Raw genomic sequence first — 72,089 nt, 5'->3', positions numbered from 1 at the left:
TCGAGGCCTTCCGGGCCGAGATTTCTGCGGGGAAGTTAGGGGCTCCTCTAGGGCCCGATGTTTATGGATCTCTGGGATCCCTCGGTAGGGTGGATCCCGTTATTAGCCCTTATCATCAGGGATCAGAGGTGGGTTACACACCTTGTCTCCAGGAGGGTTCACTACATGATTGGATCGCTGTGGAGGTTTCGTGAGTCGTACGTGAGGAGTTACCCGACATTACTAAGCGTGTTACTGATAGGGTAGCCGCTAGGTTTCAGGGTCAGACATCGACTGTTCAGACGGTTGATGGGGTAGTCGGAGTAAATCGGGAGCAAGAAATTGGGTTAGATATGCAGTTAGGGAAGAGGAAGCGGACTTCTAGTTAGGATCAACAAGCTGAGCAGTCGGACACTGCCATAGCTGACGCCAGAGACCTGAGTGGTCGTAATGGATGTGAAAGGGGTAATGGGGCACATGAGAATGCTCACAGCAGGTCGCAGTGCGGTAGGTGCGGATGGAAGGGTCACTTCCGCCGAGAATGCACATTGAAGGAAGAATGGTGCCTCCGTTGCCATCAACCTGGTCATTTCAGAACAAATTGCCCCCGTATAGTGGTTAAGGCAATTTAGGTTTCTTCACGGATACTTCGGCAGAGAGAGGGGTTCAAGTTCCAACGCCCATGGTTCCGTAGGAAGTCAAGATCGAGCCGCAATAGATCGTTGGTATGTATCTCCAATTCAGCTTATGTTTATGATTTTATTGTTAAGGTACTACATCGATATTGGTAGGTTTTTCAGAATATTATGTTTCCTGCTTATGATTAAGTTATATGCCATCTGCATACCATGAATGTTAAAGTAGTAGTTCGAAGATGTTTCCCTTTAGAGCGGGATCTCAGGATGCAGTCACCGTAGCAAGTGTGAGTGGAGATCGGGAGGTGTTCTGTCAGTCTTCTAGAGTGGTTCAGATTTAGTATTGGTTAGTTTTGGAGCACCAACAATGGTAAGCATTGGTTGTCAGCAAATCGACCCTTTAGGTGGAGAGAAGGACTGGGAATCCTTTCCAAGCTGGGAGTTATAGGGATCTAGTCAAATCGAAGTGGGGGAGAACCACCTAGTAGTCAGGAACTAAAGTAAGGGCGCAACTTGGATGTGTTCACATCCTTGTTGAGAAAGAAAGCAGCCTGTGTAGCTGTCTGGATAGAGCAGCGTGGAAGTCGGGAGTTTGGAAAACTTCCCAATGCTAGATTCATGTATTCGCAGTAGTTCATGATTGGTTTTGGAAATCAGGTTGGGGTTTCTCCTGGGAGCTCGCAAGTTAGTCAGGATGTTAGACTATGGAACGCATGTTGTTGGATGTTTTCAGGAAGGTAGCCTACAGTTAGACAGTGTGAGAAGGTGTGTAAGACTGCAGTATAGTCGTATCATTCATTAGCAGTTTAGTTAGAGGAGTGTGGGCGGGGGCCCGTATCTCCTAGTTAAGGAGTGTGGGCAAGGCCCGTATCTCCTACTTAGCATGATAGAGATCGAGAAAGGATAGTTCGTTGAGTTTCAGGATGAAGTTGGTCCTGCATAACTCTAGATAGGTGAGACCTATGGGGGAGGCCACTCCGAGATATAGTTTGGGTGAGACTCGTGGGCGAGGACGGTGTGATTATAGCAGTGCAGGAGGGACCTGGTAGAGACCTTAGGGTCAAGATAGGGGATCGAGGATCCCAGGACTTATGGAGCCAAAGTGGAAAGGTAGATAGAGCAGTTCTAGATAGCCGAAGTTTCTTCGGAAGTCGCTGGGAGCGACTAAGAGTTTGACCTTGGGTTTAGTAACCAGTGGGAGTCCGGTAACTCAGATTATGGCTGTCCCACACAGAGACAGAGAAGGTTGTTGATTATGGGAAGTTGCCCTGGGAAGGCCAGTTAACGCGCAGGAAAAGAAGCGGTGAACCCCTAGGATGTTCAGCATGAGTACTCGAGGAGTACCAGAGGGATTGTAGGTTGGATAAGAAGCATGTTCTCAGGATTGTTGGTGATGGAAGTGCTCTCGAGGCTTTTATCTCCAAGGATTTGTTTTGCGGAATAACCAGGCAGAAGACCACCGAAAGCGGTTCTCCGAAGGGTGGACTACCGAGGATTGGACCGGGAGAGCGAAGTGCGTATCGTGTAGGGAAGTTATAAGCGGATTGTAAGGAAGTTATCCATTATGGACTTCGAGGACAAAGTACAGTTTAAGTGGGGGAGAGTTGTAACACCCGAAATCCAGGAGGCCAAGTTGGGGAAGGAAAAACCCTAAGTCAATGAGTCAACTCGTCAAGTCCAAGGAAGAACTCGACGAGTCGGAGCGAGTTCCGTGTCACGAATTAGTTGGCCGACTCGACGAGTCTGGTCTAGGTTGGGAAACCCTAATTTCGGGACTTGGTGCCCTATTTAAGCATCATATTCTCATTCTCTCAGCCTCATCTTCAACCCTCAGACCCCAAACCCTTACCCACAAAACCCTAGTGCACCTTGTGAGTGTTTGAGCCACCTTGGTGTGATTTGTGTGCTCTTGAAGAGGAAGAAGAAGAAGAAGGAAGTTGGAGGTTCAAGAAGGAGGAAGTAGATCCAGAAGATACACTCCATTTGCTGCATTTCTTGGTAGTCAAGTCTTCATCTTGGCTTTTGGTTTATTAGATCTCCTTATAGTCCCTTTTTGGAAGGTTTTTGGTCCAAGAATGGTTGTCTTTGGGTTTTGGACGTCCCCCAAGCATGATCCTTTCAGATCTGGAAGTATTTGGGGTGGTTAAGGCATAAAGGTGCGAGCTTTATGCCATTAGGAAGTCCCATGCAAGCTTAAAGAGATTATTATGTCCTCTTGGAGCCCTAAAGGCCATGCAAGGAAGTAAAGTCCAAGACTTTACGTGGCTATTGGATGTCTAGAGTCTAGATCATGATTTCCATGTCTTGGTTTGGTGTAATAAGGGTTTTTGGACCATGGAGTTATGTCTTAATGAGTTGGGGTTTTGTCTAAACCCATTAGGAAGGACTTAGGATGGGTAAAGCTGGAAACTTTACCCTTAATAAGTCATTTCTAGAGTGTTTATGAAGTTTGGAGTTCAGATCTGAAGTATGGGAGCTTAATCCTTTAAGATAGTCCAATAGACTGAGGAACTCGGCGAGTCCAGGGAGGGACTCGATGAGTTTAAGTGAGTTGTCCCTTTTTCCGGTTTTGGGTGAACTCGACGAGTTGACTCGATTTGTCACGAGTATGGTTAGCCCGGGAACTCGGGGAGTCAGAGGTCGACTCGACGAGTTGGTTCACGATTTCAATGTTCAGAGTTTTAGCACTTGACGAGTTGATGGAGCAACTCGGCGATTTGAGTCAACTCGGAGCGTTGAGTTTGATCGATGACCGTTGACTTTGACTTTGACCAGGGTTTAGTTTGACTTTTGGAGGGTATTTTGGTCTAAGCGTTATTTTGATACTGGTAGCTCGGTAAGCCGAAGGATTAGCAGTTCGGGGAATTTCCAGATAGCAACCAGATGGGTATCAGCAGGACTCCAACAGTGCAAGGTGAGTTTTCCTTCAGTAGGAACGGGTCTAAGGCACCAATGCCGACCCGTTTATGTAGTCATAGCATGCCGGACTCCGGTCTGATGTCGGGGTTAGCCCGATGCAGCTTATGTGTTCCGGACTTCGGTCCGATGTCGGGGCGGTCCCGAGAAGTAGTTACGTATGATGTCTTTGCGATTCATGCATGTTGTATGTTGTATGTTATATGTTATGTGTTATGTGTACAAGGCTTCAACCCGATATCGGGGCAAACCTGATGTATGTTAATTTATATGCCATGAGTTATGTGTTCCGGAGCAAGTCCGATGTATGTTAGTTTATATGCTATGGGTTATGTGTTCCGGGGCAAGCCCGATGTATGTTAGTTTATATGCTATGAGTTATGTGTGCTGGGGCAAGCCCGATGTATGCTAGTTTGAATGTTATATGTTATATGTTTCGGACTTCGGTTCGATGTCGGGGTAAGCCCGATGCAGATTATGTGATTATGTTATGTGTTTATGATATATGTTATGGTGTGTATGTGTCGGGGTAAGCCCGATGCCCGATGCGGTTGGATGCAGGGGTGAGCCCGATGCCAGGAGTCCGATGTCGGGTAAGCCGATTTCGGGATTCGTACCAATGGAGTTGGGAGTAGTCCCAGAGTATTGTTAATTGTGATATGTTATGTGTATAGTATGTGGAAGATTGAGGGAGCTCACTAAACTTCGTGCTTACAGTTTCAGTTTTGGTTTCAGGTACTTCAGTTAGCAAAGAGAAGGGCTCAGAATAATAGCATGACACACACCACAACTTTCTAGCCTGGAAGATTTACTCTGATATTTGATAGGAGATTTTGATATGTGACATATATTACTTTATGTTAAAATACATGGTTTATGATTTTTATATGATGATGATATTCATGGTTTTATTAATGGTTTAAAAACGAAATTTTTGGACCGTGTTTTTGGGATGTCTCACGAATTTTTTGACTGATTCGTCCGAGATCGATTCCATTTACTACTTGGCAAGATGGGCTTTTGAGATCTTCACGCTTTTGATAGAAGATTTTGATATGTGACATATATTACTTTATGTTAAAATACATGGTTTATGATTTTTATATGATGATGATATTCATGGTTTAAAAACGAAATTTTTGGACCGTGTTTTTGGGATGTTTCACGAATTTTTTGACTGATTCGTCCGAGATCGATTCCATATACTACTTGGCAAGATGGGCTTTTGAGATCTTCATGCTCCGTCTCTAAGGCGAATGAAGAAATTAATAAAAATATTATTTTTTATGTTTACCCTTATTTAGTTTCTAGTTTTTGATAGGACTTTATCTAGTTCGTTCCGTTGAAACCAATTCTCATTTTCTTTATAGATTGGGTAAAGAAAAAAACCGTATTAGACCTTTGTTATAGAAATAAGTCATTAACCTTGTAATTTCTCACCAAAACCATATTTTTAAAACGGCAATAACAAAGAAATGAAGAATCATGGGAGAGGGCTAAATATGGGAAATATTACTTCTAAATCAATCAGTCCGTCATATAGCTTTTACAAAGTTTACTATCCAATTGAAGGACTTTCTCTCAAGTCTCCGAATTTTTGACTAAAAAAATGTTTTTAAAAAAACTTATTTCCACAATGAGTATAGTTTTCAAATTATTTACCAAATAAAGTGATTTTTTCCATTTAATAAAAAAAAATAAACGCGCCCTAAACGACGGAAGCTGCAAGCGGGAAGAAATTACCAACTACGCACGATGCCATCTCTCATTCGTCTCTCCGGCTGCACCTCCATCGCCGGCCACAGCTCCAGCCGACCACCATTCAACTTTCGGTCATACAAGACTCCACCTTCGAATTTTGGTGTAGAAGTTTTCTTAGATTAGATTGCTTATGTTAGATTTTCTGAGAATTCTGATTTTTGAATTGTGTTTACTAATTTTTGAGAATCAAATGAAATTAGGATTGATTTCTTATTGCATTGAATACAGCAGAGGTGTCGATTAAATTTAAGAAAACATGAAATTTGTATTAGTTTATATGTACATAGCTATATCAACATTGTAATTTCTCTCTAGCTAATACCAAATTGATGTTTGGGATGGCTGTTGTCACTCAAGATTACGGAAGACTTGCTCTAAGAAGATTAGGACTTGTGAGCATGTCAATCATCATCACAATTCACTAATGTTTGCAATTAGTGTTGTTTGACTATTGATTCAATAAATGGTCAACTGTTTTGGTTCATTGAGTGGTGTTGTTCTCGCTTTACGTATTGCACGCCATCTCACAGTTTCATAGACGTTTTTGCCCTTGGCTCTACCTCTTGTTTTGCTGTTGCAAGGAAATATATTCCTTTATATTTGTGATTACTTTGTTAACTATCATTAACAAACATCTAGCCAACAAATGTTGTGTTAAAGAAAGTTATTGGTTGTTTGATTTACACTTTTTTTTTTTACATCAGTAGATTGTGTCAGCATTTATGGTGGTTTCCTGATGCTTATATGGTATTTATGCTCACCGTGGCCTTTTTTTGAACAACAATCATAAAGAAAATTTTATGTAATTTAGTAAATAAGTAAATTTATATAAAGCCTTTAATTAGCAAAAAAAAAGTGTGAAAGTAAACATTGTATCAAGTATGTAATGGTGCTTTTTGTTTTCTGTATTATGTTTTCAAGTCTTCTTCCGGTTTGTTGGACTTTTTTGCCCTTGTTTCTACTTTGGTTGGCTGCAACTTTTGATTATTAGTTGATGCTCATTTTGGAGTTTGTTTTGCTTCTTTCATCTATAATTTTGCTTCTTTTGGATGTGTGATGCTCCTATTAGGATATAGATCAACATTCTTTTACCGGTTATAACTATGTATTTAATATGATTGCTTAAAAAGCAAAGGTAAAATTGCAATGTTGTTTTCTTTTCTTTCCCTTTTCTTTTAACTCGGGAACATATTTTTTTTTAAAGTTTCCTTCCATTTCCTTCTAACTTAGGAACACGAAAAAAGTTATTTATTTCATTCCACTCTCTTTCTTTTCTCTCCATATTTTCTTTCCCTTTCTTTTCTTGCCTTTACTTAAACTCGGGTAAAGGCTTGTTGAAAGTTTAGTATGTGTTCCTTTTATGACTTATTATCAAAACAAAAGCCCCTCTCGGGTTTGTTGGCTTAGACTTCCATGTATCAATTTTATTTTGGGTTTGTGTTCCTTTTTTAACGAAATAATTTTCTTGTATAAATATTGAGGAGGTATTGGAAGGTATTATTGCAGGGAAATATTAGTTGTTTTCTAAGTTATTGTATATTTTGGTGCCAAAAAATCCATCACAAATTGTTGATCAAATTGTAAAAAAATTGATAAACATTTATAGCAAAAACTAACAAAAAAAACCAAAAAATTTATACTAAAAATAAAACAAACAATAACTACGATTTTTGTATGTTATAAATATTGGCTTTTTTTTGGTTGAAAGAAATAAAAGAAACATGGAACCTTTTAAAAAAAGTGTTAAATAACCCCATTTTGGTAAATAAGTTTAAAAGTATACCTATTAGGTAAATAAGTTTTTTTAAAACACCTATTTGGTTAAAAACTCCTCATTTGCCATATTATGATTATGGGCATTTCCGTAATTTCACCTCATATTCGAAACACAAACAACCTTATTCCTAACTAGCTAGTAAAATTCATTGTTTGACACCATCATTATGAATTTATGATTTTTCAATATATTATACACTTTAACATTAGATTTAGAATTGAAAATAGTTTGTCTGATATTTGACATTTATGTCCATCATCTATTTTACAATTCCCGTTTTATTATCTAATTAATGAAAATATATATTTTTATAGTGTTGATTAGCATGTTGTACAAAAAATTCAAATAATGGATATTTACATACATGCGTATAAGCATATCTTTATGATCATATATCTACATGAACTTATCCTCGGTTATAATTCACTGTTAATATCCATTATTAGTTAAATCCTCCAAAATTCAAATAATCAAACACTTATCAGATATTATAATATTTAATTAAGGCTAAACGGTATCATAAAAAATATTTCACCGGAGGTATGTTGATATAGATGGTTTACCGCCGGTAAACACCGGGCCGCAACATCTCTTTTACCGCCGGTATAATACCGGCGGTAGGTTTCTATAGGGGTGAAATGTTTGAAAATATGACCGTTGGAAGGAAATGAACGTTGGCAATGGATAGTTTTGCATGTTTTTTAAAACAAATTTACTATTATATATCTACATACCATTCTTTCAACACATTATCAATTTACACATTTTTTAATTAAAATGTTTTCCAACAATCCAAACTCTTCCAATCAAAATGCTCCAAACCAAAATGTTTTTAACCCGTTCGCACTTTTCAGTTACGATCCGATATCACCAACACCTTACCAACCACAAATGGATGATATTCCTAGCTATTATTCACAATTTCAAATGTCATAACAATTCTAATTCAAATCTCAACCGCAAACCCAACCATCCCAAACCCAATTCCAATTTCAATCACAATCGTCTTTCACACCTTCAACCAAAATTCTTTCCGATTCTGAACACTAAGAAAAAGTGAAAAACAACCTCAATAAAAAAAAGGGAAAACCGATCCGAGAAGATGGACACAAAAAGAAGAAACCGAGTTAGCAAATGCATGGGTCGACATATCCGAAGACGGCGACACAAGAAAGGGTCAATCGTGTGATCAATTTTGGTTATGTATTACAGAGCGGTTTTGTAAGAGAATGGGTCAAGATCCAGATTACCGGACGTCCGACCAATGTAACTCAAAATTGAATCTTGTTAACAAACTCATGACACATTGGAACGGAAGTTACACAAACTTTGAAAAGCAATGGGCTAGCGGAGAAAATGAGGCGAGTTTGTTGAAAAAATGCACGCTACATTCCAAGATGACATGCTAAAGTCTTTTAAGTTTATTCATATGTGGGAAGTTGTCAAAAAAAAAAGTGTTAGGTGGAAGGAACTTGCAACACATGAAGAAATTGCTAATCTGCCAAAAAAAAAGTTGAACATCTTCATATTCGAGCTCACAACAAGTTTCGTCGAATGGTCACGTAGGCGTTACTCTTAATGATGATAATGACAACATCGAAGAAATAGACCCGCCTCCTCGTCCCATGGGAATGGACAAAACAAAAACTCGAGAAAAAGAAAAAAGGAAAACGACATGTTCAAATTCGTCGGTTTGAACCGAGTGGTCAGTTAAATCGGCGGAAATGACGGCACAAATGGCACAATTGAATACAACTTTAGAGAAGTGTATGGCTGAAAGTGTCCGACTCACAAAATATTCATTGTTGATGCAAGATGTGAGGCACCTCAACGCCGAAGATTTGGAGATGGCTAAAGTGGTAAAGGTTTCGATTCGTGAAAAATATAAGCTCAAACGCAAGTGAAATTTGGATGATATGTTTTTCTTGTTTTTTAAATTTCACTTCATGTTTTTATTTATTTTTTTATTTTTTAGGTTTTTATTGTAATTTTTAATTTCATGTTATTTTTTATTTTTAGGATTTCTAAAATGTAATTTTTATTTTTACATTATTTTAAATTTTAGTATGTTTTTTATTAAAAAAATGAAAATAAAAAAAAGTTCATAGATAAAACCATTACCATACCCTAAATGGTAGGTAAATTTTATAAAAAATATAAAAACAGATGTGATGCCTAGATGACATCTTTTTACCATTGACAAAAATACATCACACATTTTGGATTTAATAGGCGAAAACAAAACTGATTTAACTATTTAACTAGTTTTTAAGACTACTAGGTGTGGGCAACATGTTATCACATGTTACCACACCCAAAAGGTGTCATGTCAGCATCCTACTCATACGTGGTGTTATAACACCCACTGTGGAAATGGGCAACATCTAATAATATGTGATAACACCAATTATTTTCTATTTTATTTTTTATTTTTTTTTATGTTTTTTTTCTATATTTCGAATTTTTTTTTATTTAACGCGTTATATTTGAAACGTAAAAATAAAATTTTAATAAATCTTAAATTAAAAACAACATAACAAAATTACAACAAAACACAAACACATTTAAAAACCTAAAAAAACAAAAAAAACAAAAAAAAAAATGATAAAACCTATATTTTTTGCCCTAAAACTATTCATCTTCATCTTCATGACCAACATAGATGTAATCCGCCAAGTCTTCACGAAGTTGCTTGTGTTTTCGCTGATCTTGAATATCAACCACTCTATGTAAATATTCTGATGTCCCTGGTTGAAATTGCACATGTCTTGGTTCCGTAGGTGAATACGTTGCAATATTGCGTCCTTTATCTTCGACAACCATGTTATGCATTATGATACATGCATACATGATATATCATAGAGTATCTAACTCATAAGGTCTCGCTGCATGTTCAACTATGTGTCATTTTGATTTCAAAACCCCAAAAGCACGTTCAACGTCCTTACGTGCTCCTTCTTGTCGTCTCTTGAAATATTTGTCTCTTGGATATATTGGGTGTCGAAACGCCTTCACAAACGTGGAATATTGTGGATATATTCCGTCTGTAAGATAATACTCAAACTTATATTCATTTCCATTCACTATGAAAGGAGCATCCGGTGCTTTTCCTGACAAAAGGTCGTCAAATATTGATGATTGATCGAGAACGTTGACGTCGTTGTTAGAACCCACAACCCCGAAAAAAGCATGTCAAATCCATAAATCTTGTGAAGCAACGGCCTCTAATACCAACGAAGGCGCTCCATGATGACCGCTCGAATACTGGCCTTTCCACGCCACGGGGCAATTTCTCCATTTCCAGTGTGTGCAGTCAATGCTCCCAAGCATACCCGGAAAACCATGTCTTTCTTCATGCGCCGCATATAGTTGTTGCATATCATACAACGAAGGTTTGCGCAAGTATTGATCACCGAAGGTTTCGACAACATCTCTTGCCAATAAATAAAAACTTTCTCGTGTGGTCCTCTCAGACATTCTCATATAATCATCAACAGAATCGGGCGACTCCCCCATTGCCATAAGTTTAATTACAGCTACATATTTTTGCAACCCTATGAAGCCTCGTTTGCCTCTAGCATCATATCTCATTTGGAAAAATTCATACCTAATTAAATATTAAACATGCAAAATTTTTATTTATTTTATCTAAAAGTGACATTTTTTAAATTATAAAAGCTGAGTCAAATGATACCTTGACATTTTCTCGTGCGGTCCTCTCAGACATTCTCATATAATCGTCAACAGAATCGGGCGACTCCCCCATTGCCATAAGTTTAATTGCAGCTACACATTTTTGCAACCCTGTGAAGCCTCGTTTGCCTCTAGCATCATATCTCATTTGGAAAAATTCATACCTAATTAAATATTAAACATGCAAAAGTTTTATTTATTTTATCTAAAAGTGACATTTTGTAAATTATAAAAGCTGAGTCAAATGATACCTTGCTTCCATAGCGTTGGCTATCATTTGGAAAACATTTTTTTGCAAACGAAATCTTCTTTTGAAATCGCTTGGCTGGTAGACACAATTTTCCGCAAAGTAATCGTTAACTAGACGTCTATGCCCTTCCTCACGATCTCTATTTAACGCCGCACGTCGCGTGAGTAGTGGAGCTGGATCTGACTGTAGTACGTTATCCATATAATACTGGTACATCATAGTCACGTACAAATCGTCATCGTCGTTATCATCATTGAACGGATGAGCCGGATCAAGACGATTCATATTTTCGGTTTTGAAATATTGAAAGAATTATGTAGTTGAGAGAGATTTATGTTTTTTGTAGTTAAAAATGATATAAGTTGTATATATTTTATAGTGTAATTTTTTTTTTTAATATTACCGTTTGAAAAACGGTCGAAAATTCAACCGTTTGATTTATTCAACGCGTTATAGCCCGTGATCATGATAACGTATGGTAACATAACACGTAATAACGGCTACTCGGGGCGGTGTTCCCCTATTATGGCGTCGTTATGGCGCTGCCACATCAGATAACGCCTGAATGGCGTTGCCCACACCCAAGAGACTAAAAGAAATATTTTATTTTAAGGAACTGGAAAAGTAAATGTTAACAAGCTAGGAACATTTTGATTTTCTGTAAATACTAGCTAGACATCATGTTATTAAACAAAAAAATATGTAATATCGGGTTGATTAAATTGTATTTTATTAATAATAAATTAAATACAGTTGTATTTGAAAAGGAAGCGGATTACAGTTTGTTTACATGATAATAAATTAATGTTTTTAAAAGATAAAATTTTATTTAATAATATTTTAATTGTGTATTGTAAAACTGTCCACCAAAATAGGAAAAAGATAGAATTTGGAAAGAAGAATTCGAAGTTCGAAAGAAGTCTATCTCCTGAATCCTACAACAGAAGCGATTCTTCTATTTAATCTCTTAATCTCTCTCTAATCATCACAAACAACCAATCATGAAAAACAAACAACCAATCATGAAAACAAGAAAGCTTTCACTTCGTGATGAAGATTTTCCTGATGAATCTGAATCCATGGCGTCAAGAACTCGTCCCCGCCTTGAAATAGAGCCAATACAGATCGGCATTCAAATGGCATCGCCACCTCCGCCGTCACCACCACCGCCGCTCACCGAAGATCAAGACCTGAATATCCACACCGACCTTCGACTGTGTTTCTACTTCGAACCATCAACTCTGGCACCGGAACAACCTCAACAACCACAACAACCACCGTTGTTCCCACCACCACCGCCGCTTAACGAAAACCAAGATTTCAATATCCAGAAAGACCTTAGAATGTGCGTCTACTTCCCACAATCTACACCGGAGCCGGAGCAACCACCACCACCACAACCAGATGATAACCGTCACGAACTCCCCTCAACCCACGTCCCACAACCGCAATCAGTAGTGGTCGCACCACCTGCCACACGTCGCCAACGTAGAAACCCTACACATGCACCACGACAAGGTAAACCTCCAACCATCCAACCACCTTTCCCATGGGCAACCGACCGCCGTGCTCAAGTACACAGCCGGAACTACCTAACTGAAATCGGCATCACCACCATCTCCGGCGACGTACATTGCAAGCGTTGTGATGAAAGCTACCAAATCGAATACAATCTCGTTCAAAAGTTCTCGGAAGTCTCCCATTACGTGGCGGAGAACAAGTACCGTTTCCGTGAACGAGCTCCGGCGACATGGATGAATCCAACGTTGCCCACATGCAAGTTATGTCATCAAGACAACTGCGTGAAGCCGAAGATGGCTGAGAAGAAGAAGTCTGTGAACTGGTTGTTCTTGCTTTTGGGACAGATGCTTGGATGCTGTACTTTGGATCAATTGAAGTATTTCTGTAAACACACTGGACACCATCGAACTGGTGCGAAAGATAGGGTTCTGTTCTTGACGTATTTAGGGTTATGCAAACAAGTTGATCCAGATGGACCTTTCGATCGTGGCGAATCAGGGAATGGTTATTATTCGTAAGTTTCAGTAATTATAATTAGTTTTCTTTTTGGATCTTTAATGGAGATATATACAAAGAATGATTGTTTATCATTCTTTTAGTTTTCCTACAAATTGTTGATTACTTGTTTATTATCATTATCTGATTATCTGATGATCTGATTTCTGAACTTGTGATCAGCCATTTTACGAAAATTTAGCTAATTTCAAATTCAAATGGTCGTAAATAACTCTTATTTGTTGGGTTTGGGTTGATTTGAAAAAAAGGCGGGAACTTGGTCTTTTAATCTTGTTGACTGTTAAATAATTAGATTTTTTGTTGCCAATAAAATAAAATAAATATTTTTAGAAGCAAATTATTATCTTTATTAATCATAATTAACAAGCAATTAATTTGATCGTGATACACTTTAAGGTCGGTCCTTAACCTAAATTCGGGCCTAAATTATAATTACACTCCGACCCAATAATATTAGTCATGTGTATGGGCCCAAGTGTTTTGTCTCTAAATAAAATCTATATAATAAGGTATCTCATAGTATCATATAATTTTACCAAATACAATATTATTAGTAAAAACATAAGATATGTTAGACTCTATTTTTTTTCTCAAATTTATCGTGAAACCTAATGAGTAATGAGATTTTTTATATAATAGTGTTTAATTGAAAGAAGATTTAATAAGGTCGCGTACTTTTAACTATATATTTGAAATAAAATGAATTAAATACTTAGTGAGGGTCTTGAAATTAAAGGATTGTTTCTTTTTTATTTAATGAGCTAACTTGAAGAGTTAAATACACAAGTACTTGTTTCTTTTATTAATTTTATTATTATTATTAATAGGAGTATAATGACTTAATATATTAACCTAACCGAGCAATTTGCAATTTGAAAAAATTTGAGGTTTTTCGGTTTGGGTTCGGTTTTTTCAATTCTGATAACAAGCTTAAGAACAACTTCATATGGGTAACGTGAAGTGTATGCAGCCATTGAGACCAACTCACTACAATAATAAATCTAAAAGCAAAAATGATGTAAAACAATGCCAATTCTAGCTACTACACAAACAACTGCTTATAAAGATGAATAAAATATAGCGAATAACCGGTGATTGTTGAAAAATAACATGTCATTGTGGTTATCATACTTACTATTTTGTAATGATTTTAATGTGTTGGGAATAATAGTATTATATGTAAATTTGGACGTTTGTTAATAAATTAAGTCATTACTGGGATATGACTGTTTTTGTGCAATGAATATTTCAAATTTTTATCTCGAAAAAAAACTACCATGAAGGATTATTAGTTAAAACTGAAAGAAGTTTTAGTCTTTTAAAGCATTTTCGTCCTAAAAATTAAATGTATTCTAGAAATTAAGATCCAAGCATTCATATATTATTAAAATTATTACCATAAAAATTTTTCAAGTAAAAGTTATAAAAGATACACGGATGTGTTTAAAACTTCTAGCCGTATTCAACATCTTAAAGTTCTCTTATAAAAGTTAAAAGTTTATCATAATAGTTATTTTTAGTAAAGTTATAATGTTTTCTAAATGTTACACAATTAAACAATATAAAAGATTAACATCAATAATAATATAAAAGATAAACATCGATGTGATCTCTTCCAACAAATTGTTGGTTTAATCAATTTGGCAAAACAAATGATTTGAACATCAAAACCAATTATATGATGACATTGAAAATGTTTTTCAAGGTAGAGGGCTATAATAGGAAAATGTAAGTCTCTAATATGCCCGTGTATCAGTCAGATCCGTTTGATGGTGCGGAATCTCAATCAAACGGATGATGTCAGATAAAGAAAGAAGAGAATGAGAAGAAGAATATTATAAATCTCTGTATGTATTGATATAAATTAAAGCTCCAGATACAAAAGATTCACACACATACGCTCCTTATTCTCTCTGGCCGTAAACTCTCTTCGTGTTCATCTATCTCTACTCCTCACCCTAACACCTCTATTTATACTTGAATATGGGCCGGACACACATGGGTCATAAATGAGTTTACGGCCGTAAGGTGTTTACGGCCGTAAACTAGACCATAAATTCATAAAATATTACACAAAAATATAAGTGCCCAGAAAAGTAAAGTATAAACCATATTTTTGACCCAACAATCTCCCCCTTGGTTTATAGCTTTCTTTTCTTAATGACCCAACAAGCTCCTCCTAAAAAGTAGCTGGCTTTCTTGATAATCTTCATTGGGAACTTGACTTCAGCATTAATCTTCAAATTCTTCACGACTTCAAGATGAACTTGATGAATCTTCAATGAATGACTTCATCTTGAGCAGTTGGGCTTTTCTTCAGAATTTGGCATTGAACGCACGTTGGGTGAGGAGGCTTGATGTACTGATTCTTGAAAGATAGCGCTTTCAACTTGAGAATCTTCAGAGAGAACATCAGAGAGAACAAATCTTCTGGATCACTTCAACAGGTACAAAGATAGCAGCAGACTGATTGAGGAGGCTTCAATGCAATCCGTCACATAATCTTCAATTGCAGCTTCACCTTGCTTCTGGGGTTGAAGGATTGAATGTTGAAAGAATGATCTTCATTTCTTGCTCCTTCGAATGCGAATTCTTCGATGCTCACGGACGAAGCCTTTGGCTCAGAAATCTTCAACACAAACTCCATGAGTCTTATCTATACCTGAAATCACTATTCAAGACAAAAACAAAACTAAAAGAAAACTTAGCACACAAATTAAAATAGAAACAAAAATATTTTTGGATTTTTGATTTTTCTGAACAAGAAATAAAACAGAAATAACACTATTTTTGGATTTTTAATTTTTTTTTTGTTTGATTTTAAATTATTAATTCTCCCCTAATATTTTAAATTAGAAGAAACAATGACAAATTTAACAAAATTAAAATTGATATCTAACTTTAAGAGTGATTTGGGATCAAAGTTTTTAGACAACCTTTATCCACTTGTCGGTACCTTTCATATTCACATCTTTGTCTGGTCGATCGTCGGTATTGTTGTCCACTTAAACACGAAAAATTATGACAAATTTAGGATATTCTATTTGTTACAAGACAAGATGAACTTAAAAACCTAAAATTTATATCTGATCCTAATTTCTTAGATACTATATCTTTAGGTCCATTCATCTGACGACGACCAGAGATATTGTTGTCCACCTAAATTGAGCAGTGAGATCTACAGACAATCTGTATGAGTTCAATTTTAAGTGTACTGGAACGTGTTTCCCGCTTCCTGATATGCCCCAGCCATCAAGAACTTCCAGAGTACTCCTTACACCGGGTGAGCAGACAACCATTCAGAGAGAGAAGAGATTCAGAATTCTATTACTTATCACTTCAGAGGGGTTGAGAAGAAGAAGGTTGCATATGTTGTGTACCAGGTCGGATTAGAAGTCGCGCAAAGGAGACAGCATATGGCTAACAGATAAGAAGTATTTCACACATTTATATATAGCCTGCAGAGAAATAGAGTTGCATATGTTATGTACCAGGTCGGATTGGAAGTCACGCAAAGGAGACAACATATGACTAACAGACGGAAAGAAAGAAAATGATATTCTACAGACCTAATTTATCGGAATTTACCAATCGCCCCATCCAACCGGAATTAAGGACAGAATCCGCACATCGAGGAAAAGTTAAACCACGGTTCCAAGTACGGGTTCATTTAATGTGACGAGTAGATTCCCATATATATCTCCCTGCTCAACCTATCCGAGCGTCGTATTGTTAGGCTGAACGTATCTAACTAGTTCAAGATTTGTCAAGTCTATAAATTTCCTAAGTTCAACTCTCCCTAGTCAAGTCCATTTAAAATTTTTCGTGCCTACCGACGCATCAAACCAGAGCATAGACCCTTCAACTTCGGGTACGTTACGCAGACTTAGGTTGCCTGGTATCACTTGATAATATCACTTCCCAAAACATCTCCCTCAAACACATTTCATAACCAATATATTTTTTATATTCTGATTTTCTGATGTTTTTGGATTTTTGAAAATTTTCTAATTTTTGTTTTGTTTTTATTTCTCCCCCTAAATTTGTGCATAGGAGAGACACGAAAGTAAATGCGTAAATTTAAACTATCCTAAAACAAAAATTAGTCTTTAAAGCGAATCAGGTTAAGAAAAACTTGGGAGTATACAGAAGAAAACGCAAACCGTAATTCACCGATTGAATCTGCATCCAGAAGGTCTGAGAACAGCACGCATAATCTCAGAACAAATTCGAAAATTCTTCATATCATTAAGCACTAACCCCATGTGATCCATTCTTTTCTTCCTTTCCCGCAAAAGGACACATGCTCTCAAACAATGTTCTGAGTGTTGTACAGTTGAGAGATGTCCCCAATCATATGCCAGGAGCAGCCACTACCAACAAACCGAAGTCTGATGATATGCCTCCATAGCTGCTCCAGCACAGAGCGGGATCAGTTGGTCTTTGGAACCCAGTCCATTTTGAAATTGGGTCGACCTTTGTCATCCTTGCACGGTACCTTCTCCCATGACATATCCTGTTTATCACAAACAGAAGATGAAGAAATATTAGAGTCATTAGTTGATTTGGGAGATTGAGCCTTTGGTACCCATTGGTAGTTGGGTTTAACCCATTTCTTTTTCGATCCGATGGGTGGCTCGGTACTTGATTTGGAACTTGAAGTCGTCTGCCTAAATGACTTTGACCTAACCGGTCTTGGCTTCACAGGAGCATGTCTTGAACTAGACTTCTGGGCCGACATTTCCGTCTTTCCCTTGGGATTCAGATTCTTTGCCTTGTGGGTTTGATTCTTGGCCTTCTGCGCGTTCCAGTCACCATTGTCTGAACGTGACCTGGAAGGGTTTCTTTTGAAGTATCTCCCACTTGGCGCGTTTTGCCATTCTTGTGCGCAGTATGGAACGTATGCGCGATTAGGACAGTTTCGGGCAATGTGTCCAGGTGTTCCACAGTGAAAGCAAGTCTTTTTCTTCACTGTGAAGTTATCTCTTCCTGCCCCTGGTGGCGTATCTTTGCCTTGTCTCTTATTGTTCCCAGATGCACGCTTGCAATAGGCACTCTGTTGCGTTGGAATTGGTGGCCTGTATTTACCAACGGCAGGTTGATTAGAAGCAACATATTTACAGTTCAAGGGGTCGTTTGTTTGTTCAGAAGAACTCCCCTTGTTCTCATCCTCTACTACTTTACCTGTACATGTAACAGAAGCATCAGTATTTTCAACATTAATAACTCCTCCTGACACAAATCCAACTCGTTTGCCATATCGAAGATGTGGCTCCCTGTCAATTTCTTCTTGTTTCATAGGGATGGATGTGTAGTTATGATTGTAAGGAGGAGGTACACTATCATACCCTAGACCCTTGTTTTGATTTCTTTTAAACTGCATGCTTTGGTCTATCATATTTGCAACCACCTCACTTGAGAAATCATATTTTCTAACATCAAGTTTGGCGGTTTCAAACTTTCCTTTCAAAGATTCAACTTTAGCCACTAGCTCAGCATTTTGTTTGACTACATAATCATAGTTTTCACATTTGTTACTGTAGTCTTCCTGAAGTTTCCTAAAGTCCCTGGTTTTTGCTTCTAACTCAGCCTTCAGGGGTTTCTGTCCTTTCCTGAGTTGATATCCTTCATATCTCAGGTCCTCAACTTCTCTTTTAAATAAATCAATTTGATTCCGAAGAAATTTAATCGTATCTTCACATGATTGAGAACATGAAACTTCACATGAATGAGAACACGACACTTCATTGACCGGAAGGTTTGCTGAACTCATTGTTTCTTGACAATTCAAAGCGTTAAGTTCTTCAATTATATCAGCCAGACTAAGACGATTGAGATCTTTTGTCTTCTTGATGTCAGCCACATTCATATCCCACGATTTTGGAAGTGAATTCAATAGCTTTTTGTTGATCTCGGACTTAGTCAAGAAGATCTCAGCTATATTCATCTCAGTAGTGAGTGTAGAAAATCGCTGCAACTGAGTTTCAAGGGTTTCTCCAGGGATAAAATCGAAAAAGTTGAAATTTTGTCTTAACATATCCTGACGACTCTCTTTCATGTTTTCAACTCCCTCGTAGACCTTAAAATTAATTAAAAAACACAACTAGAAGCTAAGATAAAAATTAAACGTCAAATTTAAAATGCCCCTTTTTTTTAAAGTCAACCTTAAAAGTCAAATTTAAAAAATCAAACTCAAAAGTCAAACTTGAAAAGTCAAACCGAAAAGCTAAATTTGAAATTTTAAAAGTTAAACGAGAAAGTCAAAGTTCTTAAAGTCAAAGGTCAAATTTTCAAAGTCAAAGTCAAAAATTTAAGTAAAAAGTCAAAATTAAAAGTCAAATTTTAAAAACTAAAATTTTTGGGTTGAAAAAGGATTTTAAAAATAAAATTTTGAACTTTTGGGCTGATTTTGTCAAATTGCGAAAATGGGAACCGAGAAAGACAGGTTTTGAACTAAATTTCGAAGGGAAGTAACGTGAGGGAAGTCAGCTCAGTTGGTAAGTCGCTGGTCCTGGGTTCGATTCCTGTCCGTTGCAAAGTCGCTCCCTCTTTTTGATTTGAAGCTGCGATGCGAGTTGCTGCTTAGCCGGCCACTGAGCCGAGCCTTCAAGCCGCAAACGGAGCCGCAATCCGAGCCGAGAACTATTTCCGATTGGCTGTAAGCTCCGGTGCACCCTAGCCGTAAACGTGAACCCCGCCGCCGGCCGTAAACTCCGGCCGTGAACCCTTCAACGATTACTTGAAAAACAACGATTTTTCGACTTTGAAGCTCCAAAACTCGATCAAAAACCATTTTTTATGAAAAGCACGAAGAATAAACCCCCCTTATTTTTGCGAGATCTATCCAAAAACGCAAAAATATTTTGAAAATAAGATCAAATAATGCCCCAAAATAGGGTTTACGGCCCAAGAAATCGGTGTTTACGGCCGTAAGCTTGGACTGGAAACACCAATTATTCAGATTCCAGACGAAACAATAAATCCTTTTGACTGATACAACCAGACTCTGATACCAATTGTAAGTCCCTAATCTGCCCGTGTATCAGTCAGATCCGTTTGATTGTGCGGAATCCCAATCAAACGAATGATGTCAGATCAAGAAAGAAGAGAAGGAAAAGAAGAATATTATGAATCTCTGTATGTATTGATATGAATTAAAGCTCCAGATACAAAAGATTCACACACATACGCTCCTTATTCTCTCTGGCCGTAAACTCTCTTTGTGTTCATCTATCTCTACTCCTCACCCTAACACCTCTATTTATACTTGAATATGGGCCGGACACACATGGGTCGTAAATGAGTTTACGGCCGTAAGGTATTTACGGCCGTAAACTCAGCCGTAAACTAGACCATAAATTCATAAAATATTACACAAAAATATAATTGCCCAGAAAAGTAAAGTATAAACCATATTTTTGACCCAACATAAAATACTTAAAGTGGAATGCTAAAACATATTAAATGTGATCACGCTTACTAATATTGTAGCTAATACATCAAATTGTATATATATGGGTAAATGCAAGAAATAACAATCTACTTTTATTTAATGGTAAATCATCAACCCATGATTTTTTTTAGATAATTAAATACATCTACCAAGAAAATCATATTTCAATTAGCCAATTTTAAGATAATAATCATAGAAAAACTTACATAATTGATATTATGTTTTCTAGTTTTATGTTCAAGTTTTTGTCGCTCTATCCAAAAGTTTTATACTCAGGAGATTGAAGGGGAAGGTCTTGATACAAAGCTTCTTCATCTTTCTTGTGCATATATGCATCAAAAGCAACATAAGTACATATCCTTACATGTAATATAAACATAAAGAAATTTCTATATTAAGAGTTAAGTATTATAGTGGACGATTATTATGCATCCCATGCCTCATGTCTACTACTCACCTTTCAGCACTGAAACCATCCATAAATTGTTTCACCAGGATTGCTAAATCTGAAATGTTGCTTGTTTTGAACTGCATCTTTGTCGATCTGTTTCCCTAAAACCAAACACATATCTGAACAATGTTTTAGATCTGCAACACAAAACATGAATCTGAGTACACCATTTAAAGGTTTAGACACATAGTTAGAGAAAGGGTTTAGAGAGAGACACTTATGGTGGTGAATGTGGGAAGAATAGGAATATACGGTGGTGATGACGATTGAGACGGAGGTGTGTGGTGAATAACCTCGTAACAGAGCTACATTAGAAGGAGAAAAGTGAAGGCAAAAAGGTAATGCAACCACAGAAAACAACAAAATCTAACCGATGAAATTTAAAAAAAAAATGATGAAACATCAAATTCAAACCAAAAACCTTACCTTCTCGCCGGAGGTGTGGTTCTAGAGAAAGAGAAGAGTGGTGGTGATGCATTGAAATACGGTGTTGGAATACCTTCATGTATCACACAACATATTAATTACATGTCGTGTTCGTGTTTGATACTGATGACACATAACCTGGCTTTCATATTGTTTGCGATGCTGACAACAACGTCTACCTTCTCCCAAAAGCTAGGACCAAATGGGGCTATGTATCCATAACCCACATCAATCAGCAAAAGATTGGTGTGAAGGTTAGGGTGTATCAGTGAAGCCGCACAAGCAACAATTTTTGACTTGGGTATGCCCAATTTTCCATTATCTATCAAGAAATTGTTTGTTTAGGTGACAACCACATTTTCATTTACGAATGCTAACTGTCCTTTCGTTCAATATGACACTTCTATAATAGTATAATTAATGGACACTTGGCCATTTCACACCCTAAGACATATCCTATAAAAAAAATGTAACATCATGTTTCCTGCCATTTTTGAGCCATGGATTGGAAGTTGATTGTGAGAGGTTTTGGGCCTTAAGGAGACAAAGTTTAGTCCTAGTGGAAGGAGGTAATGATAGTTAAGAGATTTTACCTTTAAATTGTGTTCTAGGCCGAAGGGTAGAAAAGGAAAAGTCATAGGTCGGGTTCTTGCATGAAATATGAATTTTTGTTCGAGAAGTTTTTACTCCAAGATATTTAGATTATATTGTAGAGCTCTTCAATATCTTTCTGTGGATATAAAGAATGTCAAAAAAGGAGTTGGAACGAAAAAGTTATGGTCGTTTGAAGTCAGGACAATTTTTGGGCCAGCCGCGTACGCTGGGCATACCGAGTATGTGTGAGTACGCTGGGTGTAAATTGATTACGTTGGGCATACACAATCAGTGCCCAAACCCTATTTTCGTGGTTTGAGTCATATTTAATAGGGGTGAGCGCGGTGCGGTTCGGTGCGGTTATTGGCCAAACCTCACCATTAACTGTAAATGCGGTTAATCCATTTTCAAAACCGTTTGGTGCGGGTTTTTTTTGTTTCGGTTATTAATCACGTGGATTTGGTATGGTTATTTTGTGTGGTTTTTAATAGCAGTTTAGAGTTCAAACAGTTTTAAGAGTTCAAACATATTACTTGTAATAATAAAAAAAGAATAAGGTATAAGACAATTAACTTAAATCACAAATAACTAATATCTTAAAAACGTAAAATCACTAGTAATTAACAATAAATATCTTAAAACTATGAAATTTCACCATTTTCCGAAGTTAAACATAACAAAAAATTAACACTTTCGTCTTTTAGAATTTTGTCCTTCTTTCATCAATGAAACTTATCTTATTTTTAATATTTAATATATTAATAATTAATATATATATATATATATATATATATATATATATATATATAATAAATGTGGTGCAATCCTTTTTTGCATGGTTTTTGAAAACTAATAACCGCACCGCACCGCAAATTTGCGGTTTTTGAAAAACCGAAAACCTCACAATCGGTTTTGATTGCAGTTGCGGTTTATGTTGTTTTTGCGGTTAATTTTAGTTGTAGTGTTGTTTTTGCTCACCCCTACTATTTAAGCTACTTAACTGCCCCCAACCAATTCCATTCTCAGCCTCCACCTCTCCAACACCTTCCCTTGAAACCCTAACCCTAGATTGAGCCTTGTGAGAAAAAAAAAGTGTTTTTAAGTGCTTTGGAGTGTTCTTGGTGCACCTTGGAGAAGTGTAACGACCCAATTTTTACCAAGAAATTTTTCATTTTTAACTAATCAAACAATTCCTGTAATCCATAGATTTCCAAACCATTTGTTTCCCAATTCACAATTATTACAATTTCATTGTAATTTTTGAAAACATCAGAGAGTCCCAACACACAAAAAGAGAGGTAGAGTGCACGCCACGTCATCACGCCTTGCCTTTGCCCTTAGGCTCTGAAGTACCTGAAACAATCAACAACCTGTAAGCGAATTGCTTAGTGAGTTTCCCAGAGCATACCACACACACACAAACCACATATCATATATCATGTTAGCTATAAAAGCTACACACATGTCATGTAAGCCATGCATACATGAAACCTGTGAGACTATCATGGGCTACCCCACATGGTCTTTACCTAGGACTGCCATGGGGTCCCCCACATGGCCTTACATCCAATGCCATGGGCTACCCCACATGGTCTTCACCTAGGACTGCCATGGGCTACCCCACATGGTCTTACATCCAATGCCACGGGCTTCCCCCGGGGTCTTCGTACAAAACATGCAATCACATAACAAAACACAAAACGTCTAACATATATATCATAATCACATAATGGGACAGCCTTGGTGTCTTAGACCCATAGGTATGGTGAGAAGACTCACCTGTCACGAATGCTGAACTGATACTTTGCGACCAAATATACCCTACGAGCTGCTCCACGCAACTGCCTAAAAAGTGTCATACAATATCAAGTCATTTCCCCAAAGTCCATCCTGGTCAACTATAGCCAAGATTAAGTCAATAGTCCATGTTGACCCTAACTCGCCGAGTACAACTAGTGACTCGCCGAGTTTCCCGGGATAACATCTACTCGTCGAGTCATTGAGGTGACTCATCGAGTTCATACGGTCTTGATTGATAATCTAAGGTCCTTCGCCGAGTTTCCTTGCTTGCCACTCGACACGTCTACGAACATCCAACAATTAAGGGAATCTTACTCGACTCGCCGAGTTGTTCCTTCAACTCGTCGAGTTCTAGGTAATCTTCATCCGGCTCGCCGAGTTGTTCATCCAACTCGTCGAGTTCATAGCAATATTCATCGGGCTCGCCGAGTTGTTCGTCCAACTCGTCGAGTCCATGCCTGCCTTCATATGACTCGTCGAGTCTCCCCCTGCGACTCGCCGAGTCCTAACAGATCTCAAGCCATACAGACTCTTTTGAGCCATGCAATGCTTCCAAACTACAGATCTAGGCTCCTGAGGCATGCTTTCCACGTAAAGTTGCAAGCTTTACGTGCATGCAAGGCTTTAAGGCCCTAAAATAGCAAATCTAAGCTTGGAATGGAGTCATACACTTGAGGGAAGGCACATGCTAAGCCCAACTGATAACTTTATGCATCTTATGGCCAAAAGGAGTTCAGATCTGAAGTTACAACTCTAGATCTTGGCTTAAACACAAAAGCCCTTTCTTAGAATCCATGCACAAGAGGGTTTTGGGTGGAAATGAGCCAAGAGACAGCTTAATACCTTCAGAAAGTGCTACACAGAAGTAGATCTTGAATCCCTACGAGTCCTTTGCTTCTTCTAGCTTGATTCCTCAATTTCCTTCACCAAATCCATCCTTCAAGCTTTAAATCACCAAGAAACACACTCACACTCAAAACATGGTTTTTGGGAGGTAAAGAGCTGTAAAGGGGAGGCCAAGGGAGGCTAATGACCCTTTAAATAGGGTGCAAGGCCCCAAAATCTAGGGTTTCATCTGCCAGAATCTACTCGTCGAGTACCATAATGGACTCGGTGAGTAGATCATTAAACTTCGCGAACAGACCCGCTACTACTCGACGAGTAGGGAGGCCAACTCGCCGAGTAGGTTCTCAAAAACCAAACCAAAATATCATTATTAATACCTGAGGATCAGGGTGTTACAAATCTCCCCCGCTTGAATTAGGCTTCATCCTCGAAGCCTGCTGGTCCAAACAACTCCAGATAGAAACCTCGCATTTCATCTTCCGCTTCCCAGGTCCATTCGGAACCCTTTCGGTGCTGCCATTGTACCTTTACCAACTTCACTTCTTTATTACAGAGCTTCTTCGTCTTCCTGTCCAGGATCGCAACTGGTTTCTCGACATAATTCAGACTCCCATCCAACTGAATGTCGTCCAAGGATATGACTGAAGATTCGTCGGCAACACACTTCTGGAGCTGAGACACATGGAAGGTGTTGTGAATCCGACTAAGCTCCTCTGGGAGCTCTAAACGATATGCCACCTTGCCCACCCGGGCTATGATCCTGAACGGACCTATGAACCAAGGTCCCAATTTGCCCCTCTTGCGGAACCGGATAATCCCTTTCCAATGTGACACCTTCAGTAAGACAAAGTCTCCTTCCTGAAATTCGAGATCTGACCGCCGTCGGTCCGCATAACTCTTCTGGCGACTCTGTGCGACTCGCAATCAATCACACACCTGCTGAATCAGTCCGGTGGTCTCAAGTACCACCTCCGTGCTCTCCAACACTCGATGTCCAACCTCATCCCAGCACACTGGGGTCCTGCACCTCCGTCCATATAACATCTCAAATGGTGCTCGGTCGATACTGGCATGATAACTGTTATTGTACGAAAACTCTGCCAGTGGGAGGTACGTATCCCAACTCCCTTCGAAATCCAGCACACATGCCCGCAGCATATCCTCCAGTGTCTGGATCGTCCTCTCACTTTGGCCGTCGGTCTGGGGGTGATATGCCGTACTAAAATGCAGCTGAGTACCCAGTTCCTCGTGGAACTTCTTCCAAAACCTGGATGTAAACCAAACATCCCTATCTGAAACCACTGATACCGGCACTCCGTGCCTAGCCACCACCTCTCGAACATAAATGTTTGCCAGCTTCTCTGCAGATATACTCTCGTAGATCGGAATGAAGTGAGCACTCTTCGTCAGTCTATCCACGATCACCCATATGGCATCTACTCCCCTCGCTGTCAGCGGTAGCTTCATGATGAATTCCATAGTGATCTCTTCCCACTTCCACATGGGAATGGGTAGTGGTTGAACCTTACCATGAGGTCACTGGTGCTCGGCCTTGACCTTCCTGCAGGTCAAGCATCGCTCCACATACCCGGCGATCTCCCGCTTCATGCAGGGCCACCAATAACTCAGCCTCAAATCCCTATACATTTTTGTTGCACCTGGGTGTATAGAAAATTTGGAGTTATGCGCCTCCTCTAACAATCTCTGCCTCACTCCCCCTGTCATCGGCACCCATACCCGGCCGCACTGCGTCAACAAGCCACGACTATCCTTAACAAATAGAGGATATTGCCCCCGAATTCTTTCCGATTTCCAGTTCTCTTTCTTCACCCCCTCGACCTGAGCCTCTCGAATCATGTCTATCAAGGGTGGACTTACCGTCACCCTCATACAAATACCCCTGATTGGCGACCCCGTCGCTTTGCGACTCAATGCATCGGCCACTACATTGGCCTTCCCTGGATGGTATAGGATCTCGCAGTCATAGTCCTTTAGCACGTCCAACCATCTCCTCTGTCGCATATTTAGGTTCTGCTGGTCCATCAAATACTTCAGACTCTTGTGATCGGTATACACAACGAATTTCACCCCATATAAATAGTGCCTCCAAATCTTGAGGGCAAACACCACTGCCCCCAACTCCAAGTCATGTGTGGGGTAATTTGCCTCGTAAGGCTTCAACTGCCTCGAGGCATATGTGATCACGCGTCCCCTCTGCATCAGTACCGCACGCAGTCCTAAAATCAGTGCATCACAATATACCACGAAATCGTCCAATCCCTCGAGCAATATTAGGATCGGAGCCTCACATAACCTCTGCCTCAGGGTCTCAAAAGCCCTCTTCTGATCCTCACTCCATCGAAAAGCCACATTCTTCTTGGTCAAACGGGTCAATGGCACCGCAGTATTGGAGAAATCTTGAATAAATCTCCGATAATAACCCGCTAATCCCAAGAAACTACGAATCTCCTAGGCATTCCTCGGTACTTCCCATCGCATCACAGCTTCCACCTTCGCTGGATCAACCGAAATACCCTCTTGATTGATGACATGACCCAAAAACTGTACTTCCTGCAACCAAAAGTCACACTTGGAGAACTTCGCATACAACTTCTCCGTCCTCAAGGTCTCCAGCACCTCTCTCAAATGTTGCTCATGTTGTTCCCTGGTCTTGGAGTAGACCAGGATATCATCAATAAAAACGATCACCGACTGATCCAACATCGGCCTGCACACCCGGTTCATGAGATCCATGAACGCGGTCGGAGCATTGGTGATCCCGAATGGCATCACCACGAACTCGTAATGCTCATAACGAGTCCTGAAAGTTATCTTCGGTATATCCTCATCCCGAATCCTCATCTGATGATACCCTGACCGAAGATCAATCTTAAAGAACCACGATGCTCCCTGAAGCTGATCAAACAGGTCGTCAATCCTAGGCAAAGGATAACGGTTCTTCACCGTCAGCTTATTCATTTCTCTGTAATCGATGTACATCCTGTGCGACCCGTCCTTCTTTTTCACGAAAAGGATCGGAGCTCCCCACAAAGAACTGCTCGGACGAATGAACCCTCGGTCTAGTAGCTCTTGAAGCTGTGCAGATAATTCCTGCATCTCGGGTGGCGCCAACCGATATGGTGTCTTTGCTATCGGGGCGGCACCTGGTACCAGGTCAATACGAAACTCCACCTGCCTCTCCGGAGGCACTCCGGGTAATTCTTCGGGAAAAACGTCCCTAAAATCCAGCATTACTGGTACACTATCGGTATCCATCACTGCCTCCACTCGCATATCTGAAACATAGGCCAAAAATCCCATACAGCCCTGTTGAAGAAAACTCCTTGCCCTCGCAGCTGAACAGAGGGTCGGGCCCTGCGTGGTCCTCTTTCCGTGGATAACCAATTCTCCCCCCTTGGGGTTCGAACTCGGACTAGCTGCCGCTCACAATCGATCATGGCCTCATTGGCCCCCAGCCAGTCCATCCCAATAATCACTTTCAATCCTCGCCATGGTATGGGAACCAAATCAACGCGAAACTTTTCGCCGTGCACATTCAGGACGCAGTCCTGACACACCCTCGCAGCACTCACAGTGCGATCATCTGCAATATCCACCTTGACGTTTAACATAAATCATAATAAGCATACATACAGACATTTAACATAAAAGAGACAGAGGATAACGAACACATACCAGCCAGGACGTCTGGCGCGGCTCGAGCCTCCTCGGTAGTCAGCTGGAATGCGCGGCTCTTCACCGCTGGAGCTTTCGCCTTAGGGCGGCATCAGTAATCCTCATAGTGGCGGGCGCGGGCGCTGCCACAGATCCTCCTCCTCCTCCTCCTTGCAACCTCGGACAATCGACATTTTTATGGCCTGTCTGGTTGCAGTAAAAGCATATCAAGCCCTTCTAGGGGCAATCCTTACTCAAGTGGCCCTGTTGGCCACATGAGTAGCATCCCGACATCCCGACTGTCCGACAAGCCCCGCCATGAAATCTCCCACACTTGGCACACCGGCCCCGGCCTTGCTGGCCCTTACTTAAAGAATCGGAGGTCTTAGGCTTCTTAGCCTGGGCCCCTGCTGCCTGAACCTGCTCAGTCTTCCGCTTTGTGCGGGACTCCAACTCCATCTCCCTTTCACGGGCCTTATCAACCATCTCATTCAGGGTTTTGCACCCTGTAAAGCTCACAAATTCCCGAATGTCCTCTCTCGGCATAGAGTGATATTGGGTCCTCCTCATGTCCTCATCTGTCGCATACTGAGGGATCAACAAAGCTCGCTCTCGAAACTTGGCGATGATCTCCGCCACAGTCTCAGCAGTCTGCTGTAAATCATGAAACTCCCTCACCATCCGTTGCACCTTAATAGGTGGTGCAAACTCCTGATCGAATCGTTGAACAAACTTGGCCCACGACATGTCAGCCACACCGGCTGCTCCCACCTGACTAGTAATCTCACCCCACCAATATCGGGCCCTGTCCCTCAGCATACAGGAAGCAAATCCAACCTTTGCCTCCTCCGGGCAAGAACTCGTGCGCTGGGCATTCTCAATGTCCGCCACCCAGTGTCTGCTCACAATGGGATCCCTGACCCCAGAAAAATCCGGAGCTCCGCATGCCTTGAACTCCCTAAACGATGGGGTTCGAGCTCCACCCTGGCCCGCAGAAATATCGGCCCGGAATGCTCTAAGTCTCTCCTCCATGATCTCCATCATACCCTCCTTGATCGTCCCAAAGATGACTGGGGTAGCGTCAAGGATGCCCCTCGTAACCTCGGCCGCAATCAGCTCACGCATCCTCTCATCAATACCATCAGTAGGGCCGCCCGACTCAGCCCCGGATCCCGATCCCGATCCCGATCCTGATCCCGGTCCTGATCCCAATCGCGTAACCACCATGTTGGACTGTCGTTTCACAAAACATAATGATCAGGATACTCATAATGAAGTTACTTCCATACCGTTTTCCTTTGGAATTCCCAGGTAGAACATGGGTTTGGGTACGAGTCCTGTGCTTCCAGTAGTACGGGCCCAATACTACCTTCCGCACCTACTCGCACCTTACCTCGTTGCTTTACCTGGTACCTCCAAATCTATCCACACAAATCATGACTCACAACTCCCGCATGAGTCAAACCTGGACATCCTATGGTTGTCCTACTCATAACAGTCAAACCAATCACTACAGGTTGCTTTTAGGCATGCAAATTATACACAGAAAGGATCAAATAGGCTAAATCAATCATTCTGAGGCTATCAGCTCCTAATCGTATATAATTTTAAAAACATACACTTAGTAATTCCATATAATCGACAAAGCTCACTATCATATAACATGGCCCGAGGTTTAACCGCGAGGTTTACGTTAGTCAGAATGACCGGGTGGAAGACCAGCGAAGGTAGGCAGCTGGTGTTGGGATAATTGGTGGGTATTGAAGGCGGATCGCAGGAAGTGGGCCATGGCAAACTTCGAGGACGAAGCTTAATTTAAGTGGGGGAGAGTTGTAACACCCGAAGTTTTGAAGACCAAGAAAGGAAAGAAAACACTAAGTTTAGGGGTCGACTCGGCGAGTCCACGGAGGGACTCGGCGAGTCCGAGCGGGATCCAGGCAGAGGAGTAAGCGACCGACTCCGCGAGTAGGCCAAGGTGACGCGGCGAGTCTGGTCTGTGCGTGGAAAACCCTAAATTCGGGACTTAGAGCCTATATAAACGTCTTAATCTTCTTCCTAGGGTTCCCTTACTGCCTCTTCAGCCCTGGATACCAAACCCTAGCCGTCATAACCTTTGATTGAGCCATTTGTTGCCTTGGAAGGTGCATTAAAGCTTGGAGAAGGAAGAAGGAACTTGGAGGAGCAAGAAGGGACTATAGATCCGGAGTTTGTGGAGCCTTTCTGAGATATTGAAGGTAATAAGTCGTCCCTCTCTCCTTTAGGTCTTCCATGGTTGTGAGATTTGGGGCTTTTAAGCCATGGTTGACACCCATTCGAGTTAGAAGCCGGATCTGGAGTTGCTACTTCAGATCCAAGTGTGTTATGGACTAGAGAAGCATAAAGTATCAGCCTTTGAGTCAATGTTGAAGCCCCTTGGCCTTAAACCCTAGTTTATGGTGTATTTTGCTTAGATCTCTTTCTCTACACGTAAAGTTTGCAACTTTACGTGAGGAATAGGCTTGGGAAGGGTAGATCTACAGATTTGAGTCCCTGCATGACTCAAAAGTCCTCTGCATGTATGAAGGACCTGATGGACTCGGCGAGTCCTTTGAGTGGACTCGGCGAGTAGCTTGAAGATGAGGAGGAACTCGACGAGTGGGATGAACAACTCGTCGAGTCGGATGAAGTTGGGCATGAAATCGGCGAGTTGGATAAAGATTGTCTTGGACTCGGCGAGTCAAGTCGCGAAACCCCAAACCCTTCGAGCTTAGACTCGAATCAGTGAGTCGATTAGAGACTCGGTGAGTTGGACAGGTCAGGACTCGGAAATCGGTAGACTCGGCGAGTCATGGACTGACTCGGCGAGTAGAGTCGCGAGTGGAAGGACTCTGGACTTATGAACTCGGCGAGTCAGTAGGGTGACTTGACGAGTAGGGTTGACCTGGAAGGTTGAATTTGACCAGGACTTTGACTTTGACCTGAGTTGACTTGGTTGTCTTTCGGGGGTCAGTTAGACTCAGTGTTGCTTTGATATTGGTAGCTCGGGGAGCTAGTGGAGCAGGAGTTCAGAGAGTTGTCGGTCAGCAACCAGAGGATTATCAGCAGAGTTCAGCAGTGCGAGGTGAGTCTCCTCACTGTTTGTATGGGTCTAGGGCACCAATGCCGGCCCATTTAGAATATGCATGAAAGACCAGGGGGCGGCTCCTGGCACACAGTATGTTATTATGTATGGTAGGAAGACCCGGGGGTTAGCCCTAGGCAATATGCATGAAAGACCAGGGGGCGGCCCCTGACACACAGTATGTTATTATGTATGGTAGGAAGACCCGGGGGTTAGCCCTAGGCAATATGCATGAAAGACCAGGGGGCGGCTCCTGGCATACAGTATGTTATTATGGATGATAGGAAGACCCGGGGGTCAGCCCTAGGCAATATGTATGAAAGACCGGGAGGTGGCTCCTGGCGCATTGTATGCTATATATATGAAAGACCAGGAGGTGGCTTCTGGCACACTGTATGCTGTTTAGCTAAGTAGAGTAGTATGTACGGTTGTCTTTGTGATACTTGCATAGAAGACCAGGGGGTGGCCCTTGGCACACGTCTGTAAAACCAGGGGGTGGCCCTTGGCACTTGTCTGTAAGACCCAGGGAGCGGCCCAGGCTTGACCAGGAAGACCACGTGCGGCCCGTGGCATAATGGCAAGACTATGTTTGGCACATAGCACCTTACTTGATTATGGATAAGTCGGTTATGTATGGTTCTTGGCTATGAATGGTTTGTATAGTATGTGGTATCTGTGGAACTCACTAAGCTTCGTGCTTACAGCTTTCAGTTTTGGTTTCAGGTACTTCCGGTAGGGGATGATGGAGCTCGGGATGATCGCATGACACACACCATAGATTAGTCAGCATGGGAATGTTTTACTCTGATAATGAACATGTGTTTTGAAAACTAATACTCTGTTTATGTTTTGAAATGATGAGTTTACTTTAAGTGATACTTTATTAAAAGAAATTTTTAGTCTTGAATTTTGGGATGTTACAGACTTAATGGATTAAGTTGAAAAGATGCGCTTTTGGGTCCTTTTGAGTCTTAAAGACTAGATCTTGTTTGTTGGGACCATTGTAACAGATAAAGTTGGAAACTTTATCCATTATGGAGCTATTATGAACCATAAAAATATAACCTTGAGTGTTGTATGTAACCCATGCATGTGTTAGATGGTCTTATTGGGTTAAGAACATAGGCTTATGGACATTAAGCATTTAATAGCCATGCAAAGTCATAAAGTTGGAAACTTTATGACTTAGGACATCATTTTGGGCTTGGATCTAAGTTTTAGACTGAAGGGCTTAATGGAATAAGCTCTTAATAGAGTTTTGGAACTGGGCTGAAGGTATGTTGCGCTTACGCGGTCAGTGCCCCACTTTTTTGTCAACATCAGAGTACGCTAGGCGTACTCTCTTGGTATACAGGGCGTACTCCGCTAGGAAGGGATATTGACTTTTGAGACCTTAACTGTTGACTTTGACTTTGACCAGGGTTGACTAAGTTTGACCTATGGGTATTTTGGGTATTTTGGATTGTGTTTGAGAATTGGTCATTTGGATGGATAGGTAACGTTTAGAGCTGAGACTCGGAGTTGGGACCTCATTAGCTTTTGTTCAGATTGAGATATGAGTTTTCCTCACTGTACTTACGGGTCGAAGGCACCAGGCCCGGTCCATTGGATTGATATCTTGGTTTACTGTATGTTGCTATGATGTAGTGATCTTTTAGATCTTTATCCTGGTATATAGGATGTTGTTATGATGTAGTGATATGTTAGATTTATATCGTGGTATATAGGATGTTAGCATGCAGTAGTGATCTGTAGATCTGCATGTTTGTTTGTTGATTGGTTATATGTTTATCTATTATGTATATGTCGACATGTTATAGTTGGTTAGGTTGAGGTGGTCTTGCTTTGTGCTTAAGGCCAAGATACTCGGGGCGGTCCGGATAGGTTGTAGGCCCTGCAAGGCGGTCCAGTCAGGCAGAAGGCCCAATGAGAGATCCAGATAGGTTGTAGGCCCAACGAGGCGGTCCATACATGTCGAAGGCTTGGGAGCAGTCCAGATAGGTCGTAGGCCTTGCGAGGCAGTCCAGTCATGCTAAAGGCTCATTTATGCATGTTGTTGTTTGTTATGTTTATGTGGTGGTACTTTGGGGGAAACTCACTAAGCGTTGGCTTACAGTTTTTGGGTTATGGTTTCAGGTACTTCCGAGGATCATGGGAAGGCGAAGACGTGACCATACACATCCTGATTTTATGTGGTTGATCTTAGGAAACTCTGATTTTAAATAATATTTTGGAAACAATGGTTTTGTAAACACTTTTAATAGTAATTGGGTTGTTTTGAAAAGTTTAAATTAGTTGTGATTTTTGAGGCATTACAAAAGAAAGCCAAAATATATCTTAAACGCTCCTGAAAGTTAGCTTTAAGAACCGTAACTCACCCTTGGAAATCGACACCCGATCAAATTAAAGGAGAAGAGTTGAAAGCATTTTTATATAAGTTGTTAGGTTGAATAAAAATCTGAAGCTTAAAGAGGAATGTTATGAATAACTCGATTAATTGGATAAAGCATTTTAGAGCTTGCTTGTACCATATTTTGAGCCAAGATCCCCCAAACATGCTAGCCATTGGACTAACGAGGGCATCACGACACGAGCCCCACTAACAAAATTTCACTGGAGCTTTTATGTTTCCAATTCCACATATTTAGCCCTCGAGATCAAGCATCTTGTTGTATTAGCTTGTTCCACTTCTCACATATTTAGCCCTCGAGATCAGCTAGCTTGTACCAAAGTCTCGTTCAACTCTTTTGCGATATTAACAAACCTCATTTCATCATTTTTTTAATACGCCACATGTCCGCACCTCATATAACCCATCAATCTATCGAATGCCTTATAATGTAAGCCAAGTACATAAAAGATGGTTATCAAACTTAGAGTTATGATCACTAATTATATGAAATACTTTAGGATGTGTAAGGTTCTCTCTTAAAGTCCAAAAATGACACGAAGTCCGCTTATTCACCTACGTAATGAGACTGCCTTCCATATATTGTTGGTAGTTGGAGGTGTCTTCACTAATTGAGAAAGATTTGCACATTTTGTTTAACAATATTTCTAGGCATCTCATCTTGAATTTCATTCTGCCCGTGGATATTACTATATTGGCCCGCAGCACCATCTTAGAACTTGAGGATCTCATCATCAATACATTGTACAAATGTAGGCCCGAAATTTATGATATTGTTGATCATGCCGCCATATGGATAAACAAGATTAATTAATAGCATGAAGTCGAAGATGGTTGAGGAGAAGAATTTTGTGAAGTGGTTGTTCTTGCTTTTAGGAAAGATGCTTGGATTGTAACATCCCCCTAGACTTGGCAATGGGGCGGGTTTGGAGTGAGTCAACCTTGATCCAAACCCTTTTAACAAATTCAAAAACCCGATCCAAACCCGCTCCATAACCCGCAGGATTTTGAATAATCAAACTCATAACCTTATCCACCGAATCAGCAGATATCCAAACCCGTCCCGTAACCTGTAGGTTTTTTGAATAATCAAACACATTTTACTTAAATCGTAAAATCATATTTGTTAAATAAAACAAATGCTTATTTAGAAAACACATTATGTACTCGAAAACTTTCGATTGGAATTAAAATCATTATTATAGTTACTTCCAATTGGTTTTGACCCTCGATTGCATTGATAGAGAATAACAATTACAAACTTTCTTCTAGTTGATAAATGAATTTATTGATTTATAAATGAAATTGGTGATTACAAGATGTAATATAAATGAAATGACATCATGATTCTTGGGAGAAGACTGAAAGTCTAGAATTTGAGTCCCCGAGTCCTATGTATAAATAGTTTAGTCTTTGGCCTTTTCTCTTTGGACTTTCGATTGGAATTTAAAGTAAATTTTAGGCAATATAAAATATAAATGTATAATTCTAAAATTTATATGAGGGTTATAAATGGAGCGGATCGGTGATGATCCATACTCGGCCCTTTTAATAAAAGGGTTAGCGGGTACGGGTCGTTAACGGGTAAATGAATCAAAAACTATGCTCCAAACCCGTATAATTGTTAAGGGTTTGGATCATATCAGGGTCAAAACCCGCTCCATTGCCAGGCCTACATCCCCCTCTAGCACGTATCAGAATATTATCCGCTTTGGGCTCCCGACACGAAAACTTCCCAGGGGATCACCCATCCCTAGATTGCTCTCGCCCAGGCATGTTTAATTGCAGAGTTCTTATGGGATCTGCTGCCCTCATGACTTTAACACGCATTGTGATAGAGAAGGTATCCACACCCTTTTAAGGAATGTTTCGTTCTCCTTCTCATAATATATGATAATTTATCAATTTTTGGTAATTAACTTTTAACCTATAACATACCGAAACATTCACAGTTGAAACACATTTCTAGTCGATTTTCCATTACTGGGCAAAACTTTACTCACCACCTTCTAGAACTTATATCCTTGTTAACCAGTTTGACCATTTTTTCAGGAAAATTTAGGTTTATAATATAGAGAAGAATAATAGCAACACATAAGAATTCACCTTTTAGAAATTGATGGTTTACCTTAGCATTGTTGCTCCAGTACTAATGGAAAGATGCAACTCTTCCTTTAATAGCTTTTTGGTTGGAGTAATGTAGTTAAGTAATTAAACATTAAAAAGGAAACATATCAGTGAGCTTCAAAATCCCTAAATGATACCAACTATCTAACTAGGCAACATATGTCAAACATTCTCATAGATCAAAAAGGTAACATACATTTGTTAGATCAAATACATTAATTGACTGTAATCTCCTATTCTAATTGAAATGATTTTCCTCATTGGCTACTCCTATAATGTATAGTTTTTTCTCATATTCAACATACAAATATATGTTTTTTCAAAAATACTTTTGCAATTGGAATACAAATGATTTCTAAATGCTACCTTAGAAAAGAAAGTGTCAAAATCACTCTATACTAGCTAGATACACTTACTTTTTACTTTTTATTGAAGGATGAGGTAACCTATCACCATGAAACAATCCCGACATTCAAGAAACTTTAGGTTGAAAGCCCAAATGAGAGATGAAGTTTTTCTTCGTTACGGATGACACTTTCAGCCATGTCCATAAATGCCTTATCAGAGGGGTACAAAACACCAGATTCATTAATATCATAAGATGAATATTCAAAGCATACAAAATACAACATGATGACCTTCAAACTTATTTATAAAAAAAAAAAAAAAAAAAAAAAAAAAAAAAAAAAGAACAACATCAAGGATAAAAAAAAGTCTTACAACGCAATTTTCTAATCACAGAAATAATTACATCATTACAAGTCATATGAAGTCAACTAAGAACATTAAAACGTCTGTAAATAAACTATGGGGTGTGGGAACTTTACTTTAAATCAGAACGCGCAAGACACAAGTTTACCTTAATCGAAAAATGGTAAACAAATGTTTATCACTTCAATTGAATTTCCGAAATCGGCGATGATAAAGACACCACTTCGATTTTTTGAAAGTCACCTTGGTGTAAAAGAACACGCACAAACACCATTTTTTTTCGGTGGTGCCAATACCACTTTTTGTCTAACAGCAAAGGCCACAACCAAAGAGCAAAGTGAGAAGGTCAATTTTTCTTCATCTGTGATGATTGAGGAACTTGGGGATGGAAATCAGGAAACCGTCGGGCAAAAGGCGTTGACGGTGGTCGATGATGGTGGAGTGTAACAATCAATGTATGTGAAGTTATTAAAGATGGAAAGATGAATGGTGAAATCGATCTACATTCATTTGAAGTAGCTGGAATAGGCAAGAGAAATATGTGTGATGAAGTCGATGACTAGGCAAGCTTACTGTACCATAAACAATTGTGGCCAAACTCTTAAGTGCAAAAAAAGAAATATATATATATATATATATATATATATATATATATATATATATATATATATATATATATATATAAAGAAATCTAATTATTTCTATCACTAGGTTGAATATAATAATACTTTTTTTAAGACGTCCAAACCATTAAACTAATAATACAAGTAACCACTAATAAAATAGTATTATAATTTATATCGTCCAAATGATAATACAGTAATTACAAACATCCACTGCAATGCATATATCTTATTTTATTGTGCCGGCGTCTCGTATCTTTTCTCATATTTCAGTATTATCTAATTTAGCTGAAAGACTTTCAAATTCCTTGAATTTTATGTAAAACAAATTTTTCAAATTTGAAAACTCATTGAAATCCGGAAAGAAACCACAAATATTAATGTGTTCTCTCCCCTTTTCTAGAAACCCTGATCTCAACAGCCGCCTTAACCACCATCGCACATCCATCTTCGTCTCTTCATCACCACCGTTTACCATCACCATATCTCTCCTTAATTGTTCAGTAGGTTGTTCTTCTGGAAACCTTGAAGGAGTATGTGGAACCGGTAAGCAAAAACGTTCTCTTTTCCGTCACTCCTACAACCAATGCCAATGCACCATCATCTGACCACTAGCTCACCTCCAGTAACCCTATCTGTCATAACCATCGCACCTCCATAAACCATAACTACCAACCACGAAACTTATTTCCACCCTACTTATTTCTTTAAAACCCCTAAATCCTCTCTCTCATGCTTGCCGACCTCCGCCCGTGATTCTCTCTACTGCAATTGAAGTAGCCAAACAGAACTTCAGTGACGTGGATCTAAAACTGATTATGCGTGTTCTTCATAAAATATAAAAAAGTATGTAAATGTACGTAGAGATGGTGGAGCTAGACCTGGCAAAACATGACACGACACGAAATTAGCAGGTTAGGGGTAGAGATTTTGACACATTCATGTAAACGGGTTGACACAACACTATAATTAAACGAGTAGGGTTAGGGTTAAGACTTTCAACTCGAAGATGACTCGAATATGATCCGTTTAATTATATATTATTTATAATAAATTTCATATTTTTATAAGTATACTATATGTTATAGACTTGTAGTGGGCCAAACTCAAGAATTAGAAGTAATATTCAAATTTTCAAAGTTACTTAATTTTAGTCATCCTCGCCACCTATCCTTTTTGCTCCCCAACTTTAACTCTTTTCATTTTTCCTTTTAAACTTACTATAAATTTTGTCATTCCATCTCATAACTCCAGTGTTTCACTTTTTTCTTTTTGCCTCCATAACTCCTACTTTCCAACCACTAAAATACTTCAACCCGATATGTTACAACATATTTACAAGGTCTAAACCTTAACCCGAAACCCGACACGAAAATAAACCGATTGACACGACACGACACGATAATTAAACGGGTCGGGTTAGGGTCAAATCCTTTCAACCCGTTTAATGTATTGACACGACACGAACCCGAGACGACACGACATGACACGTCTAGGTGGAGCAACCTTCACACACCCACTACCATGGGTGTCGCCATCAAAAAACGATGGTGGTGCTAGCTTTTATCTACTTAAGAAAACATTTACCAGGTTATGATTTTGATAATGTGTATCACATTTTTATTACTCAACTAGTGATAAATTCGATTTTTTATTAGTTATAACACATACTATGTTCATGAATTCGATTTTGTACTACTCAACACTAATACTGGAAAAATGATGGCGTAAATAAGGTACATGCTATTTTGAAAATACAAATTACTCTAATTTCATGTTTGTTGCATAAATATATTGATGCTCACGACTAGATGCCACGAATGGTTTTTCCAGATTCCAGTTTAATGGCATACAATTCTTAAAAAAAAATGGCAATTACTATGTTGTTGCTAGAGATGCAAACGGGGGCGGATTTTGACGGATACTATAAAACCCATCCCCACACCCGAACTCTGATACTCAAATTCGTACCCGCCTCCAATCTGCCTAATCCCCAATGGGTTCGGGTAGAAAAATCTCCATCGGATTCGGGGAACCCAATGGATATCCATTCGATAAAAAAATCTATTTTTCTTAAATCTGAAAAATATTAAAAAAAAAAAAAAAAAAAAAACATAATAATCACGATAAATAAAACGTTTAGCCTTTCGTACTTCATTTTCTTACGTAAAATATTAAAAAACAAAGATAATGAAACGTTGAATAAGAGCTCAAGACACGTATTAAAATGATCGATCAAATACAAAATTTAAAAACACTAAGAAAAAAATATAATAAAAACTCAAAGAAAATTGTGACTAATATGGCAACGAAGGAAAATTACGGCTAAGAAGGGGAAAAAAACATTACAGCCAAAAAAATCATTTACAAAAGAAAATGTATAATATTTACAATTAAAAAAGCTTAAAGAAACGAGGCTACCATTTCTTGATTATTGAAACGTCATCTTTATTGTGAATAAGATTTTCGTTAAACATTTTATATATATATATATATATAAACATTTTAGACAACTATAAATAATGTGTCTGATTCAGACAACCGGAAAGTATGTTTGAGTCATCTACCATAGTAAGATTTACTCTGACAACACTTGATTATCCTAGACGGTCTTGTGAATTTCGTTGCTAATGTAGATTTATAACCTAGAGACGTAGATAAAATAGAATACCATATTTATCAAATACTTTGAACATTGGTTGCCTTTAAATGACTTACACTGGCCAATGAATCCCCTAGTTGTGTAGTCAAACAGTTACTTAAAAGATTCATCAGGTTAGGTGACTCTTCTATATAATCGTTGAAATAAGATTTATGAGAATCGTTTATATGAGTATGTTTGGGTAGAGTGTCTTATAGATATTTACGTTGGATTTATGTATATCTATATTGTTTGGTAATGTTTATTTTTGAAGGATTATTAATATGATTTAATATCATTAAATTATTATAGGCTTGAAAACCCTATGTATCTCACCATCAGATTTTCACAAACCTGACCCACTCAATTTATATGCATAACAGGTATCGAAACTAAGGCTGTTAGAAATTAAATAGGATGTCGAGTGAAATAAGATATGAGCTTGTAATAGTTTTCAAGACCTTTAAGTATTTATGTTGTAATCTATGTTGAATATTAATTATGACATCATTGGTATTTTAATATTATGAAACAATATTTGTTATCTCAAAATGTTTTATTAAACTTGTATTTTCCGCAACAAAGACAACTCATTATTTTAAAGTGTAAAGAAAAGTTTCCATCGGTTTTAAAAAATGAGGGCACGACACTTATCTATAATTATATTTTGTGTTATGAATTTTAAAATTAAAACTCAGCTTTCGCATTTCGATTATGTTTGTGATACATTGGTTTTATGAGTGTTATGGGTTGAACCCTTATTTTAGATGACATGATTGATTTTCAAAAAAAAGAACAAAAGAAAGAAAGAAAAATGTACTTTAGGATGTTAAACGTATACACATAGTATCCAAGCAATATATAGTTATAGTATTGCACATGGAAGAAAATACAAGTCAAAGTACATCCTATAGCAGGGACAAGTGTTCCAAGGTAAGAAATATTCCCCTTAATATTGCAAGAAGTTTTTACTTTAACTCCCAACAAATATAAAACTTAATCTTCACCTATACAAGTTTAATTAGGCATAAGTATTCCTCTTTTACCCTACTTAATAAGTAAATTATGATTCCCAAACTTCCTAAGCTACAAATACTCTAATACATTCACTACTTAACATTATAATACTAACGGAGGTGATTGAAAGAAAAACTTAACCCAAAAGACAAAGATAAAAGGATAAAAGTAAAATCCTCTCAGACAGCCCATGTGAATTAACAAAATAATTCCACATGAACTGTGTATCTATTGAAAGTTAATGAAAGTGCATACTTTTTCCTATAAGGGCAATATACTTTACTAAGGGTCTACTTGTTGTATGAATGGTTTCAATGAACTCTTCAACACTTAATAATGATTAAGAAACACCCAATACAAATATCGACATGGTAAACAGGATGATTTAAATCCCTAAAGTGGAGATTAGGTTACTAGAAACTCTAAAAGCTCAATAGAAGTAACAATGGAGAGATAGTCGCAACATTGACATTTTTCACTGCATAGACTCTACTAGATTGATTCATATAACCTGAAAACATATATGTTATTCTCTTTTTTCAATTAAGACATTATATTACTTTTAATCATATATGAATGATTCCAATACCAATTATGGAGTTATGAGGCTCCAATTCATATATTACATATGTGAGATCAAATAAATCCTTTAATCACTTTTAAACCTTTACATACTTCATGTTTTAAAACTGATATGTGCATATTTAGTGTGTATTTAGTATAGTTTTTTATTCATATATTAGCTAAATTATCGCATATTATGGACAAAAGGTACTTAAAAGTGTTAAATTATGTTTTTCAGTCCAAATATGAAGCTCGGAAGCAAAAGGAAGCAAGAGAAGCAGTTAGGAGCTAGAGAGTGGAATGAAGAAGGAAAAACACTAAAAAAAGCTTCTACTCGTCGAGTCAGATAGCTACTCGACGAGTCCGGTCGAGGAATCAAAAGGATAATGACTCGGGATCCCAGATAGTTATCGCAATACGGGGAATGTGAGAGGGACTCGACGAGTCATTACTTGACTCGACGAGTCGGATCGCTTTTTTAAAGATAACTCCACAGATCGATGAGGGGGAGTTCTGGGACGATTCAGAAGTATCTTGCTACGATTGAGAAGCCTGAAAAACCCTAGAAGACAACGAAGGAAGCTAGAATTCGATTCCCGAGAGTAATTAAGGCAAAATTTCATCATTTCATTTATTCTTTTGTTTATTCATCATGACTAAGCAATTTGACTTTGATTGTTTGTTGTTATTTACTTTAATTATGAGCTAAAACCTTTAGACTTCTGTTTGGGGATACAAAGTTGACAATATGGTTTGATTGATTGGTAGGATTAATTTTAAGTTGGTGAATTTTTGTTATTTTAGCTTGCTAAAGAACCTTGTGTGTGAATTATAATTAATTTTCTGTTAATAGGAAGATAATTGATTAGCATGAACATCTATTGATTATTGTCCTCATATGATATATTGTGACCACGTAGTTATATGTCTAGGATTAATGAATATGAAACTAGAATTAATAAGAAAATTGAGTAAATTCATGTGCAAGCTTGTAAGATGACTATCAAACAAGAGGTTAATTAAAAAGACTAAATTAGTTAACTATTGCAAGTCTAACTTAACCCGAATAATTAATCTAGTAAATATAATTAAATTAAGCAATTGGCCACTGTTTGAGTTAGTTTATTTGCTAAGGATTAGGGTAGTGAACATGAACCTAATCACTTGAATCGGTAACCAACGAAAGAATTAATCCGTTGCACTATTACCTTAAAAATCAACCATAGAGTTAACCAAGTTGAACTAAACAGAAGTTCCTTTCCAATTATTGAATCTAGTGAAATTGTTATTTTCTAGCTTTAAATTAGTAATAATTAGTAAGTTTCTAGTCTTGTAAAACTAGAGAACAACCCCTGCTTTTTAATTAACTTAGATTAAATTAGTTTTTAGTTTAATTTGTCGTTCCCTGTGTTCGATATCCTACTTATTTAGCTATACCACAATTGATAGGTTCACTGCCTTTTGTGTGTTATTTTATAATTAAAAGTAGGTTTAAAACTAGTGGGTTTTACACACATCAAGTTTTTGGCGCCGTTGACGGGGAACGGTTCTAAAATTAATAATAAAGTCTAGTTTAATCGATCCTTTGTGTGGGATTTATCTTACACAAAGTTATTTACAAAGCAAATCCAGTAAGTAGACTTAGTTTTATTACAATTCTGTTTTTTTTACTAGAAAATTTTCTTTTCTGTTTTTTTTCTTGCACTCGCCGAGTGCACTCGTGTCGACTCGGCGAGTCCATCGCTGTTTTAGTCTTTATTTTATTTTATTTTTTATTCCGTTTTTGTTCCTTTTACGCGTTTCGTTTCTTTTGTTTCGTTTTTTTTAGCTGTTTCATGACCCGAGGATCGGACACACCTCTAGTACCACCTTTGGAAGACCCAGAATCCGCACTAAAGAGAAGCAAAGGAAAAGTCGTAGGAGAAACCGCAACTTCAAAGAACTCACCACTCAAGAACTTGAAATCTGTTTTCAGCAAGAAGAAAGGCAGCAAATCAGGAGCATCCAGTGCCTCGTTAACAATTGAAGAACCAATTCACGAAGATATCGAGTACGAGAACGAGGAAAAAGAAGAGCATATTTCCGAGCACGAAACCGATTCCGAGTTAGCTATCACTATGGCTAACATCGATGAAGTCCCCATGGGGGAGTGGAAGAAGAGGATGCGTGATGACACCGGCCCGGGACTTGTGCAACCCGCAATTCCTGCAACCGCTACGTTTGAGCTAAAGGGCCATATTCTCGCTCAACTCAAGGAGATCCCTTTTTACGGGAGAGATCATGAAGACGCTTATAAGCACTTGGATGAAGTGAATGATGTGGTCGATTACTTCAACGTGCCTAATGTTCCACGCGAGACCCAGCTTCTTCGAATGCTTCCTGTCACGTTTAAAGGCGCTGCAAAAGATTGGTTGAAGTCACTCCCTCCCGGATCGGTCACCACATGGGCCAAGATGAAAGAAGAGTTCATTGACCATTTCTGCCCACCTTCCAAGATAGCCAAGCTAAAGAAAGTCATTACCAACTTCGAGCAACAACCCGGAGAATCTCTTTATGAAGCTTGGGAAAGGTACAAGAGCCTACTTAGAAATTGCCCACACCATGATCTTAATAGCCAACAAGAGGTCTCCATCTTTTATGATGGAGTTAATGTCACCACAAGGCAACTACTCGATTCACAAGGCCCGCTCACCCGAAAGCCACCTCCGGAAATAAAGGAATTAATTGAAGAATTCTCTAAGCATTCTAGAGAATACCACAATCTGAGGAATGAGGTGAGTCGTGGAGCAGTAAACTCGGTGAACGATGGCATGGCGGCGGTAATAGCTAAACTCGATAGCCTAGACCGAAGAATGACGAAAATGGATCAAGCGATCCATGCTATTAGGGTAGGATGCGAAAATTGTGGCGGCCCCCATCTTACCAAGGATTGTGATCGAGACGAGAATGGAAATAAAAAGGCTCAAGTATTTTATTCCAGTGGCGATAGATACGATGAAGACTGGAGGAAACCGAAGAAGGAATGGCTCCCATACGAAGAATATAAAAAGGCTAAGGAGGAAATACAAACAGAGGGAGAGGGGATTCTATCAAAAGGAAGAGTCGGTGACGGAAAAGAAGGCAAATTTAGAAGAAATACTCACAAGGTTCATAACCGCGTCCGAGAAAAGACATAATGATCACGATATAGCAATGCAAGAAACCAGAAACATGTTGAGAAATCAGCAAGCTTCCATTCTCAACATTGAGAAACAGCTGGGACAGCTTGCACATCAAGTTTCCTTCTTCATTCCACTCTCTAGCTCCTAACCGCTTCTCTTGCTTCCTTTTGCTTCCGAGCTTCATATTTGGACTGAAAAACATAATTTAACACTTTTAAGTACCTTTTGTCCATAATATGCATAATTTAGCTAATATATGAATAAAAAACTATACTAAATACACACTAAATATGCACATATCAAAATACCTCACACTTGTCTTTTGCTTGCTCTCAAGCAAAACTGAATTTTAACACATTAGAATTATGTATAACAACTCCAATCTAACCCAGCCATTATTCCAAGACCGCAACGCATGCATTTGTGTCTAAAATTTTTCCTAAAGAACCCCCCATATTCCAAATACTCACAATCCTCATAAACATTCGCCCACTCACCCCGAACTATGCTCATTTTATGCAACCCTCCGAATCCATCCTCAGAAAACCTCTTTACCCTCAAGGTATTTTTAATTGAGCAACCCAAGCATACATATTCTAGAAAATTACAATTTTTTCGATACCACTATGAAATTCTTTGAATTCTTCACTTTCTTGATAATTTGATCTTTGATCTCTTTGAATTCACCAACTTGTATTGACCTTTGGTATCTTCAACTTTTTTGGATTTTTTGGAATTTTGATCTTTTGATCTTCACTTTATTTGCTCCAAAATTCTTACAACTTTTTCTTGTAATTCTCTCTTTTTTTTTTACATGTATACCTCACTCTTTTTTTTTCACTCAAAACCCTACATGCTTAAGCAGGGGCGCTCAATCTCAACCTTTATTGGCTAATGATAAAAATTTTCCTGGATACATTTCAGGTTTAGGCTGCTAAGCATATTGCATCCCTCGGGCTGAGCAATGCCGTATTTTTGTCTCATGAATTCACTAGAATAAGGAAACCACAAATGCACTACTCGTCGAGTCTTATAAGTGAGCAAGTGGAACAAGTAGCAGCATCAAATCAGCAGTCCGTCGGTATAAAAAGTGAACGACTCGTCGAGTCTTATGGTGGACTCGTCGAGTACCAGCGCGCCTTCTCAGAATATGTAGAAATACAAGGCGACTCGTCGAGTCAGCTTAGTGCACTCGTCTAGTAGGCCACTGAACGAAAAAACTTGGTATTTTGCAATTGTTTTAGCCTCCAAAAACGTCTCTAACTCTTCCCCAAGTTTAGACTCAATTGCTCATACCCCTAAGGACCGGACTCGACACTTTGATGTTAAAGTTCCGCTTCCTTGACTCGCTTTCACTCGTGATAACATCCATGCTATAACTCTAAACCATCCTAAGCAAGCAATCCTAATCCAATCCTGAAAAATAACTAAAGCATACAATCATTAAACGCAATAAAATCTCAAACAAGTCATACACACCAAATAAGAATATAAAAACAAAACAAAATTTGTTTAATTAAAACACAAAAATCAATCCTCGTCCTCCTCATCATCATTGGCGGCTCCACTTCCTCCGGCTCCACTTCGTCTCGCACCAATCACCTCATCCCAAGATGGAATAAAGGGGTAATTTCCACCATCAATATGTGGGATATGGAAGTGGTCAAAAAGTCGTATATGAGATTGGTTGCTAAAGTTAAGCGCCCTCGCCATTTGATCCTGCATCCGCCTCATCTCCACATTGTACCAATCCATTGGTACGTCTTCATTCTCGACCGAAATCACTGGCGGCTCGTCCTCCACATCCCGCTCTCTTCTTGATCTTACCCTCCTTCCCGGTGCTTCGGGACCAACAACGGGGTCATCATTTGGGATGGCATAATGGCCACCACCATAGTCTTCAATAATCCGTGCTCTTCGGAAAAGAATGGGATTGAATGGAGGTGTCGGGATCAATGTCATGAAGTTCCATGCACCGCGGTTCATCAACCCGAATGAGTTAGCCAATCGGGGGACAAACATCCCACCATTAATACGGGAGGTTTTGCGATCCTTGACCGCACCCTCCGAAAGGTATGAAGCTATACACCAAGGGATGTTGCAAAAGACACCGGGTGTAATTATACTCCATAAATAGAAGACGTCAAGGTTGGAAACCTTGTCATCATCTTTTCTTTGATTGATGGTGGAGGAAATAAGGCGGTGAGTTGGGGATCGGATGCTCCCTTCCTGTGCAGACTTCGGGATGTAAACTTTATTTCCAATGGTATTCCACCAACCCGTGCTTGTAACTCCATCGGGAAATGCCATATGTGCTTGTGCTAAAAAGGCCCGAAAGATGTTTGTTGAAACCAAGGGCTGATCGTAGATCCCTAGTCGGCAGGCAAGATCCACTACCGAGCATTGACGAAATTCTCCCCCGAGGCAGAAACTGAAGCTTGTTGGGTGAAAGACATCCACTCCCCCGGTGAAAGACACCGTGGAGAAAAACTCCAAACAAAGCTCTAAATAGACCGACTCTTGTATGCGGAAGACCCGGCTCCACCCGTCGCAGATCATTGTTTGGCCTTCATGTTGGAACTCCTTTAAAAGGTAAGGAGCTAATTCCTCCTCATATCGAACACTTTGCAGCCACTCCCAATCAATCCTGTTTGGCACATAAACCTCCTTCTTCTTAATATCAGATAGCTTCTTCTTCCATTTTCGCATTGTTGAAGCGGACTCAATTTGCGGGAAGTTTAGCCATGGAAACTCCCCTTGGTTGCCACTTGAAGTTTGTCCCCTTCTGAACATGATGTCTGCAAAATAAACACACAAAACCCAGAAAACACAGAATATAATTAAAAAAAATGTCTCCTGTCTGTAACTCGACTGGACTCGTCGAGTCCAGGCCCGACTCGGCGAGTCGCGCAACCTGCACGAGTCGGTCGACGGGTCACTACAAATTGGACCATAAAACCTGTAAAATCTTTCAAGGGTGTTGTCTCAACACTTAGTATTGATGTATTAAGGCCAAAATAGACACTCAAAACAACTTAATTCATGAAAAATCAAAAACCTAGAAATTTAATACTTCTCAAAAAACGGGGTTTTTTTTTCATGCAATTACTACTATGGATGGCCTTATAATCATGCTCTTAACAAAAAGTAGGAAGAAATTTGTTACCTTTTTGGATTGGGCTTGAGAAATTTGAAAGAACTTGAAGAAGGATGATGAATGCTTGAGAGAGAATGAAAATAGCGGCACCCGACGAGTGTGGTTTGTGAAAACTGATTCTTAGGGTTAAAACCCTACTTACCCAATGTAAAAGTAATTTCGAAAAATTATTTTTTTTTCATTTTTTTTTTTGTAAAAAAAAAAAAATACCGACTCGTCGAGTCGTGGTCAGACTTAATCTTCCAAATCATCGGGCATGTCTGCTTGAGAGTCGTGGGAAGGAGTCTAGCTAATGACTCCTCAAAAAGAAGCGCTTGGCGGGAGGCAACCCGTTATATAGAGTTTGCTTTCTTTTTAGTTTTCTTTTTATTTATTTATTTTCCCTTCGTTTTTAAATCTTAATCTTCCAAATCATCGGGCATGTCTGCTTGAGAGTGTGCATAAGCTAAGTGTGGGGTGAAATGATTTACAATACATAACAAAATTTTGAAAACTATGCATTTTTTTAAGCGACTCGCCGAGTCTGACCACGACTCGACGAGTCCACATGGATTTCAGAATAGAATTGACTTCGCGACCAGACTTGGCGAGTCTGACCACGACTCGACGAGTCGGTATTTTTTTTTTTTACAAAAAAAAAGAAAAAATAATAATTTTTCGAAATTACTTTTACATTGGGTAAGTAGGGTTTTAACCCTAAGAATCAGTTTTCACAAACCACACTCGTCGGGTGCCGCTATTTTCATTCTCTCTCAAGCATTCATCATCCTTCTTCAAGTTCTTTCAAATTTCTCAAGCCCAATCCAAAAAGGTAACAAATTTCTTCCTACTTTCTGTTAAGAGCATGATTATAAGGCCATCCATAGTAGTAATTGCATGAAAAAAAAAACCCGTTTTTTGAGAAGTATTAAATTTCTAGGTTTTTGATTTTTCATGAATTAAGTTGTTTTGAGTGTCTATTTTGGCCTTAATACATCAATACTAAGTGTTGAGACAACACCCTTGAAAGAATTTACAGGTTTTATGGTCCAATTTGTAGTGACTCGTTGACCGACTCGTGCAGGTTGCGCGACTCGCCGAGTCGGGTCTGGACTCGACGAGTCCAGTCGAGTTACAGACAGGAGACATTTTTTTTAATTATATTCTGTGTTTTCTGGGTTTTGTGTGTTTATTTTGCAGACATCATGTTCAGAAGGGGACAAACTTCAAGTGGCAACCAAGGGGAGTTTCCATGGCTAAACTTCCCGCAAATTGAGTCCGCTTCAACAATGCGGAAATGGAAGAAGAAGCTATCTGATATTAAGAAGAAGGAGGTTTATGTGCCAAACAGGATTGATTAGGAGTGGCTGCAAAGTGTTCGACATGAGGAGGAATTAGCTCCTTACCTTTTAAAGGAGTTCCAACATGAAGGCCAAACAATGATCTGCGACGGGTGGAGCCGGGTCTTCCGCATACAAGAGCCGGTCTATTTAGAGCTTTGTTTGGAGTTTTTCTCCACGGTGTCTTTCACCGGGGGAGTGGATGTCTTTCATCCAACAAGCTTCAGTTTCTGCCTCGGGGAGAATTTCGTCAATGCTCGGTAGTGGATCTTGCCTGCCGACTAGGGATCTACGATCAGCCCTTGGTTTCAACAAACATCTTTCGGGCCTTTTTAGCACAAGCACATATGGCATTTCCCGATGGAGTTACAAGCACGGGTTGGTGGAATACCATTGGAAATAAAGTTTACATCCCGAAGTCTGCACAGGAAGGGAGCATCCGATCCCCAACTCACCGCCTTATTTCCTCCACCATCAATCAAAGAAAAGATGATGACAAGGTTTCCAACCTTGACGTCTTCTATTTATGGAGTATAATTACACCCGGCGTCTTTTGCAACATCCCTTGGTGTATAGCTTCATACCTTTCGGAGGGTGCGGTCAAGGATCGCAAAACCTCCCGTATTAATGGTGGGATGTTTGTCACCCGATTGGCTAACTCATTCGGGTTGATGAACCGCGGTGCATGGAACTTCATGACATTGATCCCGACACCTCCATTCAATCCCATTCTTTTCCGAAGAGCACAGATTATTGAAGACTATGGTGGTGGCCATTATGCCATCCCAAATGATGACCCCGTTGTTGGTCCCGAAGCACCGGGAAGGAGGGTAAGATCAAGAAGAGAGCGGGATGTGGAGGACGAGCCGCCAGTGATTCCGGTCGAGAATGAAGACGTACCAATGGATTGGTACAATGTGGAGATGAGGCGGATGCAGGATCAAATGGCGAGGGCGCTTAACTTTAGCAACCAATCTCATATACGACTTTTTGACCACTTCCATATCCCACATATTGATGGTGGAAATTACCCCTTTATTCCATCTTGGGATGAGGTGATTGGTGCGAGACGAAGTGGAGCCGGAGGAAGTGGAGCCGCCAATGATGATGAGGAGGACGAGGATTGATTTTTGTGTTTTAATTAAACAAATTTTGTTTTGTTTTTATTCTTATTTGGTGTGTATGACTTGTTTGAGATTTTATTGCGTTTAATGATTGTATGCTTTAGTTATTTTTCAGGATTGGATTAGGATTGCTTGCTTAGGATGGTTTAGAGTTATAGCATGGATGTTATCACGAGTGAAAGCGAGTCAAGGAAGCGGAACTTTAACATCAAAGTGTCGAGTCCGGTCCTTAGGGGTATGAGCAATTGAGTCTAAACATGGGGAAGAGTTAGAGACGTTTTTGGAGGCTAAAACAATTGCAAAATACCAAGTTTTTTCGTTCAGTGGCCTACTAGACGAGTGCACTAAGCTGACTCGACGAGTCGCCTTGTATTTCTACATATTCTGAGAAGGCGCGCTGGTACTCGACGAGTCCACCATAAGACTCGACGAGTCGTTCACTTTTTATACCGACGGACTGCTGATTTGATGCTGCTACTTGTTCCACTTGCTCACTTATTCTTCCATTTCCATTCTTGAAGATCTTACACTGATTTCCGCGTATGTGGAGCAACCCACACGAGACGAGACACCCAAGGCATGGATGAGATGTTACCATGTCTAAAGTTGATTGAAGATGGAGCTAAATTGAAGATGATCAGCCTCACCACTGCTATCCCAGGGGAGTTTGTTCCAATTCCCTCTTTACTTTAGTATTTTTCTTTATCATGCATAACATGCAATGGGGACATTGCATAAATTAAGTGTGGGGTAGGGGGTTGGTCATATTAGTTGAATTAGAATCTTAGGGGGTTGGTTATATTAGTTGAACTAGAATCCTATTTTAGGTATAATTTTAAATTTTTGCATACCAAAAATGTTGCTTAGGACTTAATTTAGAACATTTTGGTAAAAGTAATTAGGATTCCATGCTAGTATTTTGTTGATGATTGCATGAAAACCCAAATGTTTAGTTGAGCCTATATACGTTGTAGTGCATTTGTGGCTACCTTATTCTAGTGAAATCATGAGACAAAAACACGGCCTTGCTCAGCCCGAGGGATGCAATATGTTTAGCAGCCTAAACCTGAAATGTATCCAGGAAAATTTTTATCATTAGCCAATAAAGGTTGAGATTGAGCGCCCCTACTTAAGCATGTAGGGTTTTGAGTGAAAAAAAAAAAAAAGTAAGGTATACATGTAAAAAAAAAAAAAAAAAAAAAAGAGAGAGAGAGAGAGAATTACAAGAAAAAGTTGTAAGAATTTTGGAGCAAATAAAGTGAAGATCAAAAGATCAAAATTCCAAGAAATCCAAAAAAGTTGAAGATACCAAAGGTCAATACAAGTTGGTGAATTCAAAGAGATCAAAGATCAAATTATCAAGAAAGTGAAGAATTCAAAAAATTTCATAGTGGTATCGAAAAAATTGTAATTTTCTAGAATATGTATGCTTGGGTTGCTCAATTAAAAATACCTTGAGGGTAAAGAGGTTTTCTGATGATGGATTCGGAGGGTTGCATAAAATGAGCATAGTTCGGGATGAGTGGGCGAATGTTTATGAGGATTGTGAGTATTTGGAATATGGGGGGTTCTTTAGGAAAAATTTTAGACACAAATGCATGCGTTGCGGTCTTGGAATAATGGCTGGGTTAGATTGGAGTTGTTATACATAATTCTAATGTGTTAAAATTCAGTTTTGCTTGAAAGCAAGCAAAAGACAAGTGTGGGGTATTTTGATATGTGCATATTTAGTGTGTATTTAGTATAGTTTTTTATTCATATATTAGCTAAATTATCGCATATTATGGACAAAAGGTACTTAAAAGTGTTAAATTATGTTTTTCAGTCCAAATATGAAGCTCGGAAGCAAAAGGAAGCAAGAGAAGCGATTAGGAGCTAGAGAGTGGAATGAAGAAGGAAAAACACTAGAAAAAGCTTCTACTCGTCGAGTCAGATAGCTACTCGACGAGTCCGGTCGAGGAATCAGAAGGATAATGACTCGGGATCCCAGATAGTTATCGCAATACGGGGAATGTGAGAGGGACTCGACGAGTCACTACTTGACTCGACGAGTCGGATCGCTTTTTTAAAGATAACTCCACAGATCGATGAGGGGGAGTTCTGGGACGATTCAGAAGTATCTTGCTACGATTGAGAAGCCTGAAAAACCCTAGAAGACGACGAAGGAAGCTAGAATTCGATTCCGGAGAGTAATTAAGGCAAAATTTCATCATTCCATTTATTCTTTTGTTTATTCATCATGACTAAGCAATTTGACTTTGATTGTTTGCTGTTATTTACTTTAATTATGAGCTAAAACCTTTAGACTTCTGTTTGGGGATACAAAGTTGACAATATGGTTTGATTGATTGGTAGGATTAATTTTAAGTTGGTGAATTTTTGTTATTTTAGCTTGCTAAAGAACCTTGTGTGTGAATTATAATTAATTTTCTGTTAATAGGAAGATAATTGATTAGCATGAACTTCTATTGATTATTGTCCTCATATGATATATTGTGACCACATAGTTATATGTCTAGGATTAATGAATATGAAACTAGAATTAATAAGAAAATTGAGTAAATTCATGTGCGAGCTTGTAAGATGACTATCAAACAAGAGGTTAATTAAAAAGACTAAATTAGTTAACTATTGCAAGTCTAACTTAACCCGAATAATTAATCTAGTAAATATAATTAAATTAAGCAATTGGCCACTGTTTGAGTTAGTTTATTTGCTAAGGATTAGGGTAGTGAACATGAACCTAATCACTTGAATCGGTAACCAACGAAAGAATTAATCCATTGCACTATTACCTTAAAAATCAACCATAAAGTTAACCAAGTTGAACTAAACAGAAGTTCCTTTCCAATTATTGAATCTAGTGAAATTGTTATTTTCTAGCTTTAAATTAGTAATAATTAGTAAGTTTCTAGTCTTGTAAAACTAGAGAACAACCCCTGCTTTTTAATTAACTTAGATTAAATTAGTTTTTAGTTTAATTTGTCGTTCCCTATGTTCGATACCCTGCTTATTTAGCTATACCACAATTGATAGGTTCACTGCCTTTTGTGTGTTATTTGATAATTAAAAGTAGGTTTAAAACTAGTGGGTTTTACACACATCAAAAACCATTAAACCCTTTCAAGTGATTATAAAAATTTCAAACCGAGGACACCAAATCCAAGAAACCAACGAACCCATCCCACCCTATCATAGAAGAAGCAAATATTAAGAGCCGACAACTAGAACAGATTGTGGCCAAGAATTTATCGAGAGAGAAAGAGGGACGTGAAATTTAAGAGATTTTAGGAGAGATAATTAGATGTTACAGAGCTGATCAAATTATCACTTTTTCCACACCCAATTTACCCTTGATATATAGTTTTCTAAAAAGCCCCAAAGACGCAACAGAAATTGATTAATAGATAAAAAAAAAAAAAAAAAAAAAAAAAAAAAAAAAAAAAAACATTTTATCTATTTATCAATTTGGTTTATCAGTTTTCAAATCAATTCAAACTACATTGAAATTTGGTTTTCAGTTCCAACTAGAGGGGTTTGAATTTTGTTCAGTTTGGTTTTCGATTGACAAAAAAAATTTCAAAACGAAGAAACTAATTCGAAAAAATCGACGAACTCATAAACTTAACCAATTCCCACCCTATCCAAGAAAAGGCAAACATTGAGAGCCAACAAATAGAACAGATTGTGGCTGAGAATTTATCGAGAGAAAAAGAGATAAATTAAATTTAGCGAGATTTTAGGGAGATAATAAGATCAAATTAATCACTTTTTCCATACCTAATTTTACCATTGAAATATTGTTTTCTACAAAGCAACTCATTAGGTTCATTTTATTTTAATGTTTCTTAAAAGTATTAATAAAATCTACACACAATAAAAATAAAAAGACCGGTAATCTTACAAAGACAAATGATGCAAGAAAATAATGTAAAATCATCGTATTTTTGCAAAAATACGACATAAACATTATTGTCATCTAAATTTGAATATTGAATGGCAGTATCTTCTTAAAAATCTAAAATAGAAAATACATGTGGTTCTTTAACTAGGTGAAGCCAATAAAAATAAAAAAGTCAAAAATATTCATGGTGGTCTAAATCACGCCAAGCCAATAAAAACGACCGGTTTCATACCTCATGGAGTAAATAGTGTAGAAACTTCAATGCTAAAAGTTCCACACCCACGCTTTATCAACGTCATCTAAATTTGAATATTCAATGGCACTAATATGGGCGTGCTAAAAGTTCCACACCAACGCTTTATCAACGTCGTGGAGTAAATAGTGTAGGAACGTCAACGCTCGTTTTTGCCTTATCGGACGATGGTTGTAGCTAGCAACTGTTGGCGGGATGTCAACCTTATAAATCAATATCGTCGATCTATACCCAACATTCCATGTTTCATACGGATTAACGGTTATAACACAGAGGACATTGACTACGATATACAGTCTTAATTTGGTTATAAACATAGCCCATGCAGCTTAGGAAATGATCCTAACTCATGTGGATTTCAGACACAAACATATCTCATATACAAAACACGTGTGTGTTGGATCCTAACGATGTGTCTACGCATCCTAATCATAAACTTTTAGTTATAAGGTTTTGAATACTTATAATTTTATTATTATTTAGGAACAATATTTGATTGGAGTATTTAAGTATTTGAGATTCGTAAGACTTAAAGGATTTCCACATTCTATTGTCTGTCATGACAAAATTTGGACAACATAACAACTGCTTTTGTAACATTTTCCAGGTTTCAACCAATGTGAAACTAACAATTTCCATAGAAATCGATAAGTTACATAATTGATACGATACATAATTTCTTTAGGTAACGATTCTTAAAATCCGAAAATCAATTCTGTTATTATATGCGACAAATTTCGCAATTTTAGTAAAAATGATTTATATGCATCCTCCCCCAAATCATCAAAACTTCATTAAACCCGCATGTATTCTCCTCAAATATTAAAACTATAAAAGAAAGGTCATAGAAACTCACTTTCGATGTCTGATCTTGATCTAGGTTCGTTTTTGTGAAGCTTTACATGTGAAACCACCAAATAACCATTCTTGAACTTTGAAACATTTTTGGGACTATATTTGTAATGATTTTAATCAAAAGGGCTGCTTTAAATCTTATATAATGATTGGAAGGGTTGTTTTGGTCAATAACTACCAAATGGAGGGTTGTTTTGATCATGTTAATACAATAAGGGGTTGATTTGTAAGAACTTAAACCAATGGGGGCTGATGTTGATTAATTAATAAAAGTGAGGGGTTATTTTTGGGGAAATCAATACCAACAAAGGGGTGGGGTCTTCGTCGTCAAAATATCAAGAAAGAAAAAAAAACACGAATGGAAAGCAGTAATGGGAAACTCCGGTAGTGGATTCAACTGGAAAAGGAAAAAGAAGGTTGGTCTCAAGATGGCTAGGCAATGATGGTGGAGCTTGGTCCGATGATGGCAGATCATCAAGGGAGGAGAAGCCATCGAGACCGATGATCCTCTTGGTCTCATTGATCTCGTCGCCGGCAGAAAACGTGAAGGGATGGGCAAGGCATATAGCGGAGGTTGTCGGCTTGCATTTTTTTCTCAACAGGAAGCTCCTAGTAAAGCTGTTTTTGACGCCTGAACAAAAAAAAAGTCTGGTATGGCTTGCTTGTCGATAAGGAGAGGGGGTGGTGGCTGGAACGGAGGCAGCAACATCCTCCCTTTGGTTTCGTTTTTCCGACAAGGATAAAGAGATGAGAGAAAGACGAGAGGATAGAGGAACGAAGAGAAACCAATAAAATAAAAATAAAAGTGTCCTCTTAGCTTTCATTTGAAGCCATTTCCTACATTATTGAAGTCAATGTTAACCTTATGGTGGATATTATAGGTTCTAACATGTATAATATATTTTGTGATATAAATTCCGTTTTTCGAATCTCGTGTTATAAAATCACGATACGTAATTTTTTTTCTGAAAGAGCTTGCTTACTGTCTTAGGTATACTCGATGCAGAAATTTATTTTTAACGTCACAAATAGAATTAAATTTTGGTGATTTTCGATTTGATCCTCAACGATAGACGGTTTGTAGAGCTGTTTGAGACGTTCTAAAAGTAATGATGAGTATAATATCTTTAATATACAGTATAAACATAAAATTACACACAATTGATCTTTAATACATATCGGTTCGCGATGGTTTGACCGTCAAATTTTAACTAATTTTTACACAAACTAAACCGACAACCATTATTGTACCGGTGTTGGCACCTCCTGGATTATCCCTCCGGTATAAGAATATTCTTCAAACCGCCTCCATGTACATATTCTTCTACATGCACATACATATTCTTTTAGGTTTGATATAAGGCATTGGCTTCTAAGGGTTTCTTCACTAGCATCTCTTCGAATTCTACTTTTGCGAAGCAACAGTCAATGCTCTTGACATGGGTATCTTATACCTATGTAACATGTCGTTCGAGGTGTGGTAGTTATCAATGGCTTGGGGTTTTACCACTCTGATGTCACACATATTACCCTATTTGCCACATTGTAGCATTGGTTTGTTGAAAACCATGCATTTTGTTTTTATCAACACAGAGCATTGCCTCCTTGTCAACAGAGTTGACAATGACATCTAACTTACCCTGCCAAAAGCTACGACTAAACGGATATTGGTACACAAAATCCACATCAAATAGAAGATGTTTGTCAGGGATGTCGCAGAAGCAACAATTTTTGATTTTAACTGCCCAATGTTACACCCACGATACAATAACTGTTTGCTTAGTTGCTTGTTGACAACTACATTTGGATATGCAACTATCAACATCCTTTCTCGACCACATGATACCCTCATTAATGCTAGGCTCTTTGCGAACTTGCACCTCAAGGAACCACACCCTGTAAGAAGAATCTTGGAATTGAGTTCCAAACATTACAATTTGTCCCTCATAACGACTATTGATAGGCTTAATGCATGTCATCGGGTACCAAGGGAACCCCAGGAAGAGACATGGTCGAGTGAAAGTAAAAGAGCTGAAAACATTATTATATTAAGTGTCAGATTGAATAAAAACATAACTATGATGCTCTGAAACAGAAAGATAAAAAAAGGAATGTGATGAATTAACCTAGTGAATGAGGCAAAACATTGTAGACAATGTCATTTCCACATCTTGAGTAATGATTCCACCAAAAATGATACATGAGCCCCACAGGCAAAACCACACAGTTGCTTATACTTAAATTTGACACTTGAGATCAAGGCTCTTGTGATATCGCCGCGTACCAAATCTACTGAACTATCATCCAATTCCACTTCTTGAGCACTCTTGTTTAGTTCTTTCAGAATATGAACAAACCTATGTCCACTATCTTCTAATGAAGCCATTGGAAAGCATCCCATATATCTGTATGACAGAAGCGTAAATGGATTCATGGTGATTGAAGTTGGGGTCGCTAAAACCAAATAATTTTGAATGTCTATGGTTCTCTCTTAAAGTCCTAAAATGATACATCGCTGACTTCTTGACCCCTTCCTACATATGGCTCATAGTTCTTGGCGTTTTATTTAATATAGAATGACTTGTTATTAGGTTGACAACTTTTCTTCTCGAAGATCTCTCATCCGAAGATTTCTCGAAGTAACTCGACGAGTCGTTTGGTTTCATGTCGAAGGGGCTGCTGATTTGATGCTAATTAGAGTACCACTTGACTATTTATTCTTTCCATATTGATTCTTGAAGATATTATACTGTTTTCCGCGTTTTTGGAGCGACCCACACGAGATTTGCCGCCCAAGGCATGGATGAGATGTTACCATGTCTAAAGTTAATTGAAGTTGGAGCTAAAATGAAAGTGATCAACCTATCCACTGCTATCCCAGGGGAATTTGTTCCAATTCCCTCTTTAGTTTCTTTTTATGTTTTTATTATGCTTAATATGCAATGAGGGCATTGCATCAAATAAGTGTGGGGTAGGGGTTGGTTACATAATAGAAAATTTAGAGTCTTAATTTAGGCTAATTTTAAAATTTTGCATACCAAAAATATTACTTAGGACTTTATTTAGAAAATTTTGGTAAAAGTAATTAGGACTCCAGGTTAGAGTTGTGTTGATAATTGCATGATAACCCAAATGTTTAGTTGAGCCTATATACGTTCTAGTGCATTTGTGGCTTCCTTATTCTAGTGAAATCATGGGACAAAAACACGACCCTGCTCGGCCCGAGGGATGCAATATGTTTAGCAGCCTAAACTTGAAATGTATCCAGGAAGATTGTTATCATTAGCCAATAAAGGTTGAGGTTGAGCGCCCCTGCTTAAGCATGTAGGGATTTGAGTGAAAAAAGAGAGGTACATGTTAAAAAAAAGAGAGAGAGAGAGAGAGAGAGAGAGAGAGAGAGAGAGAGAGAATTACAAGAGAAATTGTATGAATTTTGGAGCAATTAAAGTGAAGATCAAAATATCAAAATTCCAAGAAATCAAAAAGTTGAAGATACCCGAAAATCAAACAATAAAGGTGGTGAATTCAAAGAGATCAAAGCAAATATCGAAGAAGAGATGAATTCAAAAGAGCTCCATAGTGGTATCAAAAAGTTGTAATTCTAGATTATGTATGCTCGGGTTGCTCAATTAAAAACACCTTGAGGGTAAGAGGTTTTCTGCGGATGGATTTGGAGGGTTGCATAAAATGAGCATAGTTCGGGATGAGTGGGCAAATGTTTATGAGGATTGCGAGTATTTGGAGTATGTGAGGTCTTTAGGAAAAATTTTAGACACAAATGCATGCGTTGCGGTCTTGGCATAATGGCTGGGTTAGATTGGAGTTTTTATATATGATTCTAATATGTTTAAAATTCAGTTTTGCTTGGGGGCAAGCAAAAGACAAGTGTAGGGTATTTTGATATGTGCATAATTAGTTCATATTAAGTATACATTTTTACTCATTTATTAGCTAAATTATTGCATATTATGGACAAAAAGTACTTAAAAGTGTTAAATTATGTTTTTCAGTCCAAAGATGAAGCTCGGAAGCGAAAGGAAGCGGTAGAAGCAGTGAGAAAGATCAAGGAAGAAATAAAGAAGGAAAAACACTTAAAATGGCTTTGACTCGGCGAGTAGGGGTGACGACTCGACGAGTCCGATCGAAGGATCGAGAAGATAATGACTCAGGATCCCAGAAGGCTATCACAATACGGGGAATGTGAGAGGGACTCGACGAGTCACCACATGACTCGACGAGTCGATTCGTATATTTAAAGATAATTCCACAGATCGATAGAGAAGAGTTCTGGGACGATTTAGAAGTACTTTGCTACGATTGAGAAGCCAGAGAAACCCTAGAAGACGACGAAGGAAGCTAGAATTCAATTCCGGAGAGTAATTGAGGCAAAATTTCATCATTCCATTTATTCTTTTGTTTTATCATTATGATTAAGCAATTTGACTTTGTTTGTTTGCTGTTACTTACTTCAATTATGAGCTAAAACCTTTAGACTTCTGTTTGGGGATACAAAGTTGACAATATGGTTTGATTGATTGGTAGGATTAATTCCAAGTTGGTGAATTTTTGTTATTTTAGCTTGCTAAAGAACCTTGTGTGTGAATAATAATTAATTTTCTGTTAATAGGAAGATAATTGATTAGCATGAACATCTATTGATTATTGACCTCATATGCTATGTGATCACTATGCTATATGTCTAGGATTAATGAATATGAAACTAGAATTAATAAGAAAATTGAGTAAATTCATGTGCAAGCTTGTAAGATGACCATCAAACAAGGAGTTAATTAAAAGAATAAATTAGTTAACTATTGCAAGTCTAACTTAACCCGAATAATTAATCTAGTGAATATAATTAAATAAGACAATTGGCCACTGTTTAAGTTAGTTTATTTGCTAAGGATTAGGGTAGTGAACACGAATCTAATCACTTGAATTGGTAACCAACGAAAGAATTAATCCATTGCACCATTACCTTGAAATCAACCATAGAGTTAACCAAGTTGAACTAAACAGAAGTTCCTTTCCAATTATTGAATCTAGTTAAGTCGTTATTTTTTAGTCTTAAATTAGTAATAGTTAGTAAGTTTCTAGTCTTGTAAAACTAGAGAAAACCCCTACTTCTTAATTAACTTAGATAAAATTAGTTTTTAATTTAATTTGTCGTTCCCTGTGATCGATACCCTGCTTATTTAGCTATACCACAATTGATAGGTTCACTGCCTTTTGTGTGTTATTTGATAATTAAAAATAGGTTTAAAACTAAGTGAGTTTGCACACATCACCCCCCATAATAACAGAACGTAGGAGGAGCATTACAAAAGAAAGAACTGACAGATATTAAAAGATCATAAAGATAAAAGACATCAACGAATAACTTAGTATTGGGGTGCTTTGGTTTGTTCTTCCTTCTGCTGAAAACGAATGTGTCCTTGGGCCTATAATATTTTTCCAGAAAAACTAAAAATGGAGAGCAAACTTTAGAAAACATGCGGAAAATAGCTTTATACTTTCAAAAAATCTTATTTTTCAAAAAAATAGATATGAAGATTATCAAAATTTGATGCTAAAAGTGTTAACTTCTGCACATCTTTCATGTATTTTCCAGAAAAACCAAAAATGGAGAGCAAACTTTAGAAAACATGCAGAAAATAGCATTGTACTTTCAAAAAATCTTATTTTTCAAAAAAAAATAGATATGAATCAAAATTTGATGCTAAAAGTGTTGATTTCTGCACATCTTTCAAGTATTTTCTACTAAAATCAAAAATGGACAGCAGACTTTAGAAAATATGCAGAAAATAGCATTGTATTTTTAAAAAAAAATCTTATTTTTCTAAGAAAGACATATGAAGATAATCAAAGTTTGATGCTACAAGTGCTAGTTTCTGCATATCTTTTAAATATTTTCCAGAAAAAACAAAAATGGACAGCAAACTTCCGAAAACATACAGAAATATACATTGTTCTTTCAAAAAAAATTATTTTCTAAGAAATAGATGGGGCTAATGTCACTCTAGCCCAACCAACAATCTGGTTTTGTTTTAAATGGTCATTCACGTTTTTTTTTGTAGTTTAAGGGCATACAGTAAAAACTATTTTTACTGGCTAAAAGAAGGCTTTGACTTGTAATTGTTGGTTTCTTTAATGATATCATTTTTTTCACTAAATAAAGAATTTAAATTAGATTCCACCTCAAAAATTCAAGTCAAAGTATCACCACTGTTACTCTTCAGCTTATCTTCTCCATTCGCCCACCTCAAGAACTAGCAAGATAGTGTTTCATCTCATCCAAGGTTTTAAAAATCGTTCGAGGCGTACGCCTCGAGGCGCGCCTCGAGGCGAGGCAGACGAAAAACGATTCTGAGGCTACGCTTCTTAGGGGGAGAATGAGGCGCACGCCTCAGTCTTGTGAGGCGGTGAAAAGCGGTCCGAGGCGGGGCGTTCCGAGGCGAGGCGTAAGAGGCGTTCTGGGTTTTTTTTTTTTTTTTTTTTGACTTTTTGACCTTAGAAATCACGTGATATCTTTACTTGACCTAATTTTTCTCTAGCCGTCACTCCTTATTCTCTCGTTTCTTCTTTCTTTTCTCTTCTCGTTTCTTCTTACTCCCCCTGTTAACTGTTGTTAGCCAAATCGAACATGGTCATCAACTTGTGAGTTAAAATCGAGGTTGTTCCCCGCTTCTTACTCCCCCTGTTAACTATTATGCATTTGTTTTTACTAATTTGGCATGATTTGAAGACTATTATGAATTTTAGTATCTTTTTATTTTTGGGATGATGACATTAAGTAAGACTGTTATGTTTGAAATTGGACTTTAGTATGTTTTTTTATGATTAATATAATATATTATTATTATTTTATTCCGCCTCGAGGCTTACGCCTCATTTCGCCTCGAGGCTTACGCCTCGTGAGGCGAGGGGTAAACGCCTTGAGGCCCGATTCCGTATTTTAAAACCTTGATCTCATCTTAAGAAGCTCTTTTTGTTTCTTTTATTTTCTTGACGTATACTGGTACTTTGAAAATTTATTTGATTTTGAGGTGAGTATGAAAAAGGAAGTAATGGTGGATATAAGTGGAGTGATTAAATCGATTATTATTGTTTTTACTCTGAAGATGGATGGTGAAGGCTTTGTAAGATTAAATCATGGAGGAGCTCCATCATGATCAATATTTCTTTGCTTCCTCTTTTTCTTTTTGGTTCATTTTACTAGGAATCTCTTCCATCTTTGTCTTTTCTATTTTTATAGTTTTTGTTATTGTTCATCTTAAATCTGGTGGTGAGTATGAGAAAGGTCTTTTTTTTGTCACTTCCAAAATCATGATTTTGCATTGATCGATCCATAGCTTGTTAGGTTTTTTTCCAGAAAAAAAACAAAAATTGGCAGCAAACTTTAGAAAATATGGAGAAAACAACATTGTACTTTCAAAAAATCTTGTTTTCTAAGAAACAGATATGAAGATGATCAAAGTATGATGCTACAAGTGCTATTTCTACATATCTTTCAACCATTTTCCAGAAAAAAACAAAAATGGGTAGCAGACATTAGAAAACATGCAGAAAATAGCATTGTATTTTCAAAAAAAAATATATTTTCTAAGAAATAGATATGAAGATGATTAAAGTTTGCTGCTACAAGTGCTAGTTTCTGTATATCTTTCAAATATTTTCCAGAAAAACCAAAAATAGACAGCAAACTTTACAAAAACATGCAGAAAATAGCATTTTACTTTCAAAAAATCTTATTTTTCTTAGAAATAGATATGAAAAGGATCAATATTTGACCTATGTTATTTAACATTTCTTCAAGGTCATCATCATTTAAATCATCACTAGCCCCATCAACTTATATATCATCATTCATCATCCGACAGATTATATGACTCACCATGATACATCCACCTAACATAACTAACAACAATTCCCATTTGCATCAAATGTGAGAATATAGTTGTTCTATTATGATGTCGAAAATTGTTTCATATTTTGCAAGGGCATGGAACTTTTGACAACACTTCTTTATCACAATATGAAAAATTAAGCAATTCAATCACACCCAACTCATATCTTGGGTCCTTTGTCCTGTAAACTATTTTCATCCAAGACTTGTCCATATGCAATGATAAAAGAAAATTTCTTGAAAAGAGTATAAATGTATAATGACAATGATATAATTTAAGAAAACTCAAGTGGGATAGTTAAATTGAGCAATAAGTTAATCTAAATTTTGTATATGAGATAGAAACTAAAATGTACTACTAACTTACAGATCTATTGAAGATAAACTAGCATGCCAAATAGTCTAAAGTAGAATCTGGAAGTTGTGAAGTTTAATAACTCTTTTATGTTATACATGTAATTACTTATTGAGGCCTCACAGATTTCATGACTCTTAAATAAAGAAAGATTACTTACAACATATTTATCTGTGTGCAGGCCTTGGAGAGGGAGGAAATCATGAAAAAAATATCAAAAAGTTACGAGCTGGAAGAGATAATCTCCCTTCAGAATGTTTTTCTTTATATCAGCCAAAACAACCAAATTAAAATATTAAAAAAAATGATACATTTTCTGATGTGAGAGAGATGGTTTGAGAATGAATAGTGGAATTTGGATTTCCGTTGTGATTGATGAAAGAGAAGTATGGAGATAACATGAGAGCATGGTTCGAATTCAACAGTTTGGTAGAATGGCAGAATAAACAAAAATGCAGCTGATTGTAAACTATGTGCTAATTTAATGATAGGAAATCAAAGCTTTTCTGTTTGTTAAGAAGGTCATGTTTCAAGTTGCTATGATTTTAGCTACTATTTGGTTGAATGGAATCAAGGATCCGATTGATTAGCAATTGATAATTTGATTAGCAGGGAAGTGATGTATGCCACATGAGAGCAGTACCTGTTTGACTTCGAGTGGAGAACAGAGGTGCGTCGATGGGAGGGTGTGAACCGGCGACGATTGACCGGATACGATGGACCGGCGACGCAGGTGCCGAACTGCCGATGGTTTGTGTGGCGGCTGTCGATTTAGGGCAAAGAGGAGAGAAGTGTTGACGAGAGGCTGGGTGACTTTTCACTCTAGAGTTTGAACATTACGATAAAAATAGAAAATGGACGTCTCAAACCTTTTCCTCTAAGACAACAGAAAGATTTATGAAACGCCTCCAGAGTAATTTTAGGTCGCGTATACGGTATACCTTATCAGGTAGTATAATAAATATGTTTGATAAAAAGGGTTTTGATTAGGGTGGCAAATGCGTAGGAGTGAGCAAACCCAAAACAAGAAACCGAGAAACCGACTAAAACCGAAAAAACCGAAACCGAAACAAAACCGACTGTTAGGGTTTAAATTTTTTAGAAACCGAAAAATCGGGTTCAGTTTCGGTTTTTACATAGAAACCGACCCATATCTAAACTCATAAAACCGACCCACTAAACTCATAAAACCGAACCATGTACATATTAAAAAAAAACACACAATATTTAATATTACAAGCCTAAATGTGGCTAATTTGTAAATCGCATCCAGTTCTCACTTAGCGGCAACGCCGTTGCTCATCTCACCTCCCCCGATCGAAGACGACGATGCAAGTACACTCCAGTAGCAAGAGCTCCGACGAGCTCAACCCTGTTCCCAAACCGTCGGCGCCACCCTTCCAAGTTCCAAAGCTGCTAGCCCGCTACGCCTCCGACGATTCCTTCTCGCTTCTCAGGTTCAGTTTTCAAATTTCTCCCTGATAGCTTTTCAGTTTCTCACTTCTTGGTTACAATTGCTTTTCAGTTTTTCACTTCTTGATTGTGTGTTTGGTTGTAATAGATTATTTGGTTGTAAAACTCATTTTTTTGAAGTATTTAACTTCAATTAGGTGTTTTTTGAATTATTTAACTTATTGCTCCATTTCTGAAAAATGGGTTTAAACCCAAAACCCATGGATTTAAACGCAGAAACCGTAAGTGTATGGGTTGAACCCAAGAAACTGAGAAACCGCCCAAACCGATATCAGAACCCGAGAAACCGAACCGACCAGAAACCGATCCTATTGGGTTCTGAAAACCAGAAACCGATCATTTACGGGTTGGGTTGGGTTGGGGTCCAAAACCGACCCAAACCGACCCACGCACACCCCTAGCAAATCGGCAATCGTGTCGTGTTTTTGTCTGACACGACACGACACAACACGACAAGGTTTTATTTAACACAAACACGACACGACGCGATCTCGGGTTTTTTTAACTAACACGAAAACGAACCGATTAAAAAACGACAAACACGACACGACACGACAAAGATAACATGAAATAACAACTAATGTATTTAATTAATATTTATTCATACAAAACACAAAAAACACGAAAAGCATGACAAAAAATGTTAAATCGTGTCAATTTCGTGTCAAATTTTGAACACGACACGACAAGACGTCATGTTTTTTACACTTGACACGAACACGAATTCGAATTTCAATTTCGTCTCAGTTTCGTTTCGTGACATGTATTTTTGTCGTGTCTTTCATCAATTGTCACCCCTAGTTTTGATTAGTTGTAGATGAGTGCATAAAAAGTAAAAACTTAGTTAAAGACTAGTCAAATAAAATGTCTTAAAATTATGTTTAAAGAAAACAAAGCTCAAAGTTGTTTTTGAAAATAGGAGTTTTTTCCATAGTAGGGTTATAGACAAAACTATTTTCCATTCTAGTATACATTTAAAACTATTTACCTTTTTAGTATTTTTTTTCATTTTTGTTTAATTTTTCAGTTTTTCTTAATGTTTTTTTTATTTTAAATATATCCAACTTTTCTCCGTTTCTTTTTTATTTCACATTTTTACTGTTTTTCTAAATAATAATTTTTTTTCAAACTTTTACTGTTTTTTTTGAATAAAAATTTATATTTATGTTTTTTATTTTTGTTTTTTATTTTAAATATCTATTTTTTTACATACAATTTTTTAGCCATCATAAAATTAAACATACAATATATTTTAAGATGTAAAACTCGAACATTACAAACAAAATGTTTTTAAGGTAAAAAACACTCAACACTGTTTGATACAAAAAAAAACACCACAATTAAAAAAAATCCAATATTGTTTGTTACAAAAAGAAAAACACCACAATTAAAAAAAAAAACTCCAATATTGTTTGTTACAAAAAGAAAAACATCACAATTAGCTTGAACTTGAGCCGATAACAGATCCTTACCTGTAAAAACGATTAAAAAAAATAAAATAAAATAAGAGAATAGCCACAACAATACCATAAAAAAATATTATATGTTTAATTACCTTGGCTTAGACGGACACCGTTTTCGATTATGACCCGGTTGCCTACAAATTCCACAAAGAGTGACATTTCTTCGTTCTTTAATATCCATACCATTTTTTAATCTTGTTGAACGAGGCCGGCCTTTTTTATTCCGTAATAATTCTAAATTTGGAAGTAATGCATTAAATGGTGATTGTGGCCAATATGCTTCATGAGGAAGCGGGGAGAACTCAGATGTCCAAGTAGCACAATAATATACAATCGAGTAACATTTATCAACATATTGCCAACTATTTAAATGTCTCCCACTTACCACATGTGCAAGTTTTTTGTTCCAAATTAACTACTTGCACATTTCGACCTTTTTGTGTTATCAACTCAAATATACCTTTTTCTCGATTAAAAGATCTCAAGGAATGTGCACTTGCTTTTGCCATCAAAGCTACTTGTTTTGCAATAACATGTGGAGTATGTGCATCTCCATTAGCTAGAGAACTAGATCCTAAAGGACGTCTCACCTCAAAATAATGCACCATTCTATAGAATGTAAGTTGCACACAAGCTGTGATTGGTAAAAAACGAGCACCTTTAAGTACACTATTGAGAATCTCTGACAAATTTGTTGTGACTAACCCATATCTCCTGCCACCATCATATGCAAGTGTCCATCTATTAAGTGGATGGCTCTCCAAACAATGTCGAGCATGTGGATTTAGCTTTCCAATTTCTTCCATGATGGAGTTGAACTTTCGAATTTGATTCTGACTCCCGGCACGATAAGCTAAAGCTTTCAACACTGAATTATGAAACTTGTCATAAAAGTTGTTGATGAAATGTCGTAAACAATACCTTTAAAAAAATGTAAGTTAATGAAGCAAGTTATTGAAATGTCATAAACAATAATTAAGAAATATAATAATACCTATGAAAACTACGTGGCTCTAACCATGGAGATCCATGCTCATTGACAGCCTTAAGGATTCCCCCATGACGATCCGATATTAGACATATGCCTTCACGGTCTTTCACCACATGATTCTTGACATGAGAAAGAAACCAATTCCAAGTATTATAAGATTCATTTTCTACAATAGCAAATGCAAGTGGCAAAATCTGATTATTACCATTAACTCCCATTGCAATGAGCATCTTACCTGTGTACTTACCATACAAGTGTGTACCATCAATGCTAATCACCGGTCGACAATAATGAAACCCTTTGATAAAGGGAGCAAAAGCCCAAAAAACACGCCTAAATTCAACTTCATCTACATCGGTTGATCTTGAAACACACCGTTCAACAATAGTTCCTGGATTGAACTTTTGAAGTGCACCTAGATATTTTGGTAAAGCGACATAAGACTCTTCCCAATTTCCAAACACATATTCAATTGCTTTTTGCTTTCCAACCTAAAACTTCTTATATAAAGGAGTATAGCCTAGTGTTTCAACTATTTCAGCTCTCAAAGCAGGAATACTGATAGAAGTTTGTGCTTTTATAAGGTGCCTAGTTTCCATAGCAATCAAGCTTGCATCTAGGTTCACATGATCTTGAGAAAGCTTATAGTGCAAACAAGTATGTGGACCGGTATAAATTGTGATTTCAAAATATCCACTACGTTTACGTTTACTTGCATGAAGTTTCCATTTGCAACCAGATTGTAAGTATAACTTGCATCTTAGAGTCAAAATACTTGGGCGTTAGTTAATGACCTCAAATTGTCTATGTGTCCTAATGCAATGGATCTTGATTGCTCTAACAAGTTCTTATGTATCCTTGAAAGAATCTTTTCCCAACTCTCGTGTGAAATCATTCTTACTCGTTGATTGCGACACAATCCAATTGTCATCAATATTCAAATTTGTTCCATCCATATTAGTAAAAGTTGAAGGTACTTCAACATTGTTGTCAAAAGGTGCTTCTTCATCATTTTCCTCTCCAATTTCATCTTCCAAATTTTCATGTAACTCATTTTCATTGTCTATATTCATCATATTAGTTATAATAGCAGCTTGAGAGATTATAAAAATCATCATTGTCAATTATGTCTATAATAGAATTCATCTACAAAACAAATAAAAACAAACAAAAACTAATAAAAAAAAACTAATAGAATTCATCTACAAAAGAAATAAAAACAAACAAAAACTAATCAAAAAACTCATCATGTCATCTATGACAACAAGAAAAAAGAAACAAAAACTAATCAAAAATTGCTTATATCATCTATGACAAGAAAAAAGAAACAAAAACTGATCAAAATTTGATTATATCTTCTATGACAACAAGTAAAAAGAAACAACTAATCAAAAATTGATCATATTATCTATGACAACAAGAAAAAAGAAACAAAAGTAAAAATTGCAATCAATTCCATCTAAAAACATCAAAAAACAAGTTGTGACATATACAAAAAAATCAGACAGATGCATAACTTGATCTTCAATTCGGTGGAGAAGGTCAAAATCAAGAAAAAATGAGAGTGCAATGAATTAAACAGAAAAAACTACAAAAACGAGAAGGAAAATAGGTTGCATACCTTGAAACCGGCGAGTTTATGGAGGTGGTAGGAGGGCGGTGACGGGCAGAAGAGGTTGCAGGTAGGTGGCCGACGTAGGAGGAAGAAGCCACAGGCGGCTGGCTACGGCGGATGAAGCCGTTGGATGAAGAAGACGATTGAAGCCCTAGCCTGTTTTCGGTTTTTTTTTTGTACGCTGTTCCGTTCCAGCATGTAGGGAGCGTTATTTTTTTTTAATAATAAAAAACAATAATAATAGTTTTAAATTCAAAATAATACTAATAAGGTAAATAGTTTTGAATGTATACTAGAATGAGAAATAGTTTTATGTATAACACTAACTAGTTTATAACCTGTGGGAACCACGATTATAAAATTAACTAAACTTTTATAACAAAAATTTATAATTATTAATCATTTATTTTAAATAAATCATTTTAAATAAATTATTAATCAAGAGATATATCAAAATTTTAAAGTTATTATAACTTCAAATTTAACATATAATTAGAAAATATAAATTTGAATTTTGAAATGAGTTACCTAATATATCTACATGACACATTACATAATATTAATGAGAAGTTGTATTATAGTGGCACTTGGCAAAAAGAGATTAAAACTATTCGTTTATTAGAATACGGATATGGATAAAAACTCTTGAAAATAGGAATATTAATTAATGACCACAACTTATAGTCATTAATTGTTTTCAATTTGTAAATCAGTGACCAGTGAACACTATTTAGTCGTCAATGTCTAGCCGTATGCGGTTTAGAATAACAAATAATAGTTAGTGACAGTTATTTTTGGTCATTCAACTTTCAATTCAGTGACCATTATTTATTTGTTTTTGTTACTAGGCATCTATTAGTCACTAATAGTTCTTATGATAAGGAGAGTATTTTAATTTTATTCGGAGTTTAGTGACCATTATATATAATTTGGTCATTAAATTTGTAGGATTATCAAAATTGAGTAACAACTAAACGTATGATGACTAAATGATGTTGTTATTGACCAAATTTTAGGTCATCACTAAAAAATTGGTCATTAATAACAACTTTTCTGGTAGTGATTTGAAGATTTACCATGGAACTCCATATTTGGGCAAGGCTCTACTGCACATCGTGATGGATGCATTGTTGGTCTTAATGGCTCGATGATCTTAACGAAAGTAAAAGATGAGAACGATAGAATCAAATAAAGATTTTTTCACATTGTATTACCGCTAAACTGACTATAAACTTGCTTTTTTTAACAGCAACTATAAACTTACTACTTTTGTAGATGTATTCTTAGCGAAAAACAATTCTTACCCTTTCTTCGTAATAAACAAAGATGAACATTATAATATGTTGGTGATTTGTATTACTAATATTATTTAAATGTAATAGGATTAATTTGTTGATCAATGTAAGGATGTCAAAAATCCTCATGAGACCCCCGCTCCCGTAACTTTAGAACATTGACATCACAGAAGGTGAATGCATGTAAAGATAAAATTTCACTACACCTTAGATAATGATAAGAATTTGGAATTGTGAAATGAGCATCATTGGAGTAATGTCTGGTTGATTTGTCCACAAAGAAATTATCATAGAGAGGCATAGTATGCATGTTTATAACATGGTGTGACATCCCCAAAATCTCGGCCAGAAAAGACCGATTTTTCATTTATGCTTTTAAATATTTTCAGAGTAAATCCTTTTGATTTGAAAGAGTTGCGGAATTTGTTCCCAAAACAAAACATGATAAAATAATATTTATCAAAGCATTTCATCAAGAGATGCATTTCATTATATAATCAAAACTCGGGATGTCATGTTCCGATACAGACCATAAAGCATAAACGATAAACATTACAAGTCATTCAACAAATATATACATATACAGACTTGTAAACAAAACAACAAGATGATCCATCCATCTTACGCCCTTGTGCCACTTCCTGTAATACAAATAAAACTGAGTGGGTCAGGCTTGGGAGCCTGGTGAGCATATAGGGTTTTCAACCCACAATAAATAAGTTATATTTAATTTCACCAACCAAACACTATCCCGATTACCCATTCCCGTTATCCTCACTTTACGTCCCTAAAACAACTATCTCAAGGGACCTAATCTAGGATTTTCATCGGGACGGACATCACTGCGAAGGGGTTTCCTCAACAATAGATATCCTAAAGGCAACCATGAGGGGGATAGAGTACATCGGTGAACACATCGTTCACAACACCTACAGGTTATGAACCTGCTAGCGTTCCACTGGACTGTCTAGAAAGAGTCCGTGGTCGTTATCCATACTCCGCTGAATAACTAGATCAACAACAACAACAACATCGAGGCCTCTCATCTGTTTATTACACACCGACTATCTACCCATGTTCTACCCAACATATTAGTAGATAAAAATATACATTTGTATACATAGTTTAAAGAAAACCTGTATAGCATGCTTGAATCAACACATATATCACATAACAGATGAGGCACACACACACATAACACATATCTCATAAAGAAATAAGCAGATCTATAAGATAGAAGAGAGTGAATACTCATTCACACATAACACAACCAAATATATACACATAGCACGTATTTTTATATAAAATACTTCGTATTATTGTATTAGAAGAAATAACTACACACTCACTTGATCAGGAGACGATCCGACAGCACTACGGCTTATAGAAGTAGTATTCCTCAGCAGATCTGGAAGATCTCCTCGAAAATCGAACTTCTCGCGGGCAGAGCTTCGACTCGGGAACCGCGCTTCTCGGGATCTTCGGGGCCTCGGGACTTGCCTCGGGGCTAGAGTATGATACCGGGACTTCGGGGTAGCTTCGACACGAAAAACGATGCAAAAGACTAGAGAGAAGAGAAGAAATTGAACAACAAATGAGGCTGCCTTCGGATCCTTTATATAGAGGCTGGAGCCTCGGAGTACGCGGGGCGTACAGGCGTACGCAGCGCGTACGCGTCCGAAATCGTCATTGCATGCGTCATCCGAAGTGTCGACACTATCGGGGTTACGCG

The 72,089-nt window shown here is 37.7% G+C and overlaps 4 protein-coding genes across 7 annotated transcripts; 1 reads left to right on the top strand and 3 right to left on the bottom strand.

Annotated features, from left to right (window-relative positions):
- Positions 1–9,972: 9,972 nt before the first annotated feature.
- Positions 9,973–11,296, bottom strand: LOC111913073 (uncharacterized). The gene is made up of 4 exons (XM_023908806.2): positions 11,013–11,296; positions 10,794–10,925; positions 10,401–10,675; positions 9,973–10,178 (listed from the first exon to the last, which is right to left on the bottom strand). The coding sequence occupies exons 1-4, from the start codon at positions 11,294–11,296 to the stop codon at positions 9,973–9,975; spliced, it is 897 nt and encodes a 298-aa protein (XP_023764574.2).
- Positions 11,297–12,027: 731 nt separating this feature from the next.
- On the top strand, positions 12,028–13,177 carry LOC111913056 (uncharacterized). Its single transcript, XM_023908787.2, has one exon. It carries the CDS (start codon positions 12,034–12,036, stop codon positions 13,048–13,050), a length of 1,017 nt encoding a protein of 338 aa, XP_023764555.2. The 5' UTR covers positions 12,028–12,033; the 3' UTR covers positions 13,051–13,177.
- Positions 13,178–46,075: 32,898 nt separating this feature from the next.
- On the bottom strand, positions 46,076–64,972 carry LOC111913047 (uncharacterized). 4 transcript variants are annotated; one of them, XR_008223687.1, is made up of 3 exons: positions 64,164–64,457; positions 57,386–57,664; positions 55,881–57,290 (listed from the first exon to the last, which is right to left on the bottom strand). XR_008223687.1 is itself a non-coding variant. In XM_042902177.2 (2 exons), exon 2 carries the CDS (start codon positions 47,438–47,440, stop codon positions 46,178–46,180), a length of 1,263 nt encoding a protein of 420 aa, XP_042758111.2. In that variant the 5' UTR covers positions 47,441–47,445; positions 64,164–64,831; the 3' UTR covers positions 46,076–46,177. The 4 variants fall into 4 exon arrangements, 1 of the variants encoding a protein (XP_042758111.2); XM_042902177.2 differs by lacking the exons at positions 55,881–57,290; positions 57,386–57,664 and adding an exon at positions 46,076–47,445 and having other exon boundaries at positions 64,164–64,831; XR_008223686.1 differs by having other exon boundaries at positions 55,881–57,664; positions 64,164–64,972.
- Positions 64,973–66,299: 1,327 nt separating this feature from the next.
- LOC111913041 (uncharacterized) lies at positions 66,300–68,523 on the bottom strand. Its single transcript, XM_023908763.1, has 6 exons — positions 68,349–68,523; positions 67,475–67,892; positions 66,842–67,377; positions 66,549–66,590; positions 66,413–66,465; positions 66,300–66,305 (listed from the first exon to the last, which is right to left on the bottom strand). Exons 1-6 carry the CDS (start codon positions 68,521–68,523, stop codon positions 66,300–66,302), a joined length of 1,230 nt encoding a protein of 409 aa, XP_023764531.1.
- Between the last annotated feature and the right edge of the window lie 3,566 nt (positions 68,524–72,089).

Source organism: Lactuca sativa, chromosome 5, assembly GCF_002870075.4.
Source record: "Lactuca sativa cultivar Salinas chromosome 5, Lsat_Salinas_v11, whole genome shotgun sequence".
NCBI classification, from domain to species: domain Eukaryota; kingdom Viridiplantae; phylum Streptophyta; class Magnoliopsida; order Asterales; family Asteraceae; genus Lactuca; species Lactuca sativa.
The sequence above is the reverse complement of the archived record's forward strand: the minus strand, read 5'-3'. Positions and strand labels throughout refer to the sequence as shown.

What these genes read in the sequence shown, in the direction of transcription:
- LOC111913073 (XM_023908806.2), bottom strand. Translation starts at nt 11,296, where the DNA reads ATGAATCGTCTTGATCCGGCTCATCCGTTCAATGATGATAACGACGAT. An exon ending in GCCAACGCTATGGAAGCAAG is followed by an intron (nt 10,926 to 11,012) that starts GTATCATTTGAC and finishes ATATTTAATTAG; the next exon opens with GTATGAATTTTTCCAAATGA. An exon ending in AGAAAGACATGGTTTTCCGG is followed by an intron (nt 10,179 to 10,400) that starts GTATGCTTGGGA and finishes ACCTTTTGTCAG; the next exon opens with GAAAAGCACCGGATGCTCCT.
- LOC111913056 (XM_023908787.2), top strand. Translation starts at nt 12,034, where the DNA reads ATGAAAACAAGAAAGCTTTCACTTCGTGATGAAGATTTTCCTGATGAA.
- LOC111913047 (XM_042902177.2), bottom strand. Translation starts at nt 47,440, where the DNA reads ATGTTCAGAAGGGGACAAACTTCAAGTGGCAACCAAGGGGAGTTTCCA.
- LOC111913041 (XM_023908763.1), bottom strand. Translation starts at nt 68,523, where the DNA reads ATGATGAATATAGACAATGAAAATGAGTTACATGAAAATTTGGAAGAT. An exon ending in AATGAGCATGGATCTCCATG is followed by an intron (nt 67,378 to 67,474) that starts GTTAGAGCCACG and finishes ATTTTTTTAAAG; the next exon opens with GTATTGTTTACGACATTTCA. An exon ending in ACAAAAAACTTGCACATGTG is followed by an intron (nt 66,591 to 66,841) that starts GTAAGTGGGAGA and finishes TGGAATTTGTAG; the next exon opens with GCAACCGGGTCATAATCGAA.